We start from the raw sequence: 72,089 nt of genomic DNA on the forward strand, positions 1-72,089 counted from the left end.
TCGATTTTTTAGATTCAACGAGGAAAATTGGAACCCAATACGTTAGGGCTCAATTCTCTTGAGGATTCCAAACTTCGAGTATTTTTGAAAGTTTTTTTGAATGAAATAACTTTGTAATTTGTAATCTTTTGAATGAATACAAACGATTGTATAATAATGTACCATGCGAATTGATTATTCGTAAATTAAAACGTATACTAATGAATACCAAAAAAGCGAGATGTACGAGCAAACAATACAATTCACGTAAGAGCAATTATCTCACATCACGTATTACAAATATTAACATTAAAAGCAAATGAATTATAAGGAATATCAAGCAAATCAATACAAACAAAGTATAATAAGTTTTAAAGTAAAATAAAAAAAACATGCAAGGAGAAGATTCAAAATTTATCAATGTACAGTAAATTATATGCATAAAATTTCGTCATAATAATGTATATACATACGAGTTTGCAATAGATTTAAAGAAAAATAAAAGAAATACTATATAAAGAATATAATAACGAAACGAATTTAAAGCAAATACATAAGGAAAATATATAATATACCAAATAATATACATACATAATAATATATAAAAGGTTGAAACAAGTGACCTATGAAGTAGGTTTTTTTTAAGAAAATAATTATATATGTATGTAAAAGAAAATGTTGGTTTAAAATATATTAACATATTTACAAGACAACTTTAAGGTAAATAATTATAATTAAAGGAAATGTATCATATGTATGTGAGGTAAAAGTAATTTTAATGAAATTTATATGTATAAAATATATATATATATATATAGTTTAAAATAAACAATATATATTACGTATGTACATATGTATTATGAAACAGTTTAAGAAAATAATAGTATAATAAACAGTAATAATAATAGTAATTAATATTACTGTCACACATTACTAAGTTTCCCGTTCCAAATCAACACAATGTACTTTCTGCTAAAAATTATCTGAAACTATGTTTAAGTGTTGGGACATTCTTGGTTTTCTATCTCTGCTATCAGCTGACGGGAATTGTAGATGTTTGTGAGTATTTGTTTCCCTAGTCGCTTTTATACATTAATTATGATATGGATAAAATAATTATATAAAAACTGTATGAAGGTTTAATTGAAATGATTAATTTAAGATATTGAAAATTAAAATATTTTAGGTTTAAATTGTAGATTTATTTTCTAAATTTAATATAAAAATACCTTCAAACCAATGTTAATGAATTTTATTTTTGCAGTTGAATTGAATATAGAAAATATTTCCAATATAAGAAAAATTAAAAAAAGTCAAATATATTCATCTGCCTAGTAACACTATATTCTTAAGGCAAGGAAAAGAAAAATCTAGTGACAAACTCCTTTTAAACAAATCAAATGTAGGAATGATTCATTCATTTTTTCTTCTTCTAATAATGTGTAGAAGGAGGTGTTGTCGGTTTTTGTCAACATCCACAAGGGTCCCTTTGCGCAAGAGTCAGAACTTGGGACCAATTGCCCTTGTGAGGGGTCATTCTGAACAAACCGAGGGTCCTGCAAGGTACTGCCGTATATTACTTTGCTTCTTATTTTTATTTTTTACATATTCTATCAACAATTAGTTGAATTTCCAGAAGAGGAAGAACCAACTATACAACCACCTCCGCAAGAGGTCATTAATGTTGGTTTGAATTTCTACTGATTATGTAGTATACTTAAAATGAGTTTTTCTTTTGGCCAGAAAAGGAACGTAGTTTATTTATGAAATATTAGCATAAAGTTGAATACATAATTACCACTCAAACATCATTTAAGAGAAGGCGATCAGAGGGATCATAATAGACAAAAAAAATAAACCAAAAGTAAAAAAGTTCATTTAAAGATAAAAACAACTAAAAACTACTACCTAAATGGGCTAAAGCATTTGCATGTTTGTTCTCTCCTTGAAATACATGTCTCCAATAACTAGAACTCAGAGAATGGAGGAGCCTCCTGCATTCATCAATCAAATGAGATAACACAAAATTCTGATTAGTCGATTTTTGCATAAAGGAAAGAACAAAAGTAGCATCTACTTCAATTTCAATGTTGAGAATATTAAGGTCATGGGCAAGGGTCAATCTGTTATGGTAAGCTCCAATCACCCAATTACCCAAGTGATCCCCAACAAGAGCACCTAAACCCACTTTCTCTGGATTGCCCGGAGAAGAGCCATCCGTATTAAGCTTGAAACATCCCACACAAGGGGGGCTTCCAAGAGACAAGGACAAAGTCAAAGAGACCCTCTGCTTCTTAAGAGGGAGAAAATAGTGAATTCATAAGCATTTCAAAGGACCCTTTGAACGAAGCCATTGACAGATCTATACTAATTGAAGATTAAGGCCTTTTTACATAACTAAATGTAACAGCCCGTTTTTAGTGAAATCAGAACAGTGGTTTCGGGACCACAAATCTGAAGTCAAAAAAATTATTTTATTATTATTTTATTGTCTACAACATGATAGAAATTTTACCGTTTACATGCTCAATTTGATAAAAAGGACTAAATCGCATAAAGTGCAAAAGATGAGTTCTAAGAGCTAAAGGTATTAAATAGCTATAGGACTTTAAAGTGGAGGTCCTTATATGGTAATTAGACCATTATTTTGCTAGCGGATGATAATGGCTTGGCATTTTGTGTAATTATTAAAGCTTTTAAAGGTTAATTTTGGAAATAAGTAATTAAAGTTAATAATAAATAAAACCAAATTAAAACATCATTTTGTATCATCTTTCCCAACCGAATATCAAACAAAATAAATCCATTTTCGGGAGCTAGGTTTCGGCAAGCTCATTTTGTTCAATTAGGTATGAATTTTTAACATTTTTTAATGATTTTTATGCTTCTGGGATCGTTGTAGCTTAATCTAGCTAGCCCTAGGACTAATTTGTGAAACTATTAAACTATTAGGGTTTTACCATTGATGAATATATATATGAGTTTTGAAGTTTGATGATAGAAAATGAATGGTTGTTGTTAGATAAACAACTTTGGTAAAGGGAATTTTGGTGAAATTATCAATTAGGGGCTAAATTAAAAATTGTGATAAATTTATGGTAAAATTTATGAATTTGTGAAATATGTGGACTGCTACTAATATGTATAAAATCGGCTAGGTTTGGCTAAGGTTTAAATTACATGAATTTCATTTTTCGAGCCTAGGGACTAAATTGCAAAGAATTAAAAGCATAGGGAAAAATGGTAATTTTTCCAAAATATGTGTTGGACTAAATTGAATGTGAAATATATTGAATTGCGTTAAATGTATCCATATAGATCCAGTCAGACCACATACGAAGTTAGATTGAGGCAAAGAGAAAATCTCGAATTAATCGCCTTCGTATCTACGTTTACTCGTTGAGGTAATTTTGTGTAATTAAATTGAGTATTTATATGTTTTAACTGAATTATATGTGTGTGATTTTTATAATAGCCATGTATAAATATCGATCGTATATCTGACAATGTATGTCGATTACCGAGTCTCGTTTGATCCTTAGAAATTCGTAGGATACAAATGACATGTCATTAGGGTTACCGATTTGGTTGTGGTCCTACATGTGTTACGGATACACCACAACTCATATGAGCTTACCGATTTGTAGCTCGTGAGAGTTACCGATTCTCAGCTCGTATTAGCTTACCGATTTACAACTCGTAATAGCATATTGATTCATAGCTCGTATGAGCATACATGTACAGGAATTGACGGATTACAGTTTAGCACACTATGTGTGAGCTATCTCGAGTATCCAACGATATTCGCCTTGAATCCTCAGGCCACGAAGCAGGGTCACGAACTCTTTCATCCCCATTCTTGTGTTTCTTAGAATATATTCGGGAAGTCGTATTGTTTTCCACTTTATCAAGGAATTCGTATTCCATGACAAGCTTTCTAATTTAGTAATCGGAATTGAATCAATATCCCTTTCCTAAGATGCAAATGCAATGCAATCATAATCAAAACACAACAAGAGGGGTTAGTACAAAATAGAAGCAAACAAGGAAAACAGAAAGTACCTAATCAGGTAACCACTAGGGATTTGGAGTGGCTCTACCTAGGTTAAGTTCCTAAGTCCACTATATGAGGGTTGGTTCTAAAGTCAAGGTACCCGAACCAGCAGATTCCTCGATCTTCACCCATTATAGGCTCATATAGACCGAGTTCGGTTTAGGGGAATACATTTCCCTATGGCTGCAGGGAGATGAAAATCTCACGAAGACATAGGTACGGATGTATCCCGAAAGTGATTTTCTATCCTGCACGGAGGTGAAAACCTCACGAAGGAGTAGCTTCACACTCCCACTTACAAGGACAAGACTAAAAAGTCTTATGCAGTATGATGCTAAGGTACGAAACAGTAATTTATACAAACAAATGCAAAAAGAGGATCGTAATTTTTCAAATCAATTTTCGATAATAAGACAGAAAACAATCAATTTACGGCTTGACTCTCTTACGTCCCTAGTGGAGTCGCCAAGCTATCGAAACCATTTTTTTATGAAAAAATGAAAAAAAAGGGGGAATCGACTTTGGAAATAAAAATGGGAGTCGCCACCGATTTTTTATTGTGGTGTGATCGGATCACCTTGAAAATAATTTTGGTCTGCGAAATTTGAGGAAATAGGTTCGGGAGTCGATTACGCACGAGGAAGGGTTAGCACCCTCGTAACGCCCAAAATTGGTACCGAATTGATTGTTTAATGTCTTAATGTCGAAATTTTGAAAATATTTTAAAATACGATCCTTTTATTTTGAATGAATTGGAAGATAAGGCTCATTTATTTTAAAGAAATAAATTGTTACACTCAGTAAGTTAGAGTGCAACATTTCGAATCCTCAAAATTAAGCTTATCCTTTGATTTTTAAAACCTATGCGTTTTGAGAAGGATATTCGATTATTTGGGTCCAATGAGAAAATCAAAACCTAGTAAGTTAGGGTTCGATTTCACAAAATTCCTAAATATCGAACATTGCCTTTATTTTTTTTCTTTTTTTAAAATCCTCGTCTCGAGAAAATAACATGTCATATCCAATGCGTTAGGACACAACGTGTCGAATTCTCGAGAATGGGTTTTTATTTGAAACTTGTATGTTTAAAAAATATTCGATTTTTTAGATTCGACGAGGAAAATTGAAACCCAATACGTTAGGGCTCAATTCTCTCGAGGATTCCAAACTTCGAGTATTTTTGAAAGTTTTTTTTGAATGAAATAACTTTGTAATTTGTAATCTTTTGAATGAATACAAACGATTGTATAATAATGTACCATGCGAATTGATTATTCGTAAATTAAAACGTATACTAATGAATACCAAAGAAGCGAGATGTACGAGCAAACAATACAATTCACGTAAGAGCAATTATCTCACATCACGTATTACAAATATTAACATTAAAAGCAAATGAATTATAAGGAATATCAAGCAAATCAATACAAACAAAGTATAATAAGTTTTAAAGTAAAATAAAAAACATGCAAGGAGAAGATTCAAAATTTATCAATGTACGATAAATTATATGCATAAAATTTCGTCATAATAATGTATATACATACGAGTTTGGAATAGATTTAAAGGAAAATAAAAGAAATACTATATAAAGAATATAATAACGAAACGAATTTAAAGCAAATACATAAGGAAAATATATAATATACCAAATAATATACATACATAATAATATATAAAAGGTTGAAACAAGTGACCTATGAAGTAGGTTTTTTAAGAAAATAATTATATATGTATGTAAAAGAAAATGTTGGTTTAAAATATATTAACATATTTACAAGACAACTTTAAGGTAAATAATTATAATTAAAGGAAATCTATCATATATGTGAGGTAAAAATAATTTTAATGAAAGTTATATGTATAATATATATATATAGTTTAAAATAAACAATATATATTACGTATGTACATATGTATTATGAAACAGTTTAAGAAAATAATAGTATAATAAAATAATATACAAATAGGTACATAGCAGTATAATAATAAATAGTAATAAAAATAATAATAATAATATTAAAAACAACAGAATGACTAATTTGAAATCAAGGTTGAAATTTAAGGGCCAATTCAAAATAAATATAAGGGCGCTAACCACATTGAACACGCGAGCAACAAAGAGGGGTCAAAAGGAAATTAATCCCTACCCCTTAAAACGCTGTGTTTCAATAAGGGTCGAAGTGAAATCAGCAGAAAATTACACGGCCAAGATTAAAATAGCAAAAAACCAGATTGAACAACTGCATGAAATAAAAGGGACTTAGTATGCAAATATCCCCTCCCCAACCAAGACGCGCGGATCAAGCCGTATTCGGGTCGGGTCATCGGGTATTGCTCAACACGACGCCGTTTATTACACTGCAAAAACTAAAACAAAACCCTAAAAATCCCTAATATCTGATTTATTTCTGGAAAAAAAAAAACCTAAGAGACTCTAAGCTCTCTGCGCTGCTCGACGAATCGACTTTGAAGGCCACTGATCTTCGCCTCACTCCGATGGCTACGGAGCGAGCAAAAACCTGCCCTTCAAGTATGTGCCCCCTCCTTTCTTTTTCTATATTTCTCTTCTTCGTGTGAAAGAATAAAAGAAAACAATAAATAAATGCAGAAGAAAAAAAAGGGCGAATCACCTTTTCAAATCTCTTTTCTTTTTTTTTCAATATATATATTTTTTGGCTCTTGTATTCAATATATGCGTGTATCAAAGAGAATCCTTTTTACAGTGTTTTTTTTAATCGGCTTATATCCGAATCCAATAGAAGAGAAAAAATAAAAATCCAAATAAAAGAATAAAAATCCATCCCTTTTCTCTGCTATTCTTTCTATTTTATATTTTCTGTTGCTCTTGTTGGTGTTGTTTGTCTGTTTACTGTGCAGGTACGCCAGCTGGAGACGCACGTGGCGTGGACAGAGGTGGCCGTATGGAGGCATATTGGCTGCGGCGCTGGAGGCTATCAGAAACCCTAGGGTTTCTGTTTTCGTTTTGGGCTTCAATGCAATTGGGCCAGAGTATTTGGGTTTGTAACCGGGTTTGGAGATTGGGCTAATTAGGCTTAGGTTAGGTTAGGGCTAAGGTTTGGGTCTGGTGTTGGGTTTCTCAGATTTGGGTATTGTATTGGGTATTAGATTAAAAGGATTTGGGCTATGCTGGGCCCATGTATTTGGACTTTGGACTTTTAAATGTTGATTTGGTTTATATTTTTTTTGATATTTTTTGTTTATTTATTTCAGATTTGGGCCAGGCAAATTGGGCCTATTACAGCTGCCCCTCTTATCTCATTGTCGTGTAACGGGAATGAAGCAAAGACTAAAAATGGCCAATATTGCTCGGTCACGCTGGATCTTGGTACTCTTCTTCTTTGAGTTGCCTCATTCCAACCTACTGCATCTTCAAGGTATAGGAATTGGTGCTTCGATCCACTCCACTGTAACATCAGCGGGATTGGATTCGTAACTCGTAACTTTGGAAAGTAAGATTTGCCATCGTGGCTTTAATCTTTTTAACTGCAATGCCTTGGAATGTCAGATCTGTAATTCTTCAGTCTATTCCACTGTAATCTCAGGGAGATAAGACCCGATGCGATCTACTCTACTGTAACTTCATAGAGATAAGATCCTTTATTTTAATCTGCTCCACTGTAATCTCAGAGAGATAGGATTACTAGCTTCAATCTGCTCCACTGTAATCTCAGGGAGATAAGTTTCAAGCTTCAATCTGATGCGATCTACTCTACTGTAACTTTAGAGAGATAAGATCCTTTATTTTAATCCGCTCCACTGTAATCTCAGGGAGATAGGATTACTAGCTTCAATCTGCTCCGCTGTAATCTCAGGGAGATGAGATTTCTGGCTTCAATTTGCTTTACTGTAACATCAAGGAGATAAGATTCACCATTTCCGATTAGGAATTCTTCAGTCTAATCCACTGTAATCTCAGGGAGATAAGACCTGTGGCTTAAATCTGCTTCCTTACACTTAAAGATAAGATTTACCGTCTTCGATCTGCTCCGCTATTGCTTAGGGAGACAAGATCTGCAATTTCCAACCTACTCCACTGCTGGTCAGGGACATAGGACGTGTGGCTTAAATCTGTTTCCCTACTCCTAGGGAAGATAAGATTCGCCATCTTCGATCTGATCTGCTACTGCTTAGGGAGACAAGATCTGCAATTTCCAACCTATTCCACTGCTGGTCAGGGACATAGGACGTATGGCTTAAATCTGTTTCCCTACTCCTGGGGAAGATAAGATTCGCCGTCTTCGATCTGCTCTGCTACTGCTTAGGGAGACAAGATCTCCAATTTCCAACCTATTCCACTACTGGCCAGGGACATAGGACTTGTGATTTCACCGATCATTTTACGGGGAACATGACACATATAATTAGTTTATGAACTTAATTATGCCTAATGATTAGGATGGCATGATCAAAATGTATCAAATGCTCCTAACTAGACATGTGTGAATGGTGTTTGCATGAATGCAAAATTTTATTTTTCCGAGAATGATCCCGCTTAGGTTGTCATTACTCAAAGTTTATTAAGGCTTTGTGACTGACGTGCTACAACGCCTTCTCGCTTGACCGGCTTCTTCAAAGAATCACTTAGTCAGATTGCCCCACTGTAAACCTTAAAGTTTAATCCATTAGGGCACACAGTTTGTGCCATCAATCTCCCACTGCAACCCAAGGGTAGAAATAGGTGGCTTTTCCTCAAACCTCACTTATCATAATTCAAGGATATAGGATCTGAATCGTTCTGGTTTCTTACACCATTCTCAGGGTGTCGTACCAAAAACTCATGCGCAAATGAAGGCTCTCTTCTCCGAGGTAACCCCTTCCTCTTTCCTGATGATCATTGCTTTCTTGTTTATGACATCTTGTCAATCAATGCATTTACCACAAAATCCAAAGAGATAGTCCAAATTTAGACTCTTCCTTCTCAAATTTCCAACCTTTAAATTTGGTGAACAATAGTCCTGTTTCAGGCTCCTATATTATTTAGAAACTTTTCAGAGCAATATGCAAAACTTCCTTTGTGAAAGTTTTATTAGTCCATTAATCATTATTCGTAGGATTCAAATGACATGTCATTAGGGTTACCGATTTGGTTGTGGTCCTACATGTGTTACGGATACACCACAGCTCATATGAGCTTACCGATTTGTAGCTCGTGAGAGTTACCGATTCTCAGCTCGTATTAGCTTACCGATTTACAACTCGTAATAGCATATTGATTCATAGCTCGTATGAGCATACATGTACAGGAATTGACGGATTATAGTTTAGCACACTATGTGTGAGCTATCTCGAGTATCCAACGATATTCTAAATGGTTCAATGGGCAATGTTCTAATATGATATGACATGAGTTCGATACAAACTGTTACAGGTATAGATATGAATTACATGGAAAATGATATTATATGGTATATGGGTATATGAAATGGATGATACATGTGTATGCAATTTGTTTAATTGTTGAGCTCATCCATGACTTGGTTTATATATGTGTTTACATGACTAACATGGTTGAGATATATGTGCTTAAACATTTGGCCAATATATGTTGGGATATGCTTTGATTACTTACCTTATATGTGAATAAATGGTAAGTTAACTTCTATGTAATACGAACTTACTAAGCTTAAATGCTTACTTTGTGTATTTTCCATGTTTTATAGTGAATTAGAAGCTCGTTCGGGTTGGAAGTTTGTCGAAGCTATATCACACTATCCATTGGCTCATTCGGTACTTTCGGTTGGTTTAAGTTTGGTTATAATAGCATGTATATGTTATTTTGGTTAATGTTGGCCTTTATGTTTTGTTGTGATTATAGCCATTTGAGTTGGCTTGTGTTTTGGTATATTTTGGTATGTATATGTAATGTCACAAATTCAAGGTTATCGGAATAGTGGTTTCGTAACCACAAATCCGATTTAAAGATAAATTTATTTTAATATTTTTGCATGAATATTGGTATGATAGGAAAATCATATGAAAATATCGATAGAAAAATTTTACCGATTTAGTGGTGAGTTAGAAAAAGAAATTATTGAAGAAATTGGGTAAAAATAAGGTATCGAGACCTCAATTTAGTAAAACCAAGTCAAAAATATTTTTATAAATATTTATAAAGTATTAGTAATATGGTATTAGAATTTCGTTAGAAAATTTTAATGTTTGGGTAGTCAATTAAGTGAAAAGGACTAAATTGAAAAAGGTGTAAAAGTTATTAGAAGGATTAAATAGCTCAATTGTTAAATGAGGAGGGACATAAATTGAAAATAACCCCAAAAGGAGATATTTTGGGCGGTATAAGCTGAGAAAAATAGGAGAATTGAAGAATTAATGGTAAAATTGGAATATTGCAAAATTTGCTTTAAAAGTTAGGACTAATGTGGAATTATCTAGATTTCTCTTTATTTTTCTGCATTCTCATCAGCCAAAAATGTCCTAAGGGTTTCTTCAAGCTGGTTTTTCATAATTTTTGCACCAAGTGAGTTAATCCTTGCCTTTTTCTTGTAATTTTTGTGTTTCTAAGACTTTTACAACTAGGTCCTATTACTAAATTCATTAGTTTTTGATTTTATGAATGAATTTGAAAGTTTCTATGAATATGTGCGAATTTTATTATGAAATAGGATGAAATTGAAGCTTTAATCTGTTTATGAGATGATTTTATTAGGTAATTTCAATAGAAAATGATTTGTAGGACCTAATTGTGAAAAAGTTTGGAATTAAAGTTTAGTACTAAAATTATGATTTCCAAAGCTTATAAAGTAGTTTAAACTGATGGGATAAAGTGTTAATTGAGAAAAATCAGCTCAATTGAGAGGTTAATTGAGCAGGGATGAAATTATCATTTATTGAAAGTTTAGGGAAAAATGGTAATTAACATCATACACTAAAACAGTTTTGGACAGCAGCAGTAGTCTAACTTTGAAAAATCACCAAAAATTTTAGAGATTGAATTAGAGGATGAATAAAATATAAAATTAATAGAAGAAACGATTTAATCAATGGAATTGTAAATCATGAGATATAATAGATTTTGCGAGACAATGTCAGAATGAATTCGGGTTCCCCTGTTCTGAATTTGGAAAATCATTAAAAATTGTAAAAAAGTTATAATTTATATGTTTAGAATCCTTAATGGGTTTATTTTTAGAAGAAATAAATGGAAACATCATCCGAATTCTGTACAATGAGATAATTATTTTTTAGTGAAGAGGGGTCGGAACTGTCAAACAATGAAACAAGGGAAACTTTAAAGAATAAACTGTACTTTTTGGCTAAACCAAAAATTCTTAAAATTTTATGGTAAGAAGATATGTGAGTCTAGTTTCAGGAAAATTAACGGATCTTAATTTGGAGTTCAGTAGCTCAAGATATAAATAATTTAGTGACTGTGACTCGGTGAGACGACTTTGAATGCACTATAAATAATAATGGAATTATAGAGAATGTTACATATGAACATGAAATGTATTAGATTAATGATTAAATTTATTTATTTAGATCCAGAAAATTCAAATACGAAGCTAGATCGAGGAAAAGAAAAATTTCAAGATTAGGAGATTTTTGTTTACGAACAAGTGTCGCGGTAAGTTCGTGTAACTTGAATTATATTCCTAAAAGCTTGAAATGTTTGTTATTGATGTGAATATGATTTGGATGTTTATTGTATGATAATTGATGAAGTATTGATATTCTTGATGAAAAGAGGAAATAAATCCCGGTTGAATGAAAGGAAAATTCGATGGATCTCTGAAAAGGAATTGACGGTAAAAGGATCTAGCCCGGACGGGTGATCCTATCTGATATAGCCCTCCAAAGAATATGTGGAAAATGGATTTAACCGGACAGTAATCCGAATTAGGGTCTGAATTTAGCTTTGACTGTAATTGGATCCAAGCTCATTAGAGTAATTGTCATTGCGATTTAGCTTTGACCGGTAATCCCGACAATACTCTATGAGTTTATATTATAGGATTTAGCTCGACCGGTAATCCCGCTATAAGGATGAGGTTAAGGAGTGTGCTCTCTGAAATGGAAATGTGCACATGAATATGAATTGACGGACCCGGATTTGTACACTAAAGTGTACCTCTGAAAATCCATCGAAATTCTGAGAAATTCAATGAGATAAATATGGAAAAATAGCAAGGAAATGGAAATCATGGAATTGATGAGCTCATCAATCATGATATATATTATTGATACATGGAAATTATTGGACTAATTTGAATGTTGAGTTTGTGCATGATAGGAGAATAATGTATTGAATGGATGTATGAATGTTTATTGCATTGAATTGAAAATATTAGGTAAGTATAATTCTTGTTACATGAGCTTACTAAGCACAAAGTGCTTACCCTGTTTCCTTTTCCCCTATTTTGTAGTGTTAAGAGCTCAGAGGTGGGATTTGGTCAGAGACACATCACACTATCAACCTCAAGATCTCGGTATATAAAGAAACTTTATTTTGGAAATCAATGGCATGTATAAGCTAGTAAAGTAGATGTTAATGTGAAATGAATGTATAGTTAGCCATTGGTATGGCTAACAAATTTTGGTTTTGGTATGTGATGAGATTATCTTATGAATATGATAAATCTATCTTGAAATTATATTGAAATGGATTGGTTATGTCGAAAAAAAATTTATTCGGTAAAATCTGGTAATGCCTCATACTCTATTTCGGCGACGAATACGGGTAGGGGGTATTACAGTATATGTGACCTTAATTTGGTTGATGTGTGGGTTGATTGGTGGTTGAATGATGAAAGGTAAAATGATAGTTATATGTGCATTTTGTATAAGTGTTTCGTGAGTTGATGAATTGGATGTGAATTGGTACCTTGTTGTGTAAGACATATATGTCTAATTATGTTAGAAATTGAAGGGCATGTTTAATATCAATTGGTATGTTTTGGTAAAGTGATCTATATGATATGTAATGATGCAATTATGCATATAATTTAGTTGAACATTTGGTTATATTGAATACATGGTTAAACATGTTTATAATTATCATTTGAGGTGCCTAAGGGCATATTGGTTGTATGTAAATATACCATATGTTTAAGTCTTGATTATACTTGTTTTGGATGCCTTAATATGGCTTGTTTATATGCACAATGTTGGATATGGGTTGATGCCAAATTAGGTGAGAAAAATGGCTTGTAAATTAACTTATTTTTGTTCACAGGAGCAGAAACACAGACGTGTGTCTCAGCCGTGTGTGACACACAGTTGTGTGTCCCTATAGCTTTCAAAAGGGTTGTAAGTTAGGATGTTACACGGCCTGGCACACGGGCGTGTGGGGTTACTTCGAAGGGTATACGGCCTAACACACGGGCGTGTGGCTTGGCCGTGTGACCAAGTCAGAGAGTTACACGGGAGCGGAGGGCTGGGACACGGTCGTGTGTCCCTATTTCGAATGCCCACACGGCCTAAGACATGAGCGTGTCTCTTGGTTGTGTGAGCCACACAGCCTAGCCACACGGTTGCGTGACCATTGTAGCTTTGAAATTTTTCAATAATTTCTAAAAAATTCTCTGAGTTTTCAATTTAGTCCCGACTTGTTTCTAATGCATATTTTAGGCATCGAGGGCTCGTGCATGGGACAATATGAATGATTTTGATTGGTTTTTGATATGAATATTGATATGTTATGAAATGTTTGAAATTCTATTTGTTTGTACTATAAACGCTGATAATACTTTGTAACCCTATTCCGGCGACGGATACGAGTTAGGGGTGTTACACTAGAGTTCCTATAGAGCAAAAAATCAATAAACTAAAGAATGTGGGGTGACTGTGCCCACAATGTAGAAGAGATGTTAGCTTGAAGTTAATCTTCCCAATTGTCTTGATGGTGTACCGAACATGGCTATAAATAGCCTCCCATTGTGCAATGGTGAAAGGCTAGTCCTTGAGTAAATGAAGGATAGTCTCTTGAGCTAAAGAGGAAAAAGAACATCAATCATTAATAGCACAACCTCTATGGACTAAGAAGTGTTTAGTACGTAGAGCTTTGTAACCACACTTCCAGATGAAGAATTTTATTTTAAGAGGCAGTTTGGCTTTCCAGATTGAAACCCATAAGCTATATTACTTATGTAACAACCCGTTTTTTCGTAGTGCTAGAAACAGTGGTTTCGGGACCACAAATTTGATGAGTAAATTCGTATAATTAATATTTACATTAGACAAGTCAATCATAATTTTATATTGAATTTTGATTTGATGAATTTTAATTAATTGAATTAATGGTTAGTATAAGTGGTTTAGTCCAAAAGTCAAGTGGTTGTTGAAAATGATGTATTGGGGCCTTGTTTTCGTAATTTAATGTTTTCGTAATTTAAGGCTATAAATATTTTATTAAATATTTACAGAGTCTTATTATAGGTGAATTGAAGTTTGGTCCAGTAATTGTTACAATTAATTGCTTAATTAAGGTAAAATGATTAAATTGTAAAAGAGGTAAAAATTAATTGCTATAGATTTAAAATACTAAAGGGACCAAAATGGTGATTGAACCATAGTCAAAAAGTCCAAGGGATGGTGACATGATTAAATCCACTAACTTTTGGGCCATTTGCTAATTTAGTCTTAATTAGTTTAGGGTTAAATTAAAATTAAGCTTATTTAGTTAAAAATTTAAAATAATTGAAAGACCAATTGTGCAATTAAACCCTCCTTATATGGTAATTATACCATATACTTATGTTAAGGACATTTATGTACATGATTTAATAATTTTACAAGCTATATTAAAAGGGTAATTTAGTAAAAAAGTTAAAAGGTAAGTTAAATTAAAGAAATTAAAATACTAAATCAACATTTTATTTTCTTCTTCATGGGGAGAAAGGCTGAAACACCATTGTTAAGGCTTGGGAAGCTTCGGCCAAGCTTGTCTTTCAATTTGGTAAGCTGGTTTTAATAGGTTTCTTGTAATTTTTATGTTTTTAAGATCGTTGCAACTAGGTTCAGCTAACCTATATCTCCATTTTCAAAATGGTTAAAGATTATGGATTATGCCATTGATGAGTTTTGGATATTCTTGAAGTTTTATGGTGGATTATTAAGCTTGGTTGATAAATAGGACTATTTTGTAAAGTAAATTTGGGTAATTTTAATGTTTAAGGACTAAAACGTTAAAGTAATGAAATTTTGAGGACTTGATGTGAAATAACAGTAAATATGGGCTATAATAGGGTCCCAAATAATTCGGCTAAGCTTGAATTTGGTTGAAAATGAGAAAATTGCATGATTTGGATTTAGGAACTAAATTTTATAAAAGTGAAATATTATGGGGTAATTTTGTAAAAATGTCAAAAGTACTTAATTGCATAAAATGATTTAATTTTTCTATTGATTTAGTTGTTTGAATGAGATTATTATATATAGATCAAGAAATGGATCAATCGATAGACAAGTGGAAAAAGGAAAATTACTTGATTAGTCCTTGGAGTCGGGTTTATTGATTTAGTTATTTTTCGTGAATTATTAAATATTTAAGTATGATGTATTTAAATTTGCTTATATAGTAAATATTAAATTATGGAATTGAATCAAATTGAAATGAAACTATAATTGAGGGTCATGATTGAAATTGAAGAAATGATATAATTGAATTCATATGACAAAAAATGCTTAAATAATTATATGATATGTTAGTTAATATTTATGTTATGAATGAATTAAATTGATTGATATATGACAATTAGTAAATTGAACTAAATTGCATTATTAGCTAAATCAATGTTATGTCTGATAAATAAGAACTATATGGATGTGTGCTCATAATGGTATAATGTGAGGAAAGTTAATTGAAATGGACATGGTTTATGACCCGTATGAACCTTGTGAATACTTAGGATACGAATGACATGTCATTAGGGGTTATTACAGTTTCGGGTGCTGGTTGTGGATGTCCTACCGATGGTTGAGGTCCTACATTTGTTGCGGATTCTCCACAGCTTGTGTGAGTAGGCCTATTTTATAGCTCGTGTGAGCATTTACAAATATGGCTCGTGAGAGCAGTTACAATTACAGTTACAGGCAAACTTTGTGTGAGCATGGTTCCCGCATATCCGACGTTATTTTATCTGGTTCATCGAGTGTTAAATGTATAAAATGAAACAGAATATACAAAACAGTTATATGATCTTAAACAATGAAGGAATAAATTTATATGAATTATTGAAACAAAATGTGTTGTACAGAAAAATTAGGTGTTATATATGTAAATGAAATGGTAAAATGAAACGTTAGATGAAACAATTATATATATAATTATACGACATGGTTATAAGGAATGATTACATGAAATGGTTATGTGAAAATATATGTATGGATCGGGACATTGGATATAGATATTTTAAATGGAATGTGAGTGTTAAATGTATATATGATAGTTGGTTTATATACCAAATGTGTGTTTCATGTATAAGTTTGATATCATGATAAAGTTATATGTTTTACATATGAACTCACTAACCTTGTGGGACTTCTAACATGTATAGGTAATTAACGAACTCATGATCATGATATTAAATTATCCTGTAAAATGTTAAAAATTCCATCCTTTATGGTAAGATAAAGTTTAAGTTTATTACAAACTTACTAAGCTTTACGCAAGCTTACTCGTGTCTTTACCCTTTCCTTGTAGATACGTTCTGTGGAAGTCCAGAAATCGGATCAACTTGAGGAGACCACACTATCCAGAATCTTTTTGGTAGATTTTGATTTCAAACTCGACTTATATGGCATGTAATAGGAAAATGTGGTTATGTTATGTAGTAGGACCATTTGCTCATGGTTGAAATGGTTCGTATGTATGGTTGTAATATGCATGTGGGTGCTTATAACGTTGTGAAATGAGTAACTAATGTGGTATGTATTTGTGTATTAAATGGTAAGAATGTTAACTTATATGTAAGCTAGATGTGGTCAAATGTGATAGTATGGAAGTCTAGTTAAGTCATTGAATTACTAGTTGCTTAAGACGTGGGTGACTTACATGATATTGAATAGTGTTTACGGTTGATTGATTTAACATGATATGTTGGTTTTGAATGTGTTTGAGACTTGAAATCATGTGTCACGAGATGGTATAGGTACCTATGCAATTGGATGGAAGTTAAGCTTGTTTTGGGACATTTTTGGACACACACGGCCTAGTTCATGGGCTGTCACATGACCATATATCACACATGGGCAGCCCACACAAGCTTGTGCCCAGAGCGTGTTTGGTGCAGGGTTCACACGGGTTGGCACATGGCCTGCGACAAAGCCGTGTGACCCAAGTCAGTAAGTTACACGAGTGAGCACACAAGTGTGTGGGTTAGCCACACGGCATGTCCAGAGCCACACGGTCTGGGCTCTATCACACGGCCTAGACACACAGCCGTCTGACCCATAAAGTGAAAGTTTTTAGTTTTTCCCTAAACTTTCTGATTTGTTTCGAATTAGTCCTTATTGTTCTTAAACTATTTTTAAGACCTCGTAGGTTTGATTTAAGGTTCGTAAATGTATGTTTTATTGCATTTTGAATTACATACATATTTATACAATTAATTCAATAATTGAATGTTATTTGTTATAAAATGTCTGATTTGCACGGTAATACTCTATAACCTTATTCCGACGATGGAAACAAGTTATGGGTGTTACAACTTATGTAAGGGATTCCCATAATCCTTTTAAGAGCTAGCAAATATATGTTGGCTAAAATGAAGGATCCTGACCTAGATGGACTTTAACCTATAAAGTCTTTTCTAAAGGCTAAGAAGGCATTCAATTACATCTCTAGAAAGCTAGAATGAGAGGGATTAGACCCATGTTCTAACCATTTAATACGAACTTGGTCAAAGGTCCAAAAGTCTTCTGAAAAAGATAATAGGCCTTGAAAGATCCATCTTGAGGGGTTGGTTCCTATCCAATTATCATGCTAGAAGTTAACAAATTTTCTATTGTGGATAATCCAAAGTAGGCCAGAATCAAGAATTGGGTTAACTTTTCTCAAAGAAGACAAGATGGGAGAGACGTTTTTCAGACTAAGGGGATTTTGAAAGTTGTGAAGGTATTTAATGACAAGGGTTTTGGTCCATAACATCTCAAGTTCCTGAAGGATATGTAAACCCCACTTAACAAATAGGCCCTGAATTTTTAATTTCTCAAGGGGTAAACCTAGACCATAATCCAATTTGGGACGAGTGACTGTATCCCAACTAACTAGGTGACCAAGCCAAGTATAACACCCTATACCTGACCAAATCGAATAGCCCGTGTACCAGATATTACATCAACCCAAACAATTTAACAACGTTTCAAACCTAATGGAGTTGCACACCTAAACATTATTGAATTTCAAAGTTTGACTTTTACTCTAGCTTGTAACATACATGTGTTAATTTCTTACAACTTCCTGTCTTAATAAATTAACATACATTTACAAACTTTACAATAAAACTATAATACAGGAGGAAATAATTAAGTCTATGAGGCCTGGCCTCTAAGGGTGCCCCCTATATACATGAAATGTCCTCCTTGCCTATCTCTAACATTAGTAGGGTTTGGCTTGATCTCTTCTCTAGATATAAAGTCTTTATCTACCTTACACCCAAGCAGTAATTTTTTTTATAAGTTCCGAAGAACTTAGAGATATCTGTACATAAAATTTGTGTAAAACTACATAAAGCTTAAGAAATTGAGATTTCTGGCTTAGAATTTAACTCTCTAATTTTTTGTAAGAGAATTCGCAAACTCATTTGGCAAGGCCAATTGTAACATCCTTTCACCCGTTAGGAAGACTTGGCGTATATAATTCAACCAGACATACCACCCAAAGGGCTGGGGTGTTATTGACGGATTAAAAAATTCTTTGGTACACAAATTTACAAGTGGCTCACTTGCAGATGTAGCTTTGGTGTAGTCCCCTTCTACTGATATTCTACTACTCAAACGCTTGAGGAAAAAAAGTAACGGAGTAAGTTCATTTGAACTTAGTGAGTTCTAAATAAACATAAAATGATTATTAGGTTACCAAAAATAAACCTAAAGATAAAGACAATTTTGAGACTAATTCTTACAAACACAATACACCAAGTTTCCAGTATAGTTCTTTGCGACATCACTTCGCCAGTATAATGCACACAGTACCTCTGACGGATACATATTGCCAACTTATACATACTTCTCTCAATCATGTATGTTTACTCATGACCCAACCTTGTGCCAGCCTCGAACCCATATTTTAAAAATCAGAATCGCATATCAGCCATAATAATATTTATATTCATATTCTTTGTTAAATTGAACACGTGTTCTCTTGCAAGGGCGACCCATGATCTGTCAGTCCGGTTTGTAATAAAATTGCCCTACCGAAGGCATCATAAATAAAGCTTTTTTTCAATATTTTCACATGTCACAAACAATCTGGTACTGGGCTCGCGCACAAGGTGGGTCTTTTTACCTTGACCATGGCCATGCTCGTACACACAACACTAACTTATTACACATACATCAATACACAATACATCGACCCATCTCCAACAGAGAAAAATTACCTTACACAACCACATATCATAGAGTTTCATAACTCAAAGGAAGCAAGAAGAAACTCACTAAAAACTCTAGGACAGAATATACTTTACTGGTCCTTTGCCTCGATTGCTCGGACCTTTACTAGCTTCTTAAGCTGAATAAGAAACAATCATAATTATCAGACCATTTATCTATTAAAATTAGATCATGCATGCACTAATGTAAAGACATAAATCCCCTCGTCATCAACCTAAGGGTTTCCCAGAAAATTACCAGTCAACTGATACTTATCAATGGCATTTTGACAAGCTTCTAGAAACCTTCCTCATCTCCTCTAGTGAAGATAACTAAAAAAAATTCTTAAAGATGTATGGAAGAAGACAAAGAAAAAATAAAGGTGAAAAATGTCGATTATAGGCATCCTTTTATAGCACAGACAACAGAAAATAAGCTTAGTGGAAATGTCAGACATCCCACTATCACCCTTGAAATCTGAGATTAAACTTGCCTAACAAAATTTGAAGTTTAATCTTTTACCAAACGCAACTACTACCATTAATCAGTGTGGTAGAACATGGCTTGTACACTTAAGCAACCAACTAAACAAGTCATTCGGCTACCTAAACATATCAATTTGTCATCTACAATACTCTAGTTCAATTTCAACTAGGTCTCAACTAAACTCTAATAACACTCACCGAGCTATCGTTTTCACGTAAAACAATTCTATCGCTCTGCTAACTAACAAGTTCGCCTTGAACATTTGGGGTTGGCAGATCTTCTTGTAAAAGAGTTTGCCAAACCTTAGAGTTCGTCGAATGGCGAATTCCAGCAAGGCGTCCCCCAAAAGGACGTATTGTCAAATTCGCGAAATTACGCCATCTAACATTTAACAGATAATTCACCACTTTTCTACCCTAGTTTACTCAATTATACGCCAACGACATATCGATATGATCTACGTTGGGCGGGATGTTACGACTCTCCCCCATTTGGAAAATTTTGTCCTCAAAATTCTTACCTACAAATAACTAAGGATACTGCTCTATCATCGAACTCTCTCTCCCAGGTGGCTTCCTCCACATTGTAGTTCTTCTATAATTCTTTTATTAGGAGAATTCTTTTATTTCTCAATTGTGGACAAACCTCACATTGATGATTGATTTTACTGAATTGGAAACAGAAGCTTTCTAACCTTTTATATTGAATCAATCACATACTACCATTCACCTTTAGCCATTTCTTAAGTGGATCCATAATATTGACTTGAATACGAAAGCGGTCATAATTACCTCTCATCTCAGAACTTATGGCATTATTAGCTGGTAATAAAGTCCCTATACTATGATCGATCTTAACCAAGACCTTACAATCGTAGTATTCCAAAGGGAGTTCAATAATGCGTACCCAAACCACAACCGAGTGGAAAGTTGCTTCTGAGGCGCGGAAGTTTGGACACCATCTTCACATGGTTAGGAAACATCCATTAATAAACCAAGGTCCACCTTTGGCAATGACATCAAAATCATCGACACACATAAATTTGACCCCAAAGAAACCAAATCCCAACTCAATCAGTTGCAAGGCGTTCGATGGCTTCCATATTTGATTGATTTTAAAGAGGAGATATTGGTAACCAAAGGTTTTACTAAATACCTTGATAATAAGGGTTTTTTTCCCATTTCCTACAGATACAAGTTTTTTCCTCTTTCAAAAACCAAATGGAAATGTTTCCATGTACATCCAATATTTGGTCTGGATTAAGAGGGTGGTCAACCATATCCTCCTCCTCCATGGTGTCATTATTATCCAAGAAGAAGCTTTCGTAGTTCTTAAATTTGCTGCCTACAAGGGTGTCTTTATACGTTATAACCTTACGTGGAGCAGAGGGAAATTCACTAGAGTTAGCCTTAACCTTCTTCGTGCTTCGAAGAAGTTCTTTCTTCTCTTCAACAAATAAGGTAGCTAGAGATTCCGACGAGCTAGGGTTAAAGATATTCATTTGTTTGTTTATGCATATAGCTTTCATATACCTATATGAGTTTGACTACATCATTGGTGTTGAAATAACCTAAATACTTTTTCACAAGATATGAAAAGTAGTAAATCTAAGGGTAAACTATACAAATGGTCCAATTATGCCTATGTTCCTGTTCTGATCACCCAACTTTAATATTTTCAATTTAGGGACGAACATTTGAAATTGTTCCTGTTTTGGTCACCCATTGTTAAATTGATAACGGAAAGCCTTTTTCTATCTAGTATAATAACACATTTAGTCCTCTGTACTTATATGTTCTATCAATTTAGTTCTAATTCTAAATAATTCAATAAATTCAATCCTTCACATTTACAAATTCTATCAATTTAACCCTCAAATTTCCTAACTAAAACTTTCAACTCTTCTAATAAAGGCATTCCATATCTATTGATTTATTGAAAATTCTCTCAACGTACATAGTCTACTTCAATCAAATGCTATAGTTGAAGATTAAATCGCTTCTGCATATAATGTTGAAAATTTTGTTGTTTACTTTTAAACTTCCATACATTTCACGAATGTTTGCTTATTTATAACTTACAATTTGTATCAATCATATTTTTTATATGGGTGTTAAGATGCAACTCTTCAAGAATTGATTCTAAATATGTGTAAAATTAAAAAAGAAAAAAAATTAAATATACACGTATTAAACATATAATAAATTGATATATTTGAATGAAACATAATTACTCGCACAGGGCATGGGGCAGAATCCCCCAGGAGCTATGATAAAAACTTTAGAACTTTCTAATTCCATGAAACATGTCACGGACAGTAGAGGGTTTGATGACACTCTAGAATATAACTCACCCATCAAAACAACAATTAAGACCACTTATACCACTATTTTGAGGGCACGTAGCCCCTTGGGACCCTATGAAATTATGCTCCAATTGTTCCTCACTTCTTGAAAATGCCATGGGAGTTTTGCTTTTCAACTTCTACAAATATTTCTTTTGTATAGCAATCATTTTACACCCTGTTCTGTTTATCAGAATTAAGAGCAAAATACAAGAAACCAATGAACTTTAAGCCAAAAGCTCTTTTAGGTAGCAAAAGTATATTTTGACTCTACTATATATCTCGATTGTAATACAACTTCACTATCACAAATGAGAGCCCCAACTCAGAATTGGTATGCATGGTCCTCTTTCTCTACTAAAACACTCTTTATTCTTTGGTCCTCTTTGTCAGAGTCCTTATCCAGCCCTTCCCCATCAAGTTGATTCCATTTACCTTACTTCCCATTTGGCACACATTGGCCTTGGACCTCTTCCACTTGATGAGCTGGGACAGGTGACCAATCCGCTTTCGCCACTTAAGCAAGGCACGTGGTTTCGCATGCTCTATCACAGTCTTATTGGTCACCTTTGGTTCCTTGGTGATCCCCTTTGTCAAGGTGGGGTTCCAGGACTTGCTGCAATGCTCAATTGAGCCCTTGGAAACTTTGCCATTTTCCCATGAGCCAACACCATTCTCTTCAAACTTGATCGAGATAAAGGAGTCTGTAAAAGTAAAAATTTGAGACACAAAGATATAGAGTCGGACGCAAATCTATGCATGTGAGAACCAAGTCGGAGTAATATAGTTACATAGGTATATGGTAAGGTAAAGTAATAAGTATTCTAGTGCATCCCCAAATTTGTGTAACTAGTTAGCCACATGAATTAGTAAGTGAAAACTAAAGCAATGTATAAGGGCAGCCATCTTTACCGAAAGTTCAAATGCTGATGACATGACTGGCAAGAATTGACATGAATGGGGTCCCTCAGTGGATTCAAATTCAGATGAATTTGTAAGATCTTTCATGTCTTTATTATTTTTGTTATTACTAGGTAGCTGAATGATTTGCATGATTCCAACAAAGAAATGGTAAAATGTTGATTTGATTTGCTTACATCTGGAATCATACAGGAAAGTTCACAAAGTTTCCTGTTTGCATTACCTACCAAGCTTTCTGTAGATTTTGCAGATACAGCTAAGAAACAAAAGCCAATTTGCATAGAATTGTGTGAAGAACTGAAATCCCTAGAAAATCATAGTATTTTCAATGATATTATTCTTGAATTAATATAATGCTTTTTTATTTAATAATATTCGCATGGAAAAGAAACTCACACATTATCATATATGCATGCATGTGATGCATCTCTTTTTTTCCCCTCATGTCATTTTCTGATTTATTCTTTTCCCTTATGTTGATAGAAATTCAAGTAAAAAAAAACAACCAATACTTCTGCATGAACAATAAAAGGGGGAAGAAATTAGAAAGGTAAAAATAATAAAAATACCTTCTTGACTGGTTGAAACATCAAGAACATCATCATCAGAATTTCCAGGTTTCCAATGCTTGAACTCAAGACGATTGAGCAATGAGCCTAAAGCAAAGATCTTAGGGAGCTTGTTGATGGGTGGTTTCTTTAGTGAAAAACCTTGAATAAATCCATGGCTGCCTCTGGTAGAAGATGAGGATGAAGAAGAAGAGTGTCGGGGTTGCTTTGAAGCTAGGAGAAGAAGCCTATCATTTAAGCACAAAGGGCAAACCCCAATAACTTGTTGTTTAGGATGGAAATAGCAGCTGTAAGTGTCATCCTTATACCCATTCATGATAAAAGTAATTTGAAGAAGAGAGAGCAAAGAGAGGAAGTAAACTGTTTTAAGATAGTGGTATGTATCTATTAGCTTATATTGCGGAGAGAGTGTGTCGATGAATCGGGTCGGGTGAACTCTGTTTTATTATATATATATATATAAGATAATGTAATTTTTGGCACTCAACTTTTAATTCCATTCATTTTGGTACTTTGATTTTATTTTGTTTCGGTGTGGTGCTATTTTTACATGGAAATTAGTAAATGCATAACGATAACCGTGTTTACTTTTTGGGGCAACCTTGGTCAAGTAAAAATATCAATTTGGTCCAAATAAAATGTAAGTAGCAATATTAATTAAGTGACCAAGTTCTCCAACCTTAATCATATTAATAAGTGGCCAAAGCTAGAGTTGCACATCCAAATCATGATCTCTTGCTAATGGACAATGCCAAATACTATGATCCTCTACTGCCAAGGAAACATAAGGGAAAGAAGGTGCTCAGGATTCAAATTTTATTGAGGATTGAACATCCAAGCATGTTGACTTATAGGATTCGATATTAGCGAGGCTATTCCTGATGAAAGCAAGGACATGGCTGCAATTCACATCATTAAGTTTTCTTTCAAACTCTATATAACTATACATATATAATTTCAACATACATGGGATAATTGTAGATGTTGTGTGGGTGAAGGGTAGAGAAAAGAGAGAAGAAATGGAAGAGAAATTTAATTTTAGAAATTTAGTCTCTTTACTTTTAATTTTAAAAATTAAGAGATAAATCTTAAAATTATATATGAACTTTAATTTAATGTGCAATTGTATGTATAAACTTTAATTTGATGCAATTATATACGTGAAACTCTAATTATGGTTTTAAGGTATATTTGAAACTTTAATTTTGATTTAATCATAAGAAAGAAATATATTAATTTATTTTTATATTAAATAAATATAATTATTTATGCATGCGGTAAATAAACATTAAATGATGTTATATGTATAATTGTGCTAATAATTTATAAGAATTGGGTCAAATCAAAATGTTATGTGTAAAATTGCACAAAATCAACACATTAAACCATAGTTCATGTATAATTTTGATATTTATCCCTTAATTCTATCACATCCATTTATCTCATGTCTCACAGTTAATTTTTAAATTTAGTTACCAAAAATGTTAGGTTAGTAATATAAAAATTTTGCAGAATTAATGATTTTAATACTGCATAGCGGGTATTGAATAAAAGTGAAAAAGTTGGAAACAAAGGCCGATTTACCTAAACCATATACAACCTGATCAACTCACTTAGGCTTTGGATTCTCAAAAATGAAAATGTTATGCTTATTTCAAATGCTAGATTTGAACACACCACCAAATAAAATGAAGCTAAGACCCAAACTTTCTACTTTGCTTAGGACTGATTCACACACCATCAACTCTCACAACCCACATTTAACTTCACCATCCCTCTGTCTGTCTAGATTTAAATCTCCAAGGTTTAGAAAAACAAAACCCAAAATTAAAATAATAATAATAAATACCCTTTGCCAGAATTACGATTAATCCGTGCATGATTTCTTTCTATACGAAAATTTGATTCAATATCAAAAGTAATGGGTGATTAACAATAGAGATATTCATGAGTCAAGTTGGATTGACTCAAGGGTTGATTTTAAAAATTTTTAAAGTTGAGGTTCAAGTTTAGCCGCCCAAAAAATCCATATTTTTATATAAAATAATAAAATATATATTTATATTAATATTAGTATTAATATCTTTTTATAATTTAAATACAGGTCAAGTCAACCTTTAATAAAAATTTTTTATCTAAACTCTAAGTCAAGTAGAGCTGACTAGACTAGATAAATCACGCAGCTCATGAACAGCTTTAGTTAATGAAAGAAACAAAGAAGATTAAAAATTTCAATTCATCAAGGTAACGGTAAAACAAAGAAGATAAATTGAGAAAATTTTATTGTAAAAATATTAATTGTATAAAGAAATATGAAAGAACGAAAAACTATTATAACTTTACAACAGTGTAAGTGAAACCCTCCTCGTGTATATATATATATATAATATACACACTAGTAGGGTTTGAAGAAAAAAGAAAAGGAATTTCACTCAATGTTATTTAAATCCAACTAAGAATCAACTGAGGTTCAGTCGTTTGAGCCGCCGACCATTTTTAACAGTTAATAAATTACTAACCACGAACTGGATAAGCCAGTAAAAGAAGAACACGCAAACCAAGTAACTCCAAAATCAATATAAAAAAACCTAATCTAAGCAGTTGTGAAATTGATTTACTGAGCATTCACAGAATCAGAAGCCTTCTCCATATTTTTAAAAGTGATTTAGAATAAATAAGAAGAATGAGAATAAGATGAACCGAGAAAACAAAGCATTTAATGAAACTCCATCATTGGTAAAGAATATGGGTGAAAGTAAAATAAGAAAAAGAAGATGATGATGGATGACTACAAAGAAAGGATAAGAATAGATTAAAAAAAACAAGGTGGAGAATGGAGAAAAGAGAGTTGAAAGGTTGAGACATAAGAATAAAGAAATAAAATTGATAGTTTTAAATCATGTTGGAAGTTTGAAATTTAAATGAAGTGATTGGGAAACAAAGAGAAAAAGAAGAAGGTATTTTAAGATAAAAAGAAATTTTATCACTAAGCATTTACTTCACTTTCCTAGAGCTACTCTTTCTTAGTTGTCAAAATTATTATATAAACTTTGAATTGCCGGTAATTAATATAAAAAATAGTCAAATGCTGCTATTTGTTGAGATATGAAAAACGATTTTTGGCGGATGAAGAATTAAAAGAATTACTGCTGGCAGTTATATCATATATGTAGCATAGCTTCATCGTAGCTTCCTAGTTATTGCAAAAGGAGTTGGCCTAATTTCATGGAGAAGAATCTAAGCACTCTTCTTTGAACGTAGAGATGAAGCATGCAAGAAAAGTTTGACAGATGTTAGTGTATATACATGAGCTGAATGAGTTTAAAGAAAGCGACTGACAAAGCAAAATATAGGTCGTTTAAGATTTCTTTCTATCTTAAGGTAGCAATTCAACGTGCAAAGGCGGAAATTGAAATATTGGGAATGCAAAGAAGTGAGTTTGTAGGTACTCAAAGTTGATATGATACCTTTCATTCAGTTATGAATTGTAGAGAATGAATGGTGAGAAGAATACCTTTGTCCAAGATGTCTTTCGGTATTTCCTGGGAAGGAGCAGGGGAGATTGCTTCTTGTGAGGGTTGGATAGCATTTGTGTTGGCTTCCAATGTGATAGTTGGTTTTGTGTATGGCTGGTCCAGTTTACACTCTTTTGGACCTCCTAAAGGATTGTTTTAAGGTAATAATCTGGGATTTAAATTGCGGTTGCAGCCACGTTTTTGGTCGTGTTGTGTTTATCGTGGTTGCGGACATAACGGATGCTATTGCGCTCACTGCGAGTGTCGCGGCCGTCAATTTTTTTTAAATTCACACAACTTATTGTAAAACATAATAATTATAATTATAAGAAGTCACTTTTAATGATTTTTAGAGTGTTTTCTAACACTTATGAACATTTTTAATATATAACACAATTTTTACAATCATTACTTATCCTTATATTTATTTACGAATTTTTTAAGAATATTATATTAACTAATAACAAAGTAAAAAGATAAGAAATATTATATTTAATAAGTTTGAAAGTTTTTATAGATAAAATAATTGAAAATTCATACATGAGAGAGGTCTTCAATATTTCTTGATAGCTTTGAAGATGGTGAAGATATCAAAACATTCTATGCTGCAAACGGAAAAAGGAATAGATAAATGTATAGGTTCTCATTAATTATTATTATTTCCTACCACTTATTCTCACTCTCATTCTACTTTCATATATAGTTTAACATGCTTCAATTCTTAATTATCTTTTCATAAAATATACTCCATTCATTTATCTAAAGATATATTTTAAATATTTTAATATCATTAAAATTAAAAACATTAACAAAAGTTTTCTTTAAAAAAAACGTACCTTACAAATAGTGGTAGTGGTATAATTTAGTTTTCACCAATTAGTGGAATGACAAAGAGGATCAGATCTTTCACCTTCACATTCACTTTGAGAGCGTTCTTGACTTGATTCTCTGGCCTTTGTCCAAAAATATATCCAAAAAAAGTAACATTTTCATATTGGTTTTCATATAATTGATATGAAGGATATATTTGAGGAGGAGGATGCAGGAGAGGTGGAGGTGGTTGATATATTGGTGGTGGAGGATGCATTTGAGGCTGATATGACACACCATAATTAGGAAATGGTGGATAATAACCATATGGTTGTGGATAACCATGTGAAGGTTGAAAATATGAAGGTTGTTTCGGTGGATAAAAACCTTGAGTGCTAATAGATGAATCACTATACCCAAGGTTACTAGAACTCCAAATATGACCCTATTTTATCTCATGCTAACCATTACATATTCTTTCATGAAAAGTCAATTACTATTAAATAGTAATTAAGTCATTCATCACAAAGATGAACGAACCGTGGCCATATTTACTTTTCATCAACCATGCAATGTCAATGAGAGGATATCATTTACCCATGTTTTGATATATGAAATTCACTGTTGTGAATGACACTACATACTGCAAAAGTCATATACTCAACGCACCAGCTTTTGGTTCCTTATCTAATCGAACTCAGGCTTTTACTTGGGATTCAGAATCTATTATGTATTATTATAAGTGAATAAATCCATAAACAGATTTATGATCTATTCTACTTGGGTCTTGTCCGATATACTATCAGTCCAGTTAGTCACATCTATGTCTTTATTTTCTAAGAATCATCCACTCTGATGCCCAAGACAAAACATCTTCCAATTGGATTTGACAGACGACATATTAGTCTTTCAATTGGTTTTCTCATTTCCAATTAGACTAAAGATATGTTTAGGTTCGTCTACTAATACAAACTGTCTTTTCGTATTACGATCCTACCACGTAATACCACTTAGTATTAGTTAAACATTAGACAATCAGTGAGCAACATTTGCTTTCATTTTGCTTTACATGCAAAAATCATGTGAGGACAATATACAAATTATTAATGTAATTCATGAATAATTTTATTAACCAACTTAAATGAAAATACTATATTTAGGACACCAGATCCAACACAAAGTTCCAAGGTTCAAAGAATTCTCCTACACATGTTTTTCGTAATAGTAAATTATGGAGCAACCTTTATTGATAAATAGTGGGATATTTTAATATCAATGTTTTTGTTGGTCTCATCCTTCCATCTAGTAGTTGCATTCTTGCATTCCTCTCTGACTCAAAGAGCGAAATCATTATGAAATTGAATGTTTTTTTTGCATGTTGTCGAAAGAATGCTTCTTTTCCAAAAATAGTTGTATGCATAACTCAAAGAAAGATTGCTTCTGTGACTCAAAGATTTGATTCTTTTCCAAAAATAGTAAACAAATATTAAAATGGTAATTTTAAGCAATGAAGTTGTTGGATTTTATCTTTCTTTTAAGTTTTCTCCTTATTTCAAATAAATTTTTTTCATAAGAATTAGAATCAACTTTCATTGTACTTTTTTTCGAATATGCAGTTGGAGAAACTTCTCTAAAATATAATAAAATTAGTTTAAATGCTATAAAACGAAAATAGATTTCTAATTTACATGTTATTTATATTGTCTTCCTCCAAACCAATCCGATTTTGAGTTTCAAGATGAAGAGCCTCCTTCCATGGTGATGGTGTATAAATGCTATGGAAAAGAAAGTAAAAATGATATGTTGAGGGTGAATGATTGGAGTGTGAGGGTTAATGTGTTAATATGGGTTTGGTATAGGCAAATAGAATTTATAATTATTTTTTTGGTATCCAAAATAATATGAAATTAAATATAAAGTTTTTAACATTGGAAATATTAAATGGTCATTGTTATAAAGTTGGTATGTAATGTTAAAGTCAAAATTCAAAATTATTGAGATTTTAAACCTAAAATCTAGAATATTATATTGGTAAGGAAAACAATGCAAAGTTGACTATTTAATGGTTTAAACCTTGTGATTTTAAACCTAAAATATCGGGTACTATATTGCTAAGGAAAATAATGTTTTTTTAAGGTAAATTCACTAATTCATTCAATGAATGGAACTATATAATTTAGGGGAAAAAATAACAAACACTGGTCGTAAATAGGGAATGACAAACTCTATCAACACAGCAAAGGCTTTAGCCTCAACATCAATAGAATATTTTGACACGTTGACAATTGAATTTGTCACAACTCAAGCACAACATATCTAGAGTGATTGCAAACACTTAACACTATAAGAAAATCAGCTCCGGATGGTCCAAAGCGGCGAGCAAAAATCAACAAAAGAATCGAGATTTCACCAAACTATAGAGGACAACAACAAAACCATCTCTAAAATCACTTGTAAAACTAAGATTACATGCATAAGCAAGACTAAAAATTGTGCTAAAGGAGCAGACAAAAACTTCTAAAACTAAGGACTTATTAAAATAATAGAAAAACAAACAAAAAAACATATAAAACTTAAGACAACACGAGTCCAAATCGACTCGTGAAATCATTTATTATTCTGAAATATTCTCAAAACATTAACAAATTAAGAAATTGACGAAGAGCCACCCACTTTTTAAAAAAACTACTGGTGATCGGAAATTTCCCCATTTCCTGTGTTCTGTACAACATGGAAATGTTGTTGTGAGATTGAGCTATCTTCTCCAACACACACAGCTACATTAGAAGTTTAGAAATTCATTTCCAAAGAAATTTAACAAAATTTCATAAAAACAAGCTATACGCAGAAAGTCTCCCAAGTCGATTTCACATTTTCACTTCAGAATTTAACAAAACGAGCAATACTCAAAAGTGGAGAAGATACGAAGTTTAAATAGGAAAACAATGAAATTTCAGGGCTTTGGGATTTGTTGAAGATTCAAAGAAGCAAACACCTTAAAATGGAGGAAATAAACATTAAACCTCAAGGAAAAACAAAATTTCTTTCTCCCACAATTCCCTATCCAAAGGGAAGAAACATGGGATAAAAGAAAAAGGTACAAGACCTCAAATCCATTTATTGAAGATAAATATGAAATCTTAAATCATAAAAATTAATTTAAGTTGAAGGTTCCAAATAGTCGTGCCATCCAAGATCAATCTAAAAAGTGGAAAGATTTGTGTAAAAGTGTTGGTCCAAAAAATGGACTTAAACAATAAATATAGTCCCCTTTTCTAAATTGACTAAGCCTTGGATAAAAAAATTTTTACCTGGCTTGGCCAGAATCAATTGTTTTGTTACTATTTTACTGTCATTTCACTATTATATTGCTGTTACTATTTCGTTACTATTTTACTATCATTTCACTATTATATTACTACTATTTTTGTATTTTTTATTATTAATTTTGTTACTATTTTAAAGATATTTGCTTGTTAAGTTGTAATTATCTTAATATTATTTAAATATAAAGTTTTTTAAATGTATTTTCAATTTGTTGGGAAATATTTATTTTAATGTTTTTAGTGTATTTGATGTACTATATTTTTTAAATTTATTTTTATGAAAAAAATAACCCAAAAAAATTAATATTGGTGGGCTCGGTCGAGCTCAGGATTTACATTTTTAATCTAGGTCGAGCTTGAGTAGAATTTTAAATTTATTTTTTGGGTGAAGACTGAGTCTAAAATTTTGCATTGGTCTGACCCGATTCATGATCAGGTCTAGTTATAAATGTGAGAAAATAATAAAAATAGAAAAAAAAAGAATGGCCTCTGGTTTAAAATTAAAAAAATGTAATAAATTGTGAGGGTAAAATTGGAACATTGGCTAATTGTTTATTACGGTCATGGCCTGAATAAGCCAGTATTCAGCACGGGCGTGATAGTGCGGTACTATCAACCAAAGGAAGGTTGAGTGGCGGGCCCGTTGTAATGCATAGGGAATTTCATCTAACCAAGTTATTTAAAAATTTTAATTTTTTTAGAAATTACATAAAAATAGTAAAACAGAAAAAGCAGCTTCATTTCTTTATTAATTTCACTAAGTTTACAAAGTAATTATTAGTTGATGAGGACACAATAGGATGTATCAAAATTGGAATTTCACCCGTAAAACACGCCTTCATTACATTGTTCCATCCATTTCTGCAAAATCAGCCAAGGAGCCAATGCGTTAGACTTTATAACTCGCCTAACTTGAGCTAATAAATCGCCTAACTTTGAAATTTTTAGACACTACATTTCTAAAGGTTAATTTATATAAATATGGTGAAAAGAAATCATTTGAGAAATTAGGTTGAATTTTTAAAATTTTATTGATTTATATTGTTTTTGGAGAGAGAAAGGAAAACGCGTCATACAAGGTACGTTTTCACTGTCACATTTGTAGGGCATGTTTTCACTTAGGTAAAAATTATTATTATTTTCTTTTTTTCTTACGGTTAGAAATTAGAAGTTTGTAGATTTATTTTTATCCGTGTTTGAGATAGACATGGTTATAGTTCTAAGGAATGTTTGAATTTACAGTGGTACCGTAGAACTGGGTGACCTACAAATCTCATCTGCCATGTGAGTGTGGAGTCATCACCAGGAAGGCAGATCGCGTTGCAACTCAAGGTCCCATTTGACAGTGATTATACGGCCTGGGGTTCAAGTGTAACTAGGGCTTCAAGTTTACAAAGGTTATGCTGTCAAAAGATAGAGCATAAAGAGTGGCCTAGTTGGCAATGGTTATACGGGCATGGCAACAAGTTTTTCCTCGTCAGAGGAGGATGCTTTATAAAACCCAAACAGAAGTACAAGGAAGAAAAACACAGTGGCGTTTTAGTATAATCAAGTATTTCATTTTATCCATGTCCACCAAAGGCGATGACCCCATTATTATAACCTTTGACATAATTGGGGTGTAACAGGTTTTACTAACAGGGTCACTATCTTTGGTGGACATAGACAACACGAATTACTTGATTATACTGGAAGGCCACTGCGTTTTTCTTCCCCGCACTTCCGTGTGGGTTTTATAAAGCATGCTCCTCTAACGAGGAGAAACTCGTTATCATGCCCGCATAACCACCGTAAACTAAGGCCTTTTTATGCTCCATCCTTTGACTGCATAACCTTTGTAACCTTGAAGCCCTAATTACACTTCAACCCGAGACGGCATAATCATCGCCACTTGGACCTCAAGTTACAAAGCGATCCCAATTTCTCGAGTGATGATGCCATAATCATATGACAAGTGAAATTTGTAGGTTACCGAGCTCTATGACATCACCATGAACCCAAACACAACTTAAAACTATGACTATGTCTCCCTTAAAGCGAGAGAGAAATAAATCTTTAAACCTAAAAATTTTAACACATAAGAAAAAAGAAAAAAAAATTTAGGATGTTGAATTAGGGGATGTGTAACATCCCAAAAATTGGGTTAGAAGAAATTGAGTTAATGAAACCAATAGTGGCCATCTCTCGATTTTGAGTTAAGATTTTGAAAAGTTTACAAGTAATTTGTTATGGTTTGATGGTTAAGTGTTGTGCTTATAGGTGTGAGGTTCTGGGTTTGAATCCTGCCTATTAAAATTTTGTCATTTGATTAAACCCTTGTCTTAGGACATTTGAGTTATAAGTTATTTTCGATTAATTAATGACAAGAATGAGCTTGCTGGTTTAATGGTTAAGCTTCTATATACACTTTGGTCTTGTGTTCGAATCCTTATGAAAGTAATGAAAATGTGTTTTTCTTTTCTTTTTTTGTGCTTTGAGAGGTAGTTTTAATTCTTTTTAAGTTAACTAAACTTCATCAGAAAACTTTTGGGGTTCTTGACTTTTTTATTTATTTATTTTTATTATTTCTGTTCATTTGTTTTCTTTCTTTTCGTTTTGAATTCCTTCTCTTTAAATTGTCTTTCCGTTTGCTATTTTCTGTTAAATTGGTTCTGTACGGGGTCTGACTTCTCCTTTTGGGTTCAATTTGTTTGTTGGTTTTAGAATCATCTATGTTGTTTCTGCATCAAAACTATATCAGGTGTGTAAAGAAAACCTGATTTTCTGTAATTTTTGAAAACCAAAAAACATGGTTGTCAACGCTACAAAGTCGTGTGGTATGCCATGTAACTTACTGTTTTGAAATTAGAGGCACACGGCCAAAAACACGAGCGTGTGTCCAAGTCGTGTAACTTACTATTTTAGAAATAGGGTCACACGAGCATGTGTTAAGCCGTGTAAGATGTTAAGAAGGCCACACGGGCGTGTGGACCAAAAATTAGAAATTTTCCCTAGGGTCGTATTCGTTGTTTGAATTGAACGTAGGCCTATCGTAGGGTCTGTATGATCTGAATTAGGCTATATAACTTGATATTTAATGAATTGATGATGAATAACCTATTAATAGTACATATGTCTAATATGTTTTAACCCAAGTAAGTATGATCCGTTAGTGCGTAACGTGCTCTTGCTTAAGGTATTCGAATTATCCAAGTATGATCTGTATTATGTTAAGTTTGATGGTATGCCTCTGTGTTACTCCGTTGATTAAGAGTATGTGATATTTGAATATGTTGAATTGTTTGGTACTGATTCTGATTTATAACCATGCATATGACTTCATGGCAAATTTGATATGGTCTATTGAGGTTTGATAAATCTATAGTACAAAGCATGGACTCCCATGCCTTCTGTTTCTGTTATTGTATAATAGCATGACCTACATGCTTATCACTCTGATTCTGTATTTGCATGTTGGGATAATGTGAAAGGAGATAGTTCTAGTAGTTTAATGGTCTGCACTATTTGGTGGGTTATCCATAATATCTGTTCTGGCAACTGGGCTGCAACATAGTGGCTTGACCACATTTGTATTTGATATGGCAGTTTAACTGCAATGTGATATGCCATCATTTTCGAGAAACCTGGGGTAGCGGGTCATCGTTGTCGGGCAACCAGGGTAACCTATTTGGTGTGTCTTGGTTGGATGAGTTCAAAGGAAACTCTACTTTTGTGTGTAACGGAGTTGGGTAGGATATTTTCTGAAAAATCTTCATTCTATTTTTATGAAGAACATTGGATTGGCATACTCATACATCTTCTATTCTGTTATACAATTGTTATGGAAATCTCTGTGATCTTCTATTTTCTTTCACTCTGGTTATATGACCATTTTGAATTCATTGTGTCATTCTGATTTGTATATTGTGTTTTGTTTGGTCTATATTTGATTTGGGTTATTCACTGAGCGTTATAGATCACCCTTCTGTTTGTTCTCAGTTGTTTAGGTAACCCTCTGACTAGGACCAGACGACGTGTGGGAGCTTAGATTATTTTCGCAAGTATAAAAATGTGATCATTTTCGTAATTATTTTGGTTTGAACTTTAGGTTTGTAATCTGTTTCTGAACTCGTTTTGGGGTTGTTATTAATTTGTTGGTAACAAATATTCTCAACCGTGAAATTGCAAAATTCCTCAAGTAGACAAAATGGATTTCGGTTTTCAAAATTAAAACTCTGAAAAGATTTTCCGCTACTAATCAAGTAATCTTTTGAAGGTTTTTTGAATACTTACTGAAAGCAGTTTTTCAATGTGCTGGTGTAACACCTCCAGATTCGATCTCAACTTCTAGGCCGGGTTTGGGGTGTTACAGGATGGGAACGTGTATTTATATAAGGGATGGGGAGGGGTAAAAAAAGGATTTTGTTTTCTCGAGAATCCTAGGTTGCAAGGGCTTATAGGCAAAAACAATAGAGTTGGATGGGAGGTTGAACTGGCCAGAGAGAAAATTCTCCCTGCAAGTACTTGATCATAAAACGTGTATTTAATCTACCATCTATATATTTTACACTTAAATCACAAAATGGTACTTGATCGATATCTTTTTTCTCAAATTGATATATAATTTTTTTTATCAAAGTAGTACCTAAATTTTACTTCGTTACTCAGAGTGGTAACTAAATTATACACTTTTTCCCAAGTTGGAATCTGAACTTTTATTTGGTCAAAAGTGACACCTAAATTATATTTTGTTATTCAAAGTGATACCTAAATTATACTTCGTTACCTAAACTAACTTAATCATTAAGTAAAATTTCTTAATCAATCATTTTGTGACACGTAACAATTTTTAACTTAAAAAGCTCAAAACATTAAATATTATTTTCGAAGTTTTAAAAAAATTATAAACGTATTCATCTCTTTTGCTCTTCATCTAAGAACTCCAATGACGGAAAATTCAAGAACCTGTTAAAAAACTTATCCAAGCCATGTTTTCAACAAGCTTATTTTTCTTTTCTAAATCTCGATTTCAATACTTTTCTCACCCAAATTCAAAGCCTATGCATTTTTTTCTTAAAATAACTTTTTGTTCTTTTCTATATAGGTTGCATCTTAATTTTGAGTGATTCTCTATTATTATTAAAAAAAAAAACTTGATAAAACATGAAATCCAAATACCTGGACAAGTTAAGTAGGGAAAAGAAGTAGCAAGAGAATTGCAAAAAACGTTATCTAACAATTAAAAAAATGCATTAAAAGATAATAAAGAATCGTGAGGAGGAAAGAGGATAAAAAAACATGGAAAAGTTTTAATTTAAATAAATTTAATTTTATTTAATTAATTTTAATCTAAAAGTATCACATGTCACAAAATAATTGCTTAAGAGTTTTTAACGGTTGAATTAATTTGATTAATAGAGTATCGTATAGATATCACTCGAGTAATGGAATACAGTTTAGGTGCTACTTGTATCAACTTAAAAAATATAATTAGACCGAATTGTGGTTTTAAAATGAAAAAGAAAAATTAGTACTTATCTTCTTAAATTTCCAATGAATTATTTCTAAAATAGAAAACTTCATTTGATGGATTGTTATTTGAATTATGTCTAAAATGGGATTGATATTTAAAAGGGAATGTGAAACAAAAAATAGAAAAGGAATAAATAAATACGAATAGAGCATAAAAGTCATAATTTTTCAGATTATGGTATAAAAGAGACATGTGTAGGTAGGTTTTCGATTTTATTCCAAATAAAATGTAGAGTTTCATATTTCATTAATAGTTTTTAAGGGGAGGACTGTTATATCTATAAACTTAATTGCATTAAAGGAGATACATCTTTACTTTTTCTTTTCTTCTTTTTTTAATTTATTGAAAAAAATAAGCAAAATTACGTCTAATAAACTTAATTGACAAATGGTTTGTGATACGAGGTTTGATCAAAGTGAGACCAGTTGTATGATTAGACAATATATGGATGTAAGAAACTCTAGTCAACGTCACAAGTCAAAAGAAAAGTATTTTCATCGAATGGCTGCTCTTATCCCATTTTCTTCTGAAGACTAGTACCCTCATTTCAAAATCATAAACGAAATTTCCATGGCAATATATAACGTTTAAACTTCAATCCAGGCAAAGAGAGAGAGAGAATCACATGTAAGAAGGCCTTTCTCCACCGTTACACCCTCTCTCTCAGTTTCTTTAGCTTTCTTTTTTAAACTCCCTCTATTTATATAAACCTTTCAATAATCTAAGAGCAAAATTTCTGTGCTGGGTTTCGAATTTGGTGATCTGGGTTTTTGTTCTTTCTGTGCTAGAGACAGAGAGAGGGGTGGGGGAGAGTGATGGAAGAAGGGAGATTTCTGCAGTGGGGTGTTTTCAGATCTCTTCTTGCGATTCTCCAATGGTGGGGTTTTAATGTTACTGTTATAATCATGAACAAATGGATCTTTCAGGTTTGTTTCTAACTTCATTTATTGATTTTGACATTGGGTTTTAGCTGAATTCTCTTATTCTTTGATCTAATTATTTCATTACTACAGATTTCTGTTTAGTTGTGTTGCCAAGCTCAATAATTTGCTAAATATTACGTTTTATAAAAGTTTTAAAATTTGAACAGGCTTCCAGGGTTAACTGTTATAATTTAATTTGTGAATTATATAATATCAACAGTCCATCTTTATCATTTCTTTCAATTATTTATGAACTTAGATGATGCATCTTAGAAGAAAGATTCATGAGTCATGACTAGTCTACCAGTTCGTTCATGTTAGAGGAATTTGGATTCAGTTTTGAGTTCTGTCTAGGTGCATTATAGCAGATCTAGGAATACAAACATACATACATATATATGTATGATTCCTCATATATTGGTATTATTATGTTTATTTCGTTTATGTAGTGTGGATTGAACATTAACCTTCAATTTGTGTCTTGACAATTACATTTTGATTGAGTTGGTTGATTATTTTTGATACTTTAGTCGAAGGTCTGAGGACATGGCTTTTTTTTTCCCCTTTTTCACAGAAATTGGATTTCAAGTTTCCTCTTTCAGTATCATGCGTTCACTTCATATGCTCCTCGATCGGAGCATATCTGGTAATCAAAGTGCTAAAGCTCAAACCTCTAATAGCGGTTGATCCTGAAGATCGCTGGAAACGGATATTTCCTATGTCTTTCGTGTTCTGTATCAACATAGTGTTGGGAAATGTTAGCTTACGCTATATCCCGGTTTCTTTCATGCAGACTATCAAATCATTCACTCCTGCAACCACCGGTGAGATATATAGATTATACACTTTTGGGCACCTTACCTTGTTATTACTCGTGACTGCATATCATCATCATATCTGATCTTTGTACATTTTACCAGTTTTTCTGCAGTGTCTAGTTTGGAGAAAGTACTTTGACAGGCGAATTTGGGCCTCTTTGGTTCCTATTGTCGGAGGAATTCTGCTAACATCTGTTACAGAACTTAGTTTTAACATGCTTGGGTTTTGTGCTGCCTTATTTGGATGTTTAGCTACTTCTACAAAGACTATCCTTGCTGAATCTCTACTGCACGGATACAAGTTCGACAGGTAATTATGTTGTTCTCGTGATTGTTTTTTGTCCTTTTGATCATCTTTGATAGTTTCAAAAAGGCTATATTAAGAAAAACTAGGTTGAAGTTAAGTACAGATTCAATGTATAGAGCCTTGGAAATTCTTATAATGTTAACACATAAATTTAGATAACTCTGCATTTAGCTGAGTGTTGTTTCGATATAATTTTATGATACTTCTCGGTCATCCTTTGGTCCACTGTTTGCATTTCACACAACCATGCCTATTTTCTCATTTAGTTATGCTGTTTTGGCTAACTAATAGAATTACTGGCATTACTTTGGCCATCATAACGTCTGATAGCCCGGATTTTCACTTATGGATGACACAACCCTTTGTCTCCCTTGATTGCAGTATAAACCCTTTGCATCTTTAAGAATCATAGCTACTCTTCTGTTATTTACTGCTGGAGAAGGTTTCGGTCGAATATATTAACTCATGTTTTCTGGCCTTGGTTTTTTGTTTACTCTTATAGCATAAACACGGTTTACTACATGGCACCTTTTGCAACCATGATCTTGGGAGTACCAGCACTGTTACTCGAAGGAAATGGGGTAATGGATTGGTTTCATGCTCACCCTGCCCCGTGGGCAGCCCTCATCATTATTTTCAGCTCAGGAGTGCTGGCTTTCTGTCTTAACTTCTCCATTTTTTATGTGATTCACTCAACTACTGCTGTCACGTTTAATGTCGCCGGAAACCTCAAGGTGAGATTTGTAGAGTGAAAATAGATCCATCTTGTGTTCTGGTTCTGTTGTATTACTCATTACTCTCACTCTATCTTTCGAGCCCATTTGTGATTGTCCTATACCAAACTTTATGCAAAATTCATTGTCTGATCGTTGCATATATCATTCAGTATCTGGAAAATCTTGTTTTGTATTATATAGTTGCAGACCTCTGGCACCTCAAAGATTTCCGGTTTATCATTTCGAATTCAGCATTCAACATTCTAATGTTTTTCATATACAGGTAGCAGTTGCCGTGTTGATTTCATGGCTGATATTCCGGAACCCTATCTCGGGTCTTAATGCTGTTGGCTGTGGTATCACACTGTTGGGATGTACATTTTACGGATACGTGCGACATATGCTCTCTCAACAGACTCCAGGAACACCCCGGACACCTCGGACACCTAGGAAGAAGATGGAACTACTTCCCCTTGTAAATAATGAAAAGTTAGATGATAAGGTTTGATTATGTATGTTATGACATGGGGTTGTTGGGTTTTGGAGAAAGGGATAAAAAAAATTATGGCATAGTTTGCAGAGGATGCTCTGAGTCACCATGTGAGGATTTACATTAGATTCTGATTTCTATAGTTGGAAAATTTTTAACATAGTTTTCATCTCAATGAACTGAAAATAGTTTTCATCTCAATGAACTGAAAATCATTAAGTTTCATAGATCTCTTTATTTGATTCCTTGCAAGTTTTTTGGATTTTACTCAATATATAATATGTGTATATATATTTTTTACTGTTAAAGTTGAGTTCTAGGTTGATTTTAATACTTGACTTCGAAGGGTTTTCAAGTTTAATTGAAATTTATTATTTTGTTAAATTTTATTTTAATTATTATTTAAAAATAATTTCAAACTAAACAAAAATAATGAAGTATGCGAATTAAATTAATTTTTGTAATAAATAAGCTTAATCAAATCAACTTGTTCAGTTTAATTTGTATTTTAATCAAATTCGTAACTAAGATTTAGGGTTGATTCTTATTAATTAAATTACATTTAATTATTTTTAAAATTTTAATAAAATTTGTAACATTTCATAATGATATAGTTGCTAAATTAAAACTTTAAACTTAAAAATATAATAATTAATATTAGACTGAATTTAAATAATTGTGAACGAAAAAATAAACAATATTTTGATTTTTAAAATATAAATATAAATATAAATATTATAACAGTAGATTGTGTGAAATTCTATTTTATATATAATTAACTTAATTTTAATTATTAGTGAATGGAAATTATTAATTTTTATAGTGTGAAAATATTTAAAACTTAAATCATTCTAATATATATATTATACCATAGGAGGAAAAGTTGGTGTATTAACGTGAGTAATTAGTTTAATATTTGGTATATATCTACACTCTATATAAAATGGTTGATTGAGTTAGTGTCATGAGTCGACTCGATATCAATTCAATTGTAAAATTACTAAAATACTCTTTATTTTAAAAGGTAATTAATATTGTTATAATGGTATTTTGTCTTCACATACTTTTATATAATATTCGAATAAAACAATTGAAAAACATCATTTGAGAATCAAACACAAGACCAACAAATTTATATAAAAATCTTAGATGGAATCTAAATTACTATTTAACAATTTGTAGAAAACGTGGAAAATATGAAAATGATTTTCCTTATTATTTACAGAATAGGAAAAATGCTTATATACATGAAGTAAACAGCTAACTAAGCTAACATAAAATTACAGCTAGATAACAGCTAGATTAACTAACAAACTTATAACTTAATTAGCTAATACGCCCCCTCAAGTTGGAGAGTGGATATTCTTCATTCCCAGCTTGACCAAATTTGCCTCAAAAGGAACTGCAGCAAGGGCCTTGGTAAAGATATCTGCAAGTTGATCTTTGGATGAACAATGAAGCAATTTGATAACACCCTGAGTAGTCATTTCTCTAATGAGATGGCAATCTATCTCTATATGTTTTGTCCTCTCATGAAAAATAGGATTCGCAGCCAATTGTACAGCAGAAGCATTATCACAATACAATGAAGTTGGATGAGAAATAGGCTGATGAAGGTCAGTCAGCAAAAATGTAGCCACTGGATTTCACATGTTATGGATGCAAGTGCTCTATACTCCGCTTCTGTGGAAGAACGAGAAACAATAGTTTGTTTCTTTGCCTTCCAGCTAATCAATAAGTCACCATAGAACATACAATATCCAGTGATTGACCTTCGCGTATCCGGACAACCCGCCCAATCTGAATCACTAAAGGCTTTAAGAACTAGTTGAATTGTTGAACTAGAAAAGAACAAACCAGATCCAAGAGATCCTTTCAAATATCGAAGCACTCTATGAGCTGCCTGCAAGTGTGAGAGTGTAGGTTTATCCAAATGCTGACTCAGTTGTTATACTGCAAATGATATATCAGGTCGAGAAGACTACAAATAAATCAATAGGCCAACAAGTTGTCTATATGCAATAACATCAGAAAAATATTCATGAGAAGCATCCTTTGACAGTTTGGTTGCAATAGGTGTTTTAGCAGGTTTGCACTCTAAGAAACCAAAATCAGAAAGAATGTCCAAGACATATTTTCTTTGGGACAAATGAATACCAGATGAACTTCGAGCTACCTCTAACCCCAAAAAATACTTTAAATCTCCAAGATCTTTGATCCGAAATGAGGTATCCAAGAAGACTTTGACTTTGTTAATCTCATCCATGTTGTCACCAGTTAGAATCACGTCATCAACATAGATTAACAAAGCAGTAAATGAAGTAGCTTCCTTTTTCACAAACAAGGAATAATCAGCCATGGATTGCACATATCCAATAGATAACAAAGCTGATGTAAGCTTTGAAAACCATTGCCTACTAGCCTGTTTAAGTCCATAAAGTGACTTTTGAAGTTTGCAAACCTTATTCATACCCAAATCAAATCCAGGAGGAGGCAACATATAAACTTCCTTATCAAGGTCTCCATGTAAGAAGGCATTATTAACATCAAACTGCTGGAAAAACCATTTCTTTGAAGCGACCATAGCCGAATAACAATCGGCAGCTTGTAATCTTTGCTACAGGAGAAAAAGTGTCAAAGTAGTCAATACCTTCGGTTATGATATAACCCTTAGCAACCAAACGAGCCTTATATCGCTCAATAGAACCATCTGCTTTGTGCTTAATACGGTACACCCATTTGCAACCAATGGCTTGTTTCCCAGGTGGTAAATCAACAAGAACCCAAGTGTTATTTTGTTCAAGAGCTAAAAATTCAGCCAGCATTGCTTCTCTCCATTGGGACTGTTTGTTGGCTTGATTAAAAGTTTGAGGTTCAATGGCTGTAGTGATGGCTAAGGTAAAATGTAAATGAGAAGTGGAGAGGTTGGCATAGGTAAGATAATTAGTTAATGGATAAAGAGTGGAGTGAGGTTGGCTTGGTGGACATAAATGGCATTGATAGTCCTGGAGGTAAGATGGTGGTTTTCGAGTGCGAGATGGCCGGGAGGATTGAGTTGAAAAGTCAGATTGAGGTGAGGGAATAGGTTCAGGAGATGGTATATCAGTATCATAAGACAGTGAAGGATCAAAAGTAATATGTGGGATAGTGTCAAAGGAAGGTGTGACAGTTGGAAAGGTGGTTTCATGAAACTTGACATTTCGAGAGATGAAAATGTCATGAGAAGCAAGATCAAACAAAATATAGCCTTTGACATTAGGTGGGTAACCAAGGAAAATACATTCTCTGGCACGAAGATCAAATTTATGTCTATTGGATTGTAAGGTGGTGGCAAAGCTTAGGCAACCAAAAACTTTTAAGGCTTGATAATCTGGTTGAGTGAAATTTAGCTTTTCAAAAGGGGTAAGATTGTTTAATAATGGTGTTGGTGTACGGTTAATAAGAAATACATAGTGTAAAATGGCATGACCCCAGAAAAGCTCAGGTAATTTGGAATGAAACAACAAGGCACGAGACACATTAAGGATATGTTGATGTTTACGCTCCACTAAACCATTTTGCTGTGGAGTTTCAACACAAGAGTTTTGATGAATGATACCACGAGAAGCATAAAAAGGTGGGATATTAAACTCAGGACCATTATCACTTTGAATAGTCTTGATTTTACAACCAAATTATGTGTCAACCAAGAGACAAAAATTTTAAAGATGAACACGAGCTTCAGATTTTGTTTTCATAAGGATAACCCAAGTAAAACGACTAAAATCATCCACAATTGTTAAAAAATAACGATGACCAGTAATGGAAACAACAACATTAGGCCCCCAAATATCAACATGAATTAAATCAAAAAATTTATTTGATAGTGAATGGCTTACAGGAAAAGAAAGTTTCTTTTGCTTTGCCAAATGGCAAGTTTTACAAGGAGAATCACTCGAAAAAGACAAGTTGGGAATAGATGATGACAGCAACTTGAGCCTTGAATTTGAAAGATGGCCAAGTCGATGATGCCACAACGTGGATGATGAAGAAACTTGTAATGCAGTAGGGGTTGACACTGAAAAAGAAGCAACAGGGCAGTCCAACAAATAAAGACCAGACATCACTCTAGCTGTACCAATCATCTTCATAGAGGGGAGAGCTTGTATTTCACAAGAAGATTTGTGAAACAGAAAAGAACAAGATAAGATGGATGTAAGTTTAGTGACAGATAACAGGTTAAAGGCAAATTCAGGAATGTATAGAACATTGGTAAGGTAAAGATGTGCAGAAAATATAACAGTGCCAGAGAAACGAGCAGTGACTTTAGTACCATTAGGTAATGTAATATAGATAGGTTTTATTTTAGTGTAGGATGCAAAAGAGGTTAATGTGTGTGTGATATGGTCAGTAGCACCAGTATCAACTATCCAATAGGGTGAATGAAGAGATATAGGTGTAGAAAATATACCTTCAGTAGAAGCAAGGGTGAGAGATGGAGTAGCCAGGACTTGGTTGGTGAGGTGTGGTGTAGGTTGTGAGTGAGTGGGATTGGTTGATTGGTTCGAAGAAGAAGGAAGCAATGCCAATAGCTAAGTTATCTGCTCCTGAGTCAAAGTAACACCAGAACCTTGTGATGTAACAGACTGAGAGTATCCAGTAAAAGAATCAACCGTGTCTGCATCAATTTCCTCAAACACATTATGAACACGAAAGGTTGAATTACGAGACTTATAGCCAGGTGGAAATCCATTCTTATGATAACAAGTATCCACTGTGTGCCGTAAACCACCACAAAAGGTACATTTCCGAGTATCAATCTTAGAATCAGAAGATCGAAAAGAAACCTGAGAAGAAGCCTGAGATGGCCTCTTGGAAGGTTGACGAACAGCATTGCTCGCAAAAACAGTAGAAGAGGGAGCAAGAAGCTGTCGCTCTTGTTGAATCACCATAGAAAAAGCTTTATTGATGGTCGGAAGAGGATCCAGAAGCATAATTTGAGATCAAATAGAAGCATATCGCTCATTCAATCCTTTGAGAAAACAAATGACATAGTCATTATTATGATACTTTTGAATGGTGGTAAAAGCACCACACGAGCACTGAACACGGCACAAACACGATGGAAGTGGACGGAAATTTAACAACTCGTCCCAAAGAACCTTCAACTCAGTGAAGTAATCAGTCACAGAGCGTTCTTCCTGTTTGAAAACAGAAATTTCATCTTGAAGATCAGATATACGGAAGACATCACCCTGCGAAAACCTCTCATGAAGATCGCGCCAAATCTCATGCGCAGTATCAATCCAAAGAATACTGTTAACAATGGATTGTGAAATAGAATGATGCAGCCATGAAATCACCATGTTGTTACACCGCGCCCACGCCGGATAGATCGAATCTGTGGTCGCCGGAGGAAGAATAGAACCATCAACAAACTTCAATTTGTTTTTAGAAAGAAGAGCCATTCGCATCGCTCTCGACCAAGAATTGTAATTAAGGGTGGTTCATGTTGGAGTAACAAGAACAAGCGATTGATTTTCATTTGGATGAAGAAAATACAGACTGGAAGAAAGCGATGGATCGGAAGTTGCCATTGAAAGAGCAAATCAAGAAAAACAGAGTGTTTGGCGGAAAAGAAAAATGAAAGAAAGAATTTTACATCTGATACCATGTAGAATACGTGGAAAATATGAAAATGATTTTCCTTTTTATTTACACAATAGGAAAAATGTTTATATACATGAAGTAAACAGCTAACTAAGCTAACAGAAAATTACAGCTAGATAACAGCTAGATTAACTAACAAACTTATAACTTAATTAGCTAATATAATTAAAAATTATTTCATTAAATTGATTTTTTTTAATGTATCTTCCAAACAGAATCACTCAAAATTTTATCACATTTGATCATTTCAATTAGTAATGTGATATTATATATTTCATGTCACAAATAGCATAAAATTCATTACAATAAATAAGAAATCAACCAATTATAAATCGTGAACAAGTTAGGAATAGTAAGCATAAGCAACAAATCATATTTTATTGAGCAAACGTTGTGTGAAACTAAGCCAAGAGCCAAAAGTTGTTGAGCCACCTGGTGGTGATAAGGTAGCCACCGAGGCCATTGCTCTGCCTCCTAACCCCAATGGTAAGGCAATGTCGATCTATAGTTTTGATACATTGCTCAACAAACTCATCATTCTGCCTGCTCCCGCCTAGACTGCAAACCCAACCATGAAAGATGAGAGTGAGATGGAGAAATGTGTATTTTTCAAAACAGGGGTTTATAAAGACCCACCACAAGGTTAACAATGGAGATTGCCTTCTCTGACCCACTACCAACACTGAAACCCCTAGCTTTTTCACTTGGCTCTTCACTGTCCACAGCTTCGGCCCTTGGATTATCAATGCTTCTACTTCTACCTGTTTTTCATTCGTATTGATTTCCCATGGAAAATCCAATCAATCTTCACCGAATACTATAAAAATAAATAAATTTTAGACTTGCTCGGCTCCAAATAAAACTGGTCTTTTTTTAACAACGGAGACAGGGGGGTTTGTTTTTCTCAAGGCTGGTATATAAAAATATATATCGTTAATGTTTTTAAAGAATAAAATATATTTAATATAATGAAACAATACATTTTATTCATATAATTCTATATTTATTATTTTATCCAAAAAATTATTAATTAAAAACAAGAATTATAAATAAATAAACGTGTAGTCTAATTATTAAAAAAAAATCAAATTAGAGTGGAGTGGAATGGAGCGAAATAAAGATGGATGCGTTGTTGATAGTGGTTTTTAAGGATGGATATACCTATAGTTGAGCAAAGTATGGCAATACAAAGTATTTCCACTGTGGGAAAATGGTAAATGTAGTAATATCCACTTGCTTCATTTCATTGCGACCCTATTGTCTCCCTTAACGAGAAGAGGGATGCACCCCCTTTTCTAAAATGAAAAGAAATGAAGCAAAACAACCCAAGAAATGAGAAAAGTTTGAGGTACCTCGGGTTTACAAGCTTTGCAGAGTGAGCCAAGAGAGTTAGCAAGATAAGTAAAAGAAGAAGGGGAGTGTGAACAGTTGGGGGTTGGAGGGATAACATGAAGCAAAGTAAGCAAATCACCCTTGTTAGCTACATGAGTGAGTGCCCACATCATTGCATGCCTAGAATGTGAGCTTTTGTCCACTAAAACCATCACTCTCTTCCTTAAAACCAACCCATCATCACCACTACCAGCACCACCATTGCCGTACATGTCAAGACCTTCCATTTGATGAGCTTTTAAGCTTGTCTCACACCCACCACAAATATTGTTCTTGTTGTTCACTCCCCAACGCAAGGATTTAGATTTCCAACCTTGTTTGCCACTTAGCTGCCTAAAAAATGAAGATGAACTTGCCATCTTCCTCTCACTTCAAACACCTTAAATTGGGTGGCAAATACTGGAGACAAAAGATAATGACTAGTGATTACAAATAACAGGTCATTTCTAAGTTATAGGTGAAGTTGGGGGCCTTTAATATTGAGAGAAGATTGTTAGAGTATTTATTTATGCGCTTACTGAATTGTCATTGGCACAATTATTATTATTGCAATGAGAAATATGTAAACGTAATTTTCTAAAAAAGGGATCCATCCTTCTAACAAAACTTCTAAACGATTACGTGTTCTTTTTATAAATATATTAATTAATTATACATTAATCTAAAGTAGACTAATATAAGCTCAGAAAATGGGTTTAAATAAAATAATAATGCTTTAGAAAATAGGCTGGGTCTCAGGTAAGCTTTTTTGTGCGGGTCTAGTCTGGCTCGAATATATGCCAAAAAAAAAAAAATACTGCTGCTTTTCCTTGCTATTTTTTACTGTTTTTTTTACTATTTTCTTATTATTTTTTTCACTATTTTGCTATTATTTCAATAATATGTTAGTATTATTTTGTAGTTATTGTTTGGATATCGTATAACTCTTATTTTCTTATTAATTTTGTTACTATTTTAGAGACATTTGCTTGTTAAATTGCACATATCTTAGTGTTATTTAAGTATACATATATATATTTATTTATTTTTAATTTATTGAGAAACATTTATTTTAATATTTTTAGTATGTTTGATTTATTATATATTTCTAAGAAAATTTATATAATAAATAATATAAAAAAATTAATAAGGACAGGCTGGGCCTAACAAATTAACAGGTCTAGAATTTTGATTGGGTCTAACTCAACTCGGCCTATGAACACCTCTAATTTAAAGCTAATACAACTAAGATATTAATAAAAAAAGTTAACTAGCTATTGATAAAGTGTTAAAAATAAATTAACTGAAAATTAATATTTTAATAAATTAATATTTTTTAAAAATATGTTTGATAACCCACAATGAAAATTACTAAATAGAAAATGTTTTTCTATAAAGAAAGTGTAGAAAATGATAAGTAGATAGGGACCTACTTATCGCTTGATAGAAAATAAATTCAATTATTTTTATTTTATTTCTTTTAAAATTATATTATTTTATTGAACAATCTAAATATATTTTATATTTAATTTTAAATAATATAAAAACTTATTCTATAACTTAAATTCATCAAAATCTTTATATATAAAGCATTAAATTTGAAGTTGAGGCCCGTCTTATCATTTATAAAGCAAAAGGACAAAATTACATTATTTACTAAAAATATGGACTGTCTCAACTAATTTAACTCTTTAAAGAACCTCATAAACAACATTAATTTAATCATTTCAAACCCAGTACTATAAGTAGTTTGCTTGGTTAATGACGGTTTTGTAATGCATTAATTACAAATTATTTCATTATTTTTAATATATTATATTTTGTGAATTACAAAATAATATTTTTTATAAATAACGTAAATATAGTAGGTTTTATTTATTTATTTATAAATAACCTTTAATCCTCAAAAGAAACATTTTTTTGTATTGGTTAAGTTTAAATATATGTATAAACACATGTTTATAATAAGGGTGAAAAATTTTATGTAATAAATATATATATTAAAAGTTTATATTAAAAATAAATACAATTTTGGCTGAAATATTAGAGTTAAAAAAGTTAAAATCCATTCTGTCATGAGTTTAAATTTTATCATGATTGATTATTTATTTATTTTATATAAAAATAAAAAGAAAAAAATACTTTCATAATAGTATAATTTACTTTGTATATAACAATGTATTTTATCAGTTTTGAATTGAGTTGGTGCCTAATTGACACACAAAGAAGGGCTTAATATAAGTACTAAATTCTAGCATATCCATAATGTAAGTGAAAAAGTTATGTAACAAATATAATTATTAAAAGTTTATATAAAACCAAATGATGGTTTGGCTTAAATGATAAAATTAAGGCAGTGTTTGAAAAGCCAACTAGTAATTGGATTTAGATGTAATTGCTTGTAATTACCCGAGAGTGACATATTTGGGTAACAATTATAATTGGTGGATCCTACCGAATTTGTTATAATTGCACCTCAATTACACTTTTCAATTCTTAAGAGGAGGGTGAAATTTTGAGTAATTATGCAAGTAATTATATCTAAATACATTTTAAAAAATAATTTTATACAAGTTATAAAAATTATATTATAAGCAAGACATGAATGAATGTTTAGGATGGTTACAATAAAAATTTCTTATATTATAAATTCTAAAAATATATTGTAAAAATAATGTGTATTTTATAAAGTTATAACAAAATTATCATTTAAATCCTAACAAATTTCCAAAATTATGACTAAAAAGTTTATTATAAAAATAATTTAAATGATATAAAAGTGTTATAATATATTTATTTATAAAAAAATTATGGCAAAGAAATATGGACATAACTTATTTATATATTCATGTTATATATTATAAAAATAATATACTTACTTAAAGAAAATGTTATAATTTTTTTATCATAACTTATTTATAAAAAATAATTTCATAAAGTTATGACAAAAATTATATTTTTATAAGAAATATTATGAAAGTTATTGGACAATTTTATAAAACCTTATTTATAAATTTTATATTACTTTTACTTAATTTATGTGTTATAAAAAAGGATATAATCTAGCATAAGTCTTTCTCCAAATTAAGTTTATATAAAAAACTACAAATTATTTAGACTGCGAACCAAAATATTATAAGGTCGATGATAATTATGCAAAATACAAAAGATCATGGGATATGATACCATTTGAAAGAATGGTGGCAGACATAAGTACGATAGACAGCTTGCAAACTTTTTAATTTGAGATACTCAAGACCTTGAAATGAGATTCAGAAGACATTTGTTGTTCTAAATATATATTTCCCATATTAATATCACTTTAGTATAGCATAAAAAAAAAGGTTGGATTAAATGAACATGTTGCGTATTTCATAACTTCATCATAGGTGAAATCCATGGAAGAATGAGAACATGAATATCATAATGATGCAGATTCAAATTTAGATGATGACGAACTCCAACAAGGACCAACAAATAATGATAAGGAGCATACGTTAAATATTAAAGAGGGAATAACTCAACATGCACTAGAAAAATTAGATAAAATTGCATATGATGTTTATTTTCTTAGTAATCATATTGTCAACTATTTTTTAGACTAACACAATGCATATGGTGATTTGATTTTAATTTTGTTACTTGTTTAAAAATAATTTTTATAGTAAGTAATCTTTTAAAAATATAAATTATGTAATTATATAATTAAAATTTGTACTACCAAACATGACATAGGGAATTAAGATACAATTACACTCGTTAGCCAAACATATTGAAAAATTATAATTACGAGAACGTAATTGTTACACTTTAGCCGTGTGTTGAAATCATATAATGATTGGTTTTTTATTATTAATTTATAGAACATAAAAGGGAAAAACAATGTCATAATTATATATCTTATTTTCTACATGTATTTTAATAATTTAAAACATCTTTACGCACTAATTTATAAAGAACATTTGTATTTTTCCAGACGTCGGTCAACGGCCTATGCCATAATTAATAAATCTAGTTTCCAATAAATTTAAATTAGCAGCCATTAATTACTTGTGAATATTTAAGAATGTGGTAAATATTGTGTTCGTAAGTTGTTTATTAACTTGACATATTATTAGATTAGCATGACATCGAAGCTATATTGATTCAAATTTCAAAAACAAGACCGAAAATTTTGAATATATTTCTCTAGAAAATGATAAGCTCTCTGAATCTCGGTCGGTTGATGACCGGGAAATGAAGAAAGTACAGTTTAAAGAAGGTGATGGTGAAGATCATGTTGATATGGTCGTGGATTTGGATTCGCTACCAAAAGTATCTTGGAAACAGATGCTAATGGGGGAAAGGGGTTCAGTGCAATTGATATCGTTGAAGATTTGGAATTTTTGGAAGGTGATGTTAAAAAACTCCATAGCCAATGGAATTCTGACGATAAAGTTCTGGGATCGTATCCAACAGCTCCTTTTCAAGGATATGGAGACATCAGTTTTGGTGAAGTTTTTGGGGAAAAATATTGGATACATCGTCTTGTTTAATCGACTCAATAGCCTATGGCGTCTTTCTAAACCTTTCCATCTAATGGATATTAAGAACGAATATTTCTTGGTTAAATTTCAGTACATTGAAGATTATAGTAAAGTTCTCACGCAAGGACCATGGATAATTTATGTTCAATATCTCACTGTTCAGCCATGGACAAAATTTTTCTATCCCAAGAAACCTTACCCGAGTATATGAAACAGCCCGTTTTTTAGAGCCACCAAATCCAACGAGTAAGTTTGTAAATATTATATTTAATATTTACGAGTTAATTGTGACTTTGAAAAGGTTTTTGATATAATGATTTTTGTTTTATAAGCAATTTATTAAGTTCAAGTGGTAAGACCCTAAGGTCAAGTGGTTTTAGAAAATGAGGTATTGGGGCCTCGTTTCTATAAACTGAACCATAAATATTTTTATAAATATTTACAGAATGTCATTAAGGTGGTATTAAATTTTCGTTAAAAAATTTTAACGTTTTGATAGTTAATTAATTAAAAGGAATAAATTGTAAAGATGTAAAATTTAATCACTATTTGATTAAATGGTTAACTAAATAAAGTAAAAGGGACTTAAATGGTAATTAAACCATGGTCAAAGTTTCGGTGGTATTATGATTGAATCCGCTAGCTATTGGATTAATTGTTCTTTTAGTCCTAATAAGTTTGAGATTAAATTGTAAATAAGTTTATTTAGTTAGAATTTAATTCAATTGAAGGACCAATTGTGAAATTAAACTTTCCTTTGATGGTAATTATGCCATATATTTATGTGATGGACAAATAAAGACTTGACTTTGGTGTTTTATTTATTTATTTAATCAATGGCAAAATGGTAATTTGATAATTAAATTAAATTAAATTAAAACTAAAATGTTTGCATTTATTCTGGTGACTTTTTCTTCACGAATAAAAAGAGAAAAAAAAAAGAAAACATGGAAGTTTCAAGTTTCGACCATCCTTTTTATGGTGCATATCAAGGTTAAGTGAAAAATCGAGGAGAATAGAATATTATTAAAATGCCCCTGTACCTTGACATTTTTGCAATTTAGCCAGGTAAGTTCGTATGGTTAAATTTAATATTTTTATTAATTGGTGGTTGGTATTATATATATATTCTATTGTTGGAAATGAATTATTTTTTGAATTATAATATTGAATTGGATATTCGGTTTGAATTGAACGTGAGATTTGAGTACATTCATGTTTTGGTGTATGACGGGGATTTGGAGTGGAGATGGTATTGGAGGGAGATATCGGTATATTACCCAAGTAAATCGGGGTTAAGCATTTGTTGCAAACTATTGCGTTTTACTTTTTGTTTGAAGTGATTTGGGTGGATCAGCTCTTACGAGCTTCTGTTCAGCTCTCACGAGCTTCTGTTGGCGTGTTCTGGTGGACCAGCTCTATGAACTTCTGTTAATGATGTATTCTTATCCGTAAGTCATTTTTCGAATGGAAAATCTCGATAAGGTAATCTGTTTAATGAATTTTGAAAGGTTTGTTATTTATTGAATATTGATCTAAACATAAATGAATTCAATAGTTGAGATTGTGGATGATGCTTAAGTTTATGCTAAGCTTATGATTACATTATATCATGTTTAATATTAATGATATATAATGAAGTGGTAAATGACAAAAAATAGGAATATGCTTATGTTCATGAAAAGTTGGTATGATTCAAAAGGTGAATTTTCTTATAAAATGGTTTATCATGTGATTTGACTCCAAATGAGTTGAATACTTAAATGCACTAATTTGTGTATTGATGATGGTGATTAGGCTTATGTCAAGCTTGAGATCATGATTGATGTTTGTGCTTATATCTGGTATTATACAAATGAAACGGGTAAGAAAAAGTAATGAAACGGTAAGTTCATTATTGAAATGTGATATGTCGAAGAAGGGATTGATGAATTGAATGATGTACTTATATATGAGAAATTACGTATGTTATGGATGAACTTACCTATAATGTGAATAAATATACTAATCAGTGAGTTGATGTTGTTATTTAAGTTTATGCTTACTAAATTGAATGGAAAGTAAGTGAATGAAGTAATTCACAGTTCTATGAAAAGGTTAATGATGGTGTATAATGTTTATAAAATCCTATTAAGTTAGGAATGAAATATATATATGTTTTTGATATACTTACTCATTTTTGAGTTGATGGTTATGTAGTTGACAAATCTTGAAGCATTGGTATATTTAATCTATAAAGTTCATTGGTAAAATGAAATGTTATGTTTAAAGTTTATACGAGCTTACTAAGCATTAATTGCTTACGTAGTTTTTCCCTTACTTTACAGATTATCGAAAGCTCGATCAAGCTGGAAGCTTGTCGGAGCTATATCACATTATCCATCGGTTCTATCGGTACTTTCGGATGTTTTGATTTTTGGTTATAATGGCATGTATAGGTATTTTGGTTAATTTTAGTCTATGTGTTTGAATGTTGAAATGACCATTTGACTTGGTTGGGTTTTTGGTATCTTGATAATATAATGGCAAAGTTTGGCATTTATGTGAGTATCCTTATTATGGTTAATGTTTGGCTTGTTTGTTTGAATGATAGAAGATGAAATGATAGTTTAGTATGTATATGGTATATGTGCTTTCTGGTATATGCTATAACTTGGTGTGATTTGGTACTATGCTATAATAAGTGTATATGTATTTGATGCTATTGAATAAGTGGTACAATTGGTACCAAATGGTAAGTTTTGGTAAATGATTTACATGTTGTGTATTAATGCAATTATATATAAAAGTTGGTTGATTACTTGGTTACATGGATTACATGGTTAAACATGTTTATATTTGTCATTTGAGGTGCCTAAGGTCATATTGATTGTATGTGATTATAATACATGTTTAAAGCTTGATTTTATTTGTTTTGGATGCCATAATATGGCTTGTTTATATGCACAATGTTAACTGTAGGTACATGCCTTGTCGGGTGAGAAAAATGGCTTGTAAAATAGCCTATTTTCGTCCACACGGACGTATGTCTCAGCCGTGTGACACACGGTCAAGTGAAATGGCCGTATGTCCCTTGTAGCTTGTAAAGGTTTGTAAGTCAATATGTTTACACGGCCTAGCACATGGGCGTGTGACCCAAGTCAGTATACTCACACAGGCTGAGACACAGCCGTGTGTCCCTATTTTGAATGCCTACACGGCCTAAGACACGGGTGTGTCTCTTGGTCGTGTGAGTCACACAGCCTAACCACACGGCCGTGTGACCCCTGTAGTTTTGAAAATTTTAAGTGTTTTTGAAAAATTCTCTAAGTTCCTGATTTAGTCCTGATTTATTTCTAATGTGTATTTTGGGCCTCGAGGGCTCGTATAAGGGACAATATGAATGATTTTGATAGGTTTTTGATATGAATGTTATATGATATGAAATGTTTGCATTTTTTGTTTGTTTGATTTGTAAACTTCGGTAATACTCCGTAACCTTGTTCTGACGATAGACTTGGGTTAGGGGTTTTATAGTGTAGTTTTGGCATGGATCCAAATGTCGGGTCTACTGGGTTTTATGTACAAGAAGAGAATTTTAGAAACTGTGGGAGAATTGGTGGGCAAAGTGGCCAAACTTGAATTCAACACTGATAGTAGAACCAAAGGTTGATTTGCTAGAATGGTCGTTTTTGTATATCTTGACAGACTATTGGTGTCCCAAGTATTGGTGAATTCAGAGCTAGTACGGGTGGAGTATGAAGCCTTGCCAACCATATGCTTTTCATGTAGAAAGTATGGTCACCTGAAAGAAATATGCCCTTCGCTGGAGGCAGAGACAGGCCTTGAGATTGGGAAAAAGAGTGATAACCCAGAGCCATCAAATTCGATGATCGACAGTGAGAAACCTACGTTAGGACCATGAATGGTGGTGGAGCGAAAAACAAGGTAGGGACAGAGAAACCAGCATAATCAGGGGGGCGGGGCACCAAAAAAGGTAACTTTGGGGTCAAGATTTTTAGCCTTAAATATATTGGAAAATCTGGAAACAAGTGAAGGGGACTGAAATATAAGGAGCTCCGGCGATTTTGCTGCAAAATTAAAAGGTAAGGAAATTTTAAATGCGCGTTTTATAGGGAAAGAAAAGGTAGAGTTAAAGACAAGAGATGCTGGACTGTTGGTGCACCTAGTTGAATGCGTTGGTAGCGAAACAAAATAGCCTAGTCTTAAGCCTGATGGGTTGGGTGATAGAATTAATGGGAGTCTTGGCCATAACTTAAATGGAGGAGGCCCTAGCTACTTTAAAAATAAAACAAGCCATGGGTCAGGAAAATCAGGCGTGGGGGACTAAAAGAGCTGGGTAGAATGCGAGTGAGATGGATTTGGGCTTATAGCCAATCGGACAATTAACTAAAGGCTTAGGCAAAAAGTAGACTAAGATAGGCGGGCTAGGAGAAATTGGGTCTGGATTGGACCTATCTATTTCTCTCAATTTTGAAGCTACACCTTGCGCTGCTTCAGTGGGTCGAGAGCAGGATGAAAGTTCTATTCCAGGTACGTCTTTTTTTATTTGTAATAAAGTTTCGACTAAAACCCCTCTTGCTTAGGAAATTTTAAATATTGATACAGATTCTTTGGAAGCTGTGGGAAGTAACTTAGTGCACAATAACCCTGTGTTTGATGGGCATAATGAATCAAAGGTAAGTTTAGATGTTAATTTGTTTGATCCGAAGTGTCACTTGGCTGTGGTTTTCAGTAATAAAAATGACCTGGACCCCTTTAAAGGCAAAAATAAAGGTTGTGCGGGTGGTAGTAAAAAATCAAATATTGTTTCAAAATGTGGTGGTATGGAAAATAAAAGTGGGAGCAGCAAAGTTGGATTTTGCTCAAACGTACCATCCAAGAAAAGGGAGGTCGTTTTGAAAATTCAAAAAATTCGCGAATTCCTTTATCGGAGGCCATGAATTCTATAGAAATTCTTATTAATTCGAAATTTGTTATCGAAGATGCTATTGATCTTTGAAATTTTGAGGGGCACAACGATAATGATGGGTCCACTACAACACATTAAGGTTGTTTCCTTACTTTTTGTCTATATTTTTATGAATTATAATATTTTTTGTTAGAACTGTCAGGGGTGTGCTAGCTTAAAGTTTCATCGTGTTTTTCAAGAGTATAGTAGGAAACATAAGCCGAATTTAATTGGCCGGTTGGAAAAACGGGTAAGCGGTTTCAAAGCGGACTTAGAGTCTGTTTGTTTGCCAGTAAAATGTTTTATGGAAAACGATTTCTGGAAAATGATTTACTTTTCTGAAAAATGATTTACTGGAAATATTTTTTGGTGTTTGGATGAATCTGTGTAAAATAAATTTTTTTGTTTGGCAGATATCCTGAAAATATTTTTCGAAAAAGTTGTTTTTACATATATTAATATACATATTAATAAATTTTATATTTTAGATTGTTTTACATATATTGCTATGATTTATTTATAAATAAATAAATCAAATCAAATATATAATAATACTCAATTATTAAGTCGTAATATTAACCGTCATAAATTGAAAACAACCAAAGTTAAATAAATTGTTTGTAATTGTGTTAAAATAATAATAAACAAGGATTGAATAATTATAAATTAGCTTCCAAACCACAATTAATACTAGAAAATAATAATATTATCCAAATGCATAATTAGTAGTACACCACATAGTAACAACATTGTCCAAGTGCATAACTAATATTACACTACATAAAAGTACCAATATCTTCAACCTTGAGAAAATTTTTGAAGCCAAATTTTTTTATGCTTCTTACTTTTAACTAAAAAAGCTTTGGCCTCGGATTCATGACTCATTAGATAATCAAACACAGAACACAAGAAGTCATCATCAAATCCTCCTCCACCGACATCACTTGTTCGTAAAGCTATGGTGTGTTATCCGCAGTAAATTGTTCCAAAGCACTAGCAATTTTGCCAAGTTGTTCACCCACAAATTTAATTTGTTCATCAACGACACTTTCTTGAACATTTTTTATTTTACGTTTGGATGTGCCAGATGAAGATACATTTGTTCTTACCTCTTCAGCCTCTTCATTGTCGCAGTCTACAAGCACTGAATCTTGGTTACCATCATCCAAATCTATGTCAGCAAATATTCTGGCAAAACTCCCTGTTGCCATATCTTTGCCAACAACCAAATTCATTTCATCATAATGATAAATGCTTTTATTAAAAAATGGTTCATACTGCTTGTGTGCCTGTTGGATATTATACACAATTAGAATAACAAGTAAAAACCAATTGAAATATACTTAACATATATATACATATATTACCATCACTGCTGCATCATATGTCGCTCTATCACATGTGATCATTTTCATGTTATCATCCCATCCAAAACCACTTTCACCTCGAATTTTGCATATAATTTGCCACTGGTTTTTTACAGTCCTCAAATGATTTTCCACATGCTTCGCATCACATTGGACTTTAAATCTTTCAGAAATAGCTTCGACAACTCGATTAATAGAAACTGCTTTGAAAGTATTAGAAGGCTTATTTCCTTTCTGGGCCTCCTCTGCTAGAATTTCAAGAAAAACATGTTCCATCGGTTTTGTCCACCTAAATTGATTGGACGTCCCTTCTTTGTTGCCCTTACCCATTCTACATTAATAATTGTCATTGCCAATTATTTCAATATCCAACAAGCTTAAAACATAATAAATTCAATATCTAACAAGCTTAAAACATAATCAATATCTAACAAATTCAAGACATAATAATTTCAAAATCCAACAAACTAAAATTTCAATATCATTATCCAACCAACATTAACAAAAAAAACAATTTTAATACTAAAACATACATAACATAGAAACAATAACCCTAAGCCCTAAACCTACCTAATATTTCTAGCCATATAATCAGTCCACATAGTTTGTGCAATTTCGTCTCTCTTAGCAGACCATTCTCTTGCTTCTTCTCTTTCTTCTCGCTCCGTAAGAGTTGATATTATCAAATCAGACTCAGACTCCTCGTATAATCCTTGATTAAGTAAATCATTAGGATCAACTCCCATTATATGACTATGAATGATACAATAAGGCAAAACTATATCTACTTGAGTTTGAAAATTCCAAAATGGTTCAGCATCTAATACACGAAACCGTTTCTTCAAAATCTCAAAAACATGTTCAACAGTGATTCGTAATGATGAATGACGAAGATTAAAGAGTTCATTTGCATTTACAGGCCTTTGAGCACTAAACTCTTTTAAATGATATCAGACACCACGATATGGGATAATATATCGATTTCGGATGCCATATCCATCATCAGCAAGATAATATTTACCTACAATTTTACAAAACATAATTAATACTAATAAATTATGAGCTTACTAGAACTATTTGGTATTTAATGATAATTATTACCTTCCGAAATTCTTAATCCTCCTGGGCGTGAAAGTGCATCACTTAAAATACGAGAATCATGTGCACTACCTTCCCAACCAGCTAGAACATAGGAAAATTTCAAATCAAATGTAATGGCAACTAATACATTTTGTTTCATCCCCCCTTTACGGCTACGAAATCTTGAATGCTAGGTGGAACGGGTGCACGAATATGAGTTCCATCTAATGCTCCAATACAATATTTAAAATAAGGATAAAACCTTGGATTGTTTCTGATTTCACTAGGAGTTGACTCATCGGGTAATCTAATAACCAGTTTATACAATTTCAAAATAGCTCTAAATACAACCTTAAAGTAACGGTGAACTGTCTCAGTTGATCTATTATATTTAGATCCAATCATTCGAAACCTTACATTATGACCAATTATATGTAAAAATATAACTACTTGCTCCCTAATATTGATAGATTTAGATGATTGTAACAAATTATTCCTACTAAGAATATCACACAAATTAAAAAAGGCGATCGGTCTCATCCTTATCACATCAATACAATGCTGGTCATCACTATATAAAATACTATTAATATAATTTTCTCTTTCATAATCTCGATTCACATGAGGGTGAGAACCAATTTTCTTCATAGTTTTTAATTTTTTAATTCAAAAAGCCCCAAAAGCTAAAACTGAAGCCATGACTCCGACAATTGCATTTTGATCTTGATTACGATCCATCTACACAAAATAATACCACACAAATATTTGATCACTATAAAAAAGATTTAAAATTTGATCAATATAAAATATATACAATATTTTAGATCGATTTAATATTTTACATGCATAGCAAGTACAAGTATATTGATGAATTCAATGGTTAGTTCGTTAAAATATTAATCATATCAGGATAAGTTTTTAAATATATTATTTTAATTATTTTAAGTTTCACTTTACTTAAATCATGTGTGGGTTTTATTTAATATACAAATTATTTTCGAACTATTCGATTCAAGATAAATTATGTATATAACAAAATCGATTTTGTTTATGTTTGGCCATGAATAAATATAAAAATACTATTTAGTATTTGCTTATAAAATAATCGAGTGACTGACATAGTTATGAAAAAACAAAATAACGGGTTTTCAAATATAAACAAAATAATGGTTTTATATATTTTCAAATGAAACCTAAATTTTTTAATATCTATTTGACTTCATCCAGTTCCAAATGAACATTTTGTAAATTTCTATTGGTTTTATCTTAATATAACTTTAAATAGTGTGAATAAAATTTTAAAAAACACATACACAAATTATAAATACTTGTGTACCTACCACATTAACAACTTTAATATAATGTATTAAAAAAACATACAACACCAATAATAAACACATCAAATCCAAACTGTCTATACAACAAGCACGTATGTAAATACATATTTGATCTGCATGTTTTAAATATAATCAACATGAAATTTGAAATTCATCTAAGCTAATAGGTTGATAAGGCTTAACTGGATACAATACATATACTTTGAGGACTTAATGAAACACTTTAAAATTTAGAGACCAATTTAAAATCTAGATTATAGTTTGAAGATGTACTATAAAATTAACCTTAAACGAAAATTTATCCCATAAGAAACAACACAAGCTTCATATATATATATATATTACACTAACAAATGAAAGTAATCAATAGTTGCAAAGATAGATCACAACCCAAACAGGAGATCAACTCTTCAATCTTCTGGTTTACTAATGCTTTCGGTTCATGCATTCAACAGCCAAATAAGAACTAGAAAGTATATGCAGTTATGATGCAGTATAATGACTAAATGCGCCAAATGGATTCCGTAGCATCTCAAAGTTTGCAACCCATGAGTGCACAAATCAATGACCACTCACTAAAGATAGTCCTTATTTAGAACACAAGTACCTAACTCAAAGTCTAATAATTCCATGGGAACCTTTAGGAAGTAAAATCCTATATTAAAAATTAAAGCATTAATAGATTTCAGAAGGTCACTCTTCTAAAGAAGGTGAAGTGTTTTATTATAATAAAAAGAAAAGTATAAAAGCAACTTTTGAAACCATTTCTAGGCCTCAGCTTCTTAGAAACACATCTTCAGCAAATAAATCATATACAACTTGAGCACAGTAAAGAAAATGTAGAAATTGAAACATAGGAAGCAGCTACAAACTTAAATTCAATTGTCTTTTCATTAACAAGCATTTAACAGACAAATTAAGTAAACTAGAGGAGTTTTCAATGAACAGAGCAAATATATACAAGAGGAAAACTTACATTAAAATTCTCTCTTAAAAGAACATAAACCACTGAACTAAGCTCCGAATTCTAGGGTTCTTATTTTTACTTTTGTATGGATGAATATGAGAAAATCTTATCTGGAAAAACACTACATTTAAAAGCACTATCAAATCATTTTAACATTCAGTTGATGCTGAGTTGGAATGGGAAACTGAAACCATAAAATCTGAGCCAAAGCTTCATTTTATAAACAGAGTGAAAGAAAACTACAGCCAATTCTTTACTGGTTTTTCGTTTCAACAGAAAGGGATAGGAAAAATAAATGAAAATTGAAAAATAAAATTCAACAGAAAGGAAGATTACCAGTCTTGAGTTTGCAGTAGAATCTCTGACGCTTTCAGCCGAAGAGGATCGGGAAATTTTCTAAGAAAGAGAGAAAGAAATTTGGCTGAGAAAGAATGAAGGAAAGAAAAAGAATGAAGAAAGGAAAAAAGGGATCTACCTGAGAGCTTTAGGAAAATGTCTTACAAAAATTGAAACGGTAAGATAATTTCCCAAAATGTAAGTCATTTTACCAGTGTTTTGGAATTCATTTTCCAAATGTAAAATGTTTCCCGACAAACAAACACTAGAAAATTGGGAAAACAATTTCTGAAAAATGATTTCCCACAAACAAACGCACCCTTAGTTATTGCTAAGCTTGGTTTTCAGTATTCCCATCGTGTGGGGGTGGTTGGTTTTTATGGTGGTATTTGGGTCAGATGGAGAGACTCGACTTCTGTGGAGATCTTGGAAAATCATCCTCAAATCATTTTAACTAGAGTTTTCGGTAATCCCTTTAGTTGGCATTTTTATGTTACTTTTATGTATGGGAGCCCAAATAGTAGTAAACAGAGACAGTTATGAATTAACCTTAAAAGCACTATTCCAATAGATGGGACTTCATTGTTAGCTATTTGAAACTTTAACGCCATCCTTTCTTCCTGTGAAAAAATAAAAGGGTGGGTCATTGGGAATATATGCTATCTTTTCGGGGGCTTTATAGATTCTATACACCTTTACAATTTGGGGTTTAGTGGTCCTAATTTCACGTGGCATGGAGTAGAAGTCTTTAAAAGATTAGATATAGTAATTTGCAATGAAGCTTGAATTATCAAGTTTTCGTATTCTAGAGTTACTCATTTACCAAAACTCAAATCTGATCACAGACCTCTACGTTTATCTCTGTTGCCACCTCCTCAGCCTACTTTTGGACGACCCTTATGTTTACTAGCAGGTTGGGTTGAGCACCTGTGTTTTTCTAACTTTGTTAAGGAGAAATGATCATTCTTGGGAAATATTTCAGAAACCCATTTTGCGTTCACTGGTCAGATCAAGCTTTGGAATAAAATGGTGTATGGTCATATTATTTCCCGTAAGAATCAGTTGATTCGAAAATTAGGTAACATTCAAAGAGCCCTTGATCATAGAAGTTTGATTTATTTAGATCAAATGGAACTTGAAGTCAGAGAAGAACTGGAATCTGTGTTATATCATGAGGAACTCTCATGGCACCAGAATTCTAGATGTGATTGGCTATCTTTCGAAGACCGAAATACTAAATTCTTCCATAGGAGAACGTAGCAGAGAAGAAAGCATAATCGCATTGTTGCTTTGAAAAATGAATCAGGGGACTAGATCTTGGATGAAGAAGAGTTGAAATAAGAGGCGGTTAATTTTTATAAGAATCTTCATGGTGAGCATCCAGGAAGTATGTGCAATCTACATTCCAGGTCTTTGCCATCTTTGGAGCAATGTGATGTTCAATTTCTCAGCAAATCAATTTTTAATGATGAAATCAAGGGGGTTCTTTTTTATATGGCACCCTTAAAGGCTCCGGGAGTATGTCGGGACCTCTATTTGTGATTGGGTTAGAAGAATCTTCTTTGGGGAGAGCATTGATCCTGAACTTAATAATTTCCTTATTTTCTTTATTCCGAAGACCCAAAATCCAGAAAGTTTCACCCAGTTCTGACTTATAAGCCTTTGCTATGTCTTCTACAAAATAGTGATGAAAGCAATCACTAATAGATTTAAGGTTGTGTTTCCAAAGATTATTGGGGTCGAGCAAGCCAGTTTTATTGCAGGGAGGAATATTAATGATAATATCATTATTGCTCAAGAGATTACTATAATATCATTATTGCTCGAGAGGTTACTCACTCCGGATTGTTTTTATATAAAAGTATTTTGGATTTATTATTTGAAATTTTTGTTAATTAGAGACTATATCGTTTTATTTTTAAAAGCTGTTGCATGAGACTTAGGTTTTGGGTTTATATAGCATGTATGACATTTAATTTGATTATAAGATGTGAAATATGGTTTTAATCATTTATGCATAAAATTTGGTTTTCATTAAAACTATGTTAGATATCACTTTTTTGCTACATGACTATGTAAATGAGGATTGAAATATATATATATATATATATAAACCTAGAATTCAACTTTTGCAAAATAGTCATTAAGATCAACTGGTTTTTGTAACTAAATGGTATTCTTGTTGAAACACACTAAGGCCTTGTTTAGCATTGCTGTGGAGAAACACTTTTGGCTTGAAAAGGACTTTTGGGAGAAAATTTGTGCTAAACAAGTAACTTTTGGTTGAGATTTTTGACTTTTCAAAAGCAATTTTGGCCAAATAGATCTTTTCTAATCCCAAAAGCACTTTTGAGTGTTTAATTACTTTTTCATCTCTCCAACAACACGGTACTTTCCCTTCTTTTTTTTTCTCTGGTTTTCTCTTCTCTTTTATTTTATTTTCTTCTTTAATTTTCTCTAAGGGCTTTGGCTGTTGCTCTCTCTCTTTCTTTCTACTCCCCTAATCCCATCTTTTCATTTTAACTCCTTATTTAATTTTCTCGTTTTCCCCCCATTTGAGGTTAATTTTCTCCTAAGTGCCAATTTAATTTCTCCAAGGTTCCAATTTCAAATTTGTTGGCTTTAAAATTTGCAGATTTGGATAGTGTTTTCCATGGGGTCAACATTGGTATTTTAGTGTAGCAATAGACAACCAATATTTCTCTTCATGCAATGAAGAAAGGTATTTGGCATTAAACACACATCCCAAGATATTAATTGTTAATAGTTAAGGTATTCGTTTGGTATTTGGTTATTGGTAGTGCCAATGTTTTTTCAATCCTCTATTTTTGAGGGAAATATCTACAATGATGGCATTAGTATGCTTGGATTGAATTTTATTAGGAAATAGGTGATGATATTCATTACATTAATTTATCCCTTCCATAACAGTTTGAATGAAGACTCATTGCAACTGATTTGTTCCTTTTAGTTTGCTCTTCTTATCTATGTTTAAATTATTATCAGTTTTTTCATTGTTGCTGTTGTATTTGGTTTGTTTTTTAACCAAGATGTGACCTAGTCCTATTTGTTTTGTTTGGGTAACATGGATAAGCATGATGTTTAAGGCATTTGTTTTTTTGGCTTTGTTAATTCCATTTATCTAATTCCATTTATCATATACTAGTATTTAGGATAAATTTGTTTGAGTCAAGCTAATTCAACTCATGTCATGATAGCACATAATTAGATCCATGCCTTTTAATTTCTTAACTCATTTACTAACTAAAACTAAACTTGGGTAGATTTGAATGGTTAACTTGATCAAATCTAATGAACTTGAGACTTTATTATGATGAGTGGGATCAAATTTTAGAATTATGTTATAACTCCATCTCCATATTTCTTGAACAACAATGCCTAATGCATATCATATTCCTTGCGGAAACGAACACTACACGATTTTGTATAATGGAAACAATAATTGAAGATATTGTTTGGAATGTTAAAAAGTTGTTTACAACATATATTATGAATTTCGAGGTTAAATTACATGTTAAAGTCAAAATATCTCGACTTTCTGGCCTATATTTATCTATATAATATTTTCAGTACATTTGGCTTACATGTAAGGTTTGTATATTATGACAGAGCCTCTGCTTGATTTTGGTCTCTATTATGTTATGTATGTCTTACAGTACAAAACTTAGATTCAATTATTGTGATGCAGATTTATACACAAATTGCCTACATTTTCAGGGCCATTTTGAATGTACTTTTGTGGAGTCATATTTATATAATGTGTAACAACCCGTTTTTGAGTGGTGTCAAAAATAGTGGTTTCGGGATAACAATTTCAATGAGTGAGTCCGTAAATATTAAATAATATTTATGGTTTAAATATGATGTTATTGTGAATTTTGATTTTATAGATTTTATTATTTAGTCAGTTAGTCAAGGTACAAGTGGTGTGTACTGAAAGTCAAGTGGGTTCGGAAAATGAGATATCGGGACCTCATTTCTGTAAACCGAGCTTGTGAATATTTTTATTAAATAATTACAAAGCTTTTATATAGATGAATTGAAATTCAGTCCAAAAATTTTAATGATTGAATTGTTAATTAAGGAAAAAAAACTAAATCATAAAAATAATAAAAATTAATCAGTATTGATTTTTATTAGTTAAAAGGCTAAATTAATTAATGTTAAGGGTTTTAATTTGCAAATTACCCTTTTAGTTGATAGTGGGACGGTTTGTGATGATTTTTGTTATAGTTTATATGGTGATTTAATGTTAATATATATAATAAGTTAAAATATATATAATAAATGAATAAAACATGAGTCATCTTCCTCATTTCCTTATCTTCCATCCGAAATCACCATTTGAAAAGCTTGGAGCTTTCAGTTGAACTTCTCCCCTTGCATGTATGTTAATTTAAAGTTCGCTTCTCGTAAATTTTATATTTTTGAGATTGTTGCAACTAGGTCTAACTAACTCGTATCTCCGTTTTCAAAACTGTCAAAAATTTAAAAAGTTTCCATTGATGTCATTTGAAGTTTTTTGAATGTTTTTGGTAGATTTGAAGCTTAGAAATTAAATAGGATTAATTTATTAAATAAATTTTTGTTAGTTTTGAGTTATGGACTGTGAATATATTAAAATTTGTACAAAATTTTTATAAATTTTGATAATAGGAGGCTGTATGTGTACATAATTCAAGTAGGTTTAAAATTTGGAGTTTAAATTTGGAAGATATGATAAGTTCAGGTTTAGGGACTAAATTGAATAAAATGTAAAATTTTATGGTAATTTGAAAATGAAATTTAATTATTGTACTATTTTGAGATGTTTGAAATTGATAAATTGAATTAAATTATATTATAGGTCAAGGATTGAACTGTACGGAGGGAAACCAAAAAAAAGAAAAAATTGCAGAATAGTCCCCATGGACAAATTTTCTTGTTGATTGTATTAGGTAAGTTTATACGGTAGGTTTGTGTTAAATTGTTACGTATTTAGAATTATAATTGTAATTATGTGTAATTGAAATTTTAATTGTTTGTGATTCAATACAAAAAGGTAATATAAAAGATTAAATTGTATATGATAAATTACAAATTGAAATTATTATAGAATTGGCCTTAAATTGAACTAAAATAGGATATCTTATGTGATGATAAGATAAAATGAATTGAATAGATTTAGAAATATTAGATATTATTTGAAATGTGAAATTGTGCTAATGTTATGATGAAACATGTTGTTATATATAGGTTGAATATGATATTGGTTGATCATGGTTATGAGTTTGAAATGGAGAAATGTTTATAAGTGAAATGTGAGAAATTGTTACCCTATTAACTGTTCGGGTAGGGTCGGATATAATTGGCATACCATAGGATAGGAAGAGCTTAAGGTTATATGACTACGTGTAGGGGAGTGCTGGGCACCCCATTTGTCGGTTATACCGACCAGTGCTGGGCACATTTATTAGCTGACTTTAATGGCTAGCACAGGGTGAAATTCATTATTACGGATTTATCCGTTAGGCACAGGGTGCCAAATTGGTGTGTTGGTTGGATCCGTGTATCCATTCGAGTTTGAGTCAGGTTAATAGGGATATGTATAATGTAAATGGAGTAAATGATATTCAGTTTGATTTGATACGATAATCGGATAATACATATATATATTGAGAATCGGTTATACAAGCCTAGGCCGTATGGAACAATGATTAATTAATGAATGTGATTTGGAATTCGTATTATGAAATGTAGTTGAAATTGACATTATACTGTCAATTGATGTATTTTTATATAAAGATAAATTGATATAGTATAGGAATGAAATTTATATGATTTAATATGAATTTGATTGAGAACAAAAAATTATAAAATGAAAATAATGGTTGGCATTAATTTGAAATAGGATGTATTATGGATAAATACATTGTATCATATGATTAAGATAGTGAATTGTTTAAATGATTATTTGTTTTGTGAATGATAATGAAATGTTGAATTAAGTGAATTTAAATGTTATGTTATTGTGTTACTATATGGTATGATGAATGTGGAACTCACCTTTTTGAAATTTGAATTGCCATGATAGGCAAATTTTACCAAGCTAAGTAGCATGTAGTGTATAATTATACCGAGGTAAGTTTCTTGGTTTTAATACATGTGAACTTACTAAGCAATTATAATGCTTACTCCCTTGTTTCCTTTTTCCTTGTAGTGTCAACTTGTGGAACGTAACAGGCGGATCATCAAGAAGCTCACACTATCTCGATATTGATTCAGTAGTCTTTTATATTTTAAAACTCTATTTTGTGGCATGTATATAGGCAAATTATTTTTGGTCAATCTTGAATGTTGGTATTTTGGTTCTTGATTGTGGTTTGTGTTTTAGATGGTTATATGCTATGTACATAGGCTATTTTGGGTTGATGGTTTAAAGTTATAAGTTGAAGTTGTAATTTGGTATAATGGTTGCCATGTATAAAGTTGAATTTAATGATTACTATGGTATGTATATAGGGTAAATGATGATAGTAAGCTTAAGTTTGGATAATGAAACTATAATCTTGGGTGAAATGTTTGGTAAATGTGTTAGTTAATAGTTGTGGTGTATGCATTGATTAAGGGTCTGTTTGATAGGGGGAAAATATTTTCCGGAATTGATTTTCCCCATTTTCCAGTGTTTGATTGGAGGAAAATATTTTCCTTTTGGAAAATCAACTACAAAACAAAGGAAAATGTCTTACAATTTTTGGGAAATTGTCTTACCGATTCAATCTCCGTAAGACATTTTCCTAAAGCTCTCAGGCATTCTTCTCCCTTCATCTAGTAAGCTCCCTTCATCCATTCTTCTCCCTTCCTTCATTCCTTCAAATTTTCGTTATTGAAAGCTTCATTTTGGTTCGTGAACTGAAACCGTCATTGCACGCGTTGCAATTCCATTTCCATTTTTCGACAGCCACTTCGTTTATTTTCATTTCTTTTTGGCTTTTATGCTCGTTTATTTTTCATTTCTTTTTGGTGCTACTACTTGCCATTTCGCTTTCAAATGATGGGTAAGCTTCCTTCTTCTTTTATTCTTCGTTCGGTTGTTAATGCCGGAAGCCATCTTTCTAATTTCCACTCTTTCTTCTTCTTCTAACACCATTGCTACCCACATCGACCGCCTAAGTAAGAAACATCCTAAGAACAATCAGGGATTTGAAGGTGGTTGTGTGGCTAGGTTCCTTGGCAGGCTTTCTTTTGAACCTTTGAAAGAAAATCATCTCTTTGGTCCTTCTTCTAATACGTATGTATCATGTTCCCCCTATCTTTAAATTTCACTTCTTTTTGCTGTCTCTGGTTTTCTAAGATTTTGTTCAGTTTTTGTGTTTTTTTTAATGTGATGAGAAATTGGGTTGGAATTGAAGTTGAGGGTCCTTTTGCAACTTTCAATTCTAAAGAAGGGGAAAAAAATTGCTTGCAAGTTTTAGATATGGACTGACGGTATCTTTTAGAAGTTGTTCATGTAGGAAGTTCTTATTTGATGATTCAACTGCAGTTCCCAATTGATCTTCTATAGGATTATCCTTGGATCATGCTAAAGGATATATCAATCTGTGATTTATTTTGATTCTATTGGAAATTTGTGTCTGATATGATTGATACTATTTAAGGTTATTATTAGATTTGTTCTTCCTTGTTCATTTAGCAGCAATAGGAATTCTCAATATGAAATGTCATGGTTTGCTTTGTCTATAGTAGGGGTGTAAAGGTGCTTGCAAACTACTTGAAGAAAGACTCGAACTCGGTCGAGCTATCAATTGAGTCAAATTTGAGCTTTGTTAAATAATGGCATGTTTGGAAATCATGGACTGGGTAATGAAGTTAGTTGCTTTGTTAATTTAAGGATTAATGGTTTTATAGGAACTTAAGTTAGTTGCTTTGTTAATTTGGGTAATGAACTTTGTCTGGAAATCAAGGACTGGTTAATGAAGTTAGTTGATTTGTAGCTTTATTTTTGTTTTTGTATGGTCTAATGAAAATCCTAATGTTTCTGATAGTAACTGGGTAGAAGTTCGGTTTTGGCTATTGTCATTCAGTATGTAAATGATGTTGAACATTTTATATCCTTATGGCTTAGCAACCCTTTTTTTTATTATGCCATGTCGTCATTGATAATCGCGAGTTGTGTAATTTTATGTTGTTCTTTCTCCTCCTCCTTCAGATTGGAAAAATTGGGAGCCTTAAAATGGGACAAGGTAGTGCATGGCAATCAAGCATGGAGGCTTATCACTTGCATCTAGCTGCACGCTGGTGTTATTCATCTGCTTGCAAACATGTTGAGCTTGATCTTCATTGGAATTCACCTTGAACAACAATTTGGATTCAGTACGTTATCTGTTCCTTTTTGCAGTTGTATAATATTTCTAGAATATGTAACATTTATAAGCATTTTGTCAGTCTTTGGTTGGTTTTTTAATTGACATATGTTCTTTATCCCGGCGATGCGTGTTGGGCTTATCTATCTATTGTCCGGTTTTGGTGGTAGCGTACTATCGTCTCTTTTCATTCAACGTAGCGTTTATTGGTGCCTCGGTGCTTTATTTGGCCTTCTTGGAGCAATGTTGTCGAGGCTGGCGACTAATTGGACTATCTATACAAATAAGGTAATATTAGTTGCCTCGGGTTCCTATCTACTTAGAAATGCAATCAAGGAAACCAGAGTTATAGGTGATTTCTTTTTCATGTGGCTTGAAAAGTAATAGAGGATATTGATTTTTACCTTAATTTGTAGGTCAGCTCGATCACACTCACGGTCATCATTGTCATTAACTTAGCGTTGGGGATTCTTCATCACGTCGACAACTTTATGCGCATATTGGAGGTTTCTTAACGGTTTTCTCCTCGAGTTCGTTTTGTGCTTCGTCCCCAATTCGGTGGGTGGGACGTAAACATCTTCTGCCGGTGCTCGTGTAACATCTAAGCATAAGGCATACCAATACCTATTTTTGGTGATAGCTATGTTTTACTCATTGTTGGGTAAGTTCTCTCAACCCTACATTACTAGTTTAGCACTCGTGTTTATAATTCGGTCCCGTTTTTTAATCTCCTCTGTTTTCCTTTTTGAATAATGACAGTTTCACAGTGGGGTTGGTAATCTTTGTTTAGAGGAGAGAATGGACATGACCATTGCAATTGGTGCCATTACGAATTGTGTTCCTACATCAAAATGGCACTGTGGGAACTAAGGCACCTTTATTACATATCGTTCAACGATTCTTTTCTAGTTTCCTTTACATTTTTACATTTGTTAATTTCTTGGTGTTGTTACGTGCCTATGTGTATATATATACATACATACGTACATGGTTAGTTTTTAGACTTCGAGTTATTTTATTCACTGTTGTTATGTGATTTGACATTTTATACACAGCTTGGTCTAAATATATACAATAAGCGATTTTACTTGAAGAAAATACTAGAATATCTTTCAGTTTTCCCTATAGTTTTAGCTAAAGGTTTTGGCTTTGCATTTTTGTGTGCTGAGATCAATATTTACTTTCTCTGAGGTCGTATCTATAATCTAACTTTGTCTCTTTGGACATTAAAGGATGAAAGTTTAATTATTAGAGATACAATATCTCTAGTTTCCGCATTAAATCGTTCAATCGGCATACAACCATGACTTGTACCGATATAAGTGCCTTGAAATTGTTCATTGGGGCATTCCGTCTACTTGTATTCACACAAGCCGGACTTGTTGCGAAATAAGTGTGCAAGGGCCCCCAAAACATGTCCGGAACACCTAAAATCAAGCCAAAACCATTACCAATCATTCCCTAATATTTCTAAACATTATAAAACATAAAACACCATCAAATCAACATATATTCCAAATAAAGCTCAACCAAGTTCACAGAGCTAACAAAATATTCAAGATGCGATGAGATTAGTTAAGATAGTAACTTCGCTTTAAGTCGAACCTTTACCTACGCGTTGAAAAAATAATGCGTTAAGCTTGTAAAAACTTAGTAAATAGTCAAGAATTAATCTTTGCCTTTACAAGTAATCAATATTAAACATATAAATACCTTGTTTATGATATATTAAAATGGAATTAAGTAGACATTAAGCATTAAGATTCTCAAAACTATTTATTATATGTTACTCATCAATT

The 72,089-nt window shown here is 32.3% G+C and overlaps 5 protein-coding genes across 5 annotated transcripts; 2 read left to right on the forward strand and 3 right to left on the reverse strand.

The window, feature by feature from the left end:
• Positions 1-22,560: 22,560 nt before the first annotated feature.
• LOC105797169 (uncharacterized) lies at positions 22,561-24,349 on the reverse strand. The gene is made up of 2 exons (XM_012627109.2): positions 23,927-24,349; positions 22,561-23,140 (listed from the first exon to the last, which is right to left on the reverse strand). Exons 1-2 carry the CDS (start codon positions 24,240-24,242, stop codon positions 22,806-22,808), a joined length of 651 nt encoding a protein of 216 aa, XP_012482563.1. The 5' UTR covers positions 24,243-24,349; the 3' UTR covers positions 22,561-22,805.
• Positions 24,350-37,625: 13,276 nt separating this feature from the next.
• LOC105797170 (UDP-galactose transporter 1) lies at positions 37,626-40,568 on the forward strand. The gene is made up of 5 exons (XM_012627110.2): positions 37,626-38,015; positions 38,587-38,836; positions 38,933-39,140; positions 39,640-39,871; positions 40,137-40,568. The coding sequence occupies exons 1-5, from the start codon at positions 37,905-37,907 to the stop codon at positions 40,359-40,361; spliced, it is 1,026 nt and encodes a 341-aa protein (XP_012482564.1). The 5' UTR covers positions 37,626-37,904; the 3' UTR covers positions 40,362-40,568.
• A 5,636-nt stretch (positions 40,569-46,204) lies between these two features.
• LOC105797171 (uncharacterized) lies at positions 46,205-47,856 on the reverse strand. Its single transcript, XM_012627111.2, has 3 exons — positions 47,345-47,856; positions 46,629-46,753; positions 46,205-46,550 (listed from the first exon to the last, which is right to left on the reverse strand). Exons 1-3 carry the CDS (start codon positions 47,741-47,743, stop codon positions 46,394-46,396), a joined length of 681 nt encoding a protein of 226 aa, XP_012482565.1. The 5' UTR covers positions 47,744-47,856; the 3' UTR covers positions 46,205-46,393.
• A 9,940-nt stretch (positions 47,857-57,796) lies between these two features.
• Positions 57,797-58,954, reverse strand: LOC105797172 (uncharacterized). Its single transcript, XM_052628833.1, has 2 exons — positions 58,208-58,954; positions 57,797-58,129 (listed from the first exon to the last, which is right to left on the reverse strand). The coding sequence occupies exons 1-2, from the start codon at positions 58,535-58,537 to the stop codon at positions 57,797-57,799; spliced, it is 663 nt and encodes a 220-aa protein (XP_052484793.1). The 5' UTR covers positions 58,538-58,954.
• A 10,070-nt stretch (positions 58,955-69,024) lies between these two features.
• LOC105797173 (RHOMBOID-like protein 3) lies at positions 69,025-71,160 on the forward strand. The gene is given in 10 exon segments (XM_052628834.1): positions 69,025-69,218; positions 70,137-70,299; positions 70,417-70,578; positions 70,707-70,781; positions 70,784-70,868; positions 70,871-70,930; positions 70,933-70,951; positions 71,050-71,071; positions 71,073-71,119; positions 71,121-71,160. Coding segments are annotated over 10 exon segments (867 nt in total).
• Positions 71,161-72,089: the final 929 nt, after the last annotated feature.

Source organism: Gossypium raimondii, chromosome 3 (assembly GCF_025698545.1).
Source record: "Gossypium raimondii isolate GPD5lz chromosome 3, ASM2569854v1, whole genome shotgun sequence".
Taxonomy (NCBI): Eukaryota; Viridiplantae; Streptophyta; class Magnoliopsida; order Malvales; family Malvaceae; genus Gossypium; species Gossypium raimondii.

What these genes read in the sequence shown, in the direction of transcription:
- LOC105797170 (XM_012627110.2), top strand. Translation starts at nt 37,905, where the DNA reads ATGGAAGAAGGGAGATTTCTGCAGTGGGGTGTTTTCAGATCTCTTCTT. An exon ending in ATTCACTCCTGCAACCACCG is followed by an intron (nt 38,837 to 38,932) that starts GTGAGATATATA and finishes ACATTTTACCAG; the next exon opens with TTTTTCTGCAGTGTCTAGTT. An exon ending in CACGGATACAAGTTCGACAG is followed by an intron (nt 39,141 to 39,639) that starts GTAATTATGTTG and finishes TTACTCTTATAG; the next exon opens with CATAAACACGGTTTACTACA.
- LOC105797169 (XM_012627109.2), bottom strand. Translation starts at nt 24,242, where the DNA reads ATGAATGGGTATAAGGATGACACTTACAGCTGCTATTTCCATCCTAAA. An exon ending in TGTTTCAACCAGTCAAGAAG is followed by an intron (nt 23,141 to 23,926) that starts GTATTTTTATTA and finishes TTACTTTTACAG; the next exon opens with ACTCCTTTATCTCGATCAAG.
- LOC105797172 (XM_052628833.1), bottom strand. Translation starts at nt 58,537, where the DNA reads ATGGGTAAGGGCAACAAAGAAGGGACGTCCAATCAATTTAGGTGGACA. An exon ending in CATATGATGCAGCAGTGATG is followed by an intron (nt 58,130 to 58,207) that starts GTAATATATGTA and finishes AATATCCAACAG; the next exon opens with GCACACAAGCAGTATGAACC.
- LOC105797171 (XM_012627111.2), bottom strand. Translation starts at nt 47,743, where the DNA reads ATGGCAAGTTCATCTTCATTTTTTAGGCAGCTAAGTGGCAAACAAGGT. An exon ending in GCAAAGCTTGTAAACCCGAG is followed by an intron (nt 46,754 to 47,344) that starts GTACCTCAAACT and finishes AATGAAAAACAG; the next exon opens with GTAGAAGTAGAAGCATTGAT. An exon ending in TCTCCATTGTTAACCTTGTG is followed by an intron (nt 46,551 to 46,628) that starts GTGGGTCTTTAT and finishes TTGGGTTTGCAG; the next exon opens with TCTAGGCGGGAGCAGGCAGA.